General features: G+C 37.8%; 1 protein-coding gene across 2 annotated transcripts; it reads right to left on the bottom strand.

Moving 5' to 3' along the window:
* Positions 1-12,128: 12,128 nt before the first annotated feature.
* On the bottom strand, positions 12,129-46,653 carry CUL4B (cullin 4B). 2 transcript variants are annotated; one of them, XM_006885068.1, is made up of 20 exons: positions 46,098-46,653; positions 43,989-44,104; positions 34,847-34,950; positions 34,180-34,249; positions 32,992-33,065; positions 31,437-31,599; positions 31,213-31,302; positions 30,833-30,915; positions 28,928-28,995; positions 27,837-27,955; positions 24,064-24,256; positions 22,290-22,394; positions 21,685-21,795; positions 21,254-21,339; positions 20,127-20,234; positions 19,059-19,172; positions 18,058-18,163; positions 16,845-17,017; positions 14,366-14,518; positions 12,129-12,224 (listed from the first exon to the last, which is right to left on the bottom strand). In XM_006885068.1, the coding sequence occupies exons 1-20, from the start codon at positions 46,651-46,653 to the stop codon at positions 12,129-12,131; spliced, it is 2,688 nt and encodes an 895-aa protein (XP_006885130.1). The 2 variants fall into 2 exon arrangements, with proteins under 2 accessions (XP_006885130.1, XP_006885131.1); XM_006885069.1 differs by lacking the exon at positions 46,098-46,653 and adding an exon at positions 45,789-45,810.
* Positions 46,654-65,804: the final 19,151 nt, after the last annotated feature.

The raw sequence follows: 65,804 nt of genomic DNA, 5'->3' as shown, positions 1-65,804 counted from the left end.
GTAGACGACTCATAGCGACCCTATGAATGAAAGACCTGAACACTTGTATAACTTTCATCGTTACTCCAAGTCCATAGGGTTTCCGGAGGCAAGCTGTTTCAGAAGTCTATAATAGATATAGATTTATATAATGTTGTTGATTGCCGTTAAGTCAATCACGACTCATAGCGACTCTATGAACAAAAGACCTGAAGTCTTTCTATAACTATCGTCGTTGCTCCAAGTTCATAGTTTCCACAGGCATGTGGTTTAGGAAAGGGATACCTGCCACTCCTGCTTCCAAACCTATCTTAAACTGGGAGCTCTGCCAAACACTGTCCACCGTGGGCAATCATTATGGTATTTGACACCCCAATGGCACAAGGCTCAGCATCACAGCAAACCCAGATTATCTCAGTACAGCAAATTGACAGAAGAATGATGTACAACTTAGAAAAATATTCTTCCAAATATAACAACACTAGGCCAGAGGGCCGCAGGCCCAAAGGTCCAACCTCCTTTTAAATCCAAGGGCCTCCATGAAGTAATTCATTCCATAATCATTCCGTGTGTGTGTGTGTGTAATAGATAAAGACTAGGGATGAGAGAAGAATTGATGCCTTTGTGCTGTGGTGCTGGAGAAGAGTATTGACTATACCATGGACTGCTAGAAGAACAAACAAGTTCATCCTAGAGGGAGTGAGACAAGACTGCTGAGACCAGGAGGCAAGGATTCTGAAGCTTCATCTGACATACTTTGGACATGTTGCAAGGCGGGACCAGTCCTTGGAGAGGGGCGTCATGTTTGAGAGGGTGAGAGACCCTCAATGAGATGGATTGATCTCGTGATATGGGTAATGGAGGTAGGTGTGTCAGAGACAGTAAGATTGACACAGGATAGAGCAGGGTTTAGGGCTGTTTTACATAGGGTAGCTATGAGTCACAGGCAACTCAATGGCACATAACAACATATGCGTGCGTGTGTGTGTGTGTGTGTGTGTAATAAAAATATATTTGACCCAAGAAATTAATTCAGCAAACTTGCAGGGCACAGATATCAGTGGTTTACAAAAGCAAGGAACAATCTGGAAAGGAAACTTGCCCTTTACAATAGCATAAAATAAAAAAAAATATTGAGGAACACATTTAATCAATAAAGTGTAAGACTGGCAAATTGATAATTGCAAAACTGCTGAAATAAATAACATAGAAACAAAAGCATTTGTGATTCATATGTAAGAAGACTTAATATTGTTGTCAACCTACAGATTCAGTGCAATCACTATGAAAACATCAATCTTTTTATAGGAAACATTAAAATTCACATGAATTTTAAAACCCAAAACCCACTGTCATTAGTCAAGTCGAACTTATAGCAGCCCTCCATCAGATGGTCAGGTTCTCAAAGCTGCAAATCTTTGTAAGAGACTGCCTGCCCATCTTTCTCCCAAAGAGTAGTTGGTGAATTTGATCCACTGACTTTTCAGTTAGCTGTCCTATACTTTATACATAATGCCATCAAGACCCCTGTAGTGTTTATTGCTCAAAATGGCTTTCCTAGCAATTGGCTTTGACTTGCACATGATAGGAAACCAAATAGAGGATGTGTAAATGACTTGTGATGGGATTGGTCAGTTTTACCACCCCACCATATTTAAAGAGGTTTAATAGCAAAGATGGGGGGCTCTGGTAGCCTAGTGAGTAAGTTGTGTTTCCAACTCAAAGACAGGCATTTCGAATCCATGACTTGCTGCTAGGGAAAAAGATGAACTATCTTCTCTCATGTGATTTATAGCCTCAGAAAACCCACTGGATGGTGAGCTAAGAATCAGTTTCAACTTGATGTCACATAACAGCAAAGGTGGAAATCTCACTACCAGCAAGGAAGCAGCAGCAGAGAATGTAGTGTGCACACTTTGGGGACAGAAATTCCTGCACTGGTAAGACTGGGACCTACACGAGAGCAGTAACCCCATTAGTGACAGACACCAACATGAGACAGAAATGACTTGGGACTGGGACTGCTGTCCTATGGTGCCAGAGTTAGAGGCCTTCATCCAAACTTGCTGCAGGACTGGCAGAGGATACCATAGTGTTGCCAACCCAAAGGCACACAGTTCAAATCTATCAGCTGCTCTGCAGGAAAAAGATGAGCAATTTCCTCCTGTGAGGTTTACTACCTCTCAAAACTTGCTGGGAGGTCAACTGTGAGTTGGTTCAGACTCAATGTTACACAACAAGGGAATTTTGTAATACTGACTATCCCACAAAGCTGAAGGCCAAAGCGCCTGCAAGCAAGCACATCTGAGTAGCTGTACTGATTGAGGAATTCAATCCTATTGCCAACCTGAATTGTAACCTTTTAACTTCTCTAATAAACCCATACCTGTAAATATGGTTCTGTGCGGTCTCTGTAGCTATGGCAGGCTTATGGATCCAGTAGTGGAGCAGTATGACTGGTTTGAGTTGGAAGTGTGCGAGTGTGGAGACCACGTCTGACCTTACGGGAAGTCTTGTGTTATGAATATTGCTATAATGGGGAGTGTTCCCCTTTGTACTGTTATAAGTCAGATGCAGCCATCCCCATCAGCACCCACTCTTTTTACAGTTCCTTGTGGAATTATATGGGACCCTGAATAACAAAACTGTTGTTGTGTGACATCAAGTTTCCAGGGACTCAGCAACAACAGCTCTGAAATGTGCCCTGTTTTGTCAGTCTTACTGACTCTGACACACCCTACCCCTATTACCCTAGTTATTTTCTCAATCCATCCCATCTGAGGTCTTCCCCTCCTGCACTGTCCCTTCACCCTTCTGAGCATGATGTCCTTCTTTAAGGATGGATCCCTCCTGGCCACGTGCTTTGAAAAAGAGTTAGAGGACTTACACTTGCTAGCTTAAAAACATTCTACGAAACATCTACAATAAGGATAATCATGTAGATCAATGGAATAGAATTGGGAGGCAAGAAATAAGTTCATACATCTATTGTTTTTTTACAAGGGTGTCAAGACCTTTCTCAACAGTGTTGAGACAAATGAAGTCACAGATAAAAGAATGACGAGTGACTCTTAACTTGAACCATATATAAAGACCTAAATATGAGATAAAATTTAGAATTAGGGATAAATATTCACAACTTTAGATTTGGCAATGGATTCTTAGATATGATACCAATAGCACAAGCAACTCAAGGGGGTAAAAATAGACTTCAAAATTGAAAACATTTGTGGAAAGGACATGTATCAGAATGAAAAGACAATGTATACATTGGGAGAAGGTATTTGAAAATTGCTTATCTGTCAAGGATAAAATATCCAGATTAATTCAGCAATCAAGGACTCAAAAGACAAGTCCCACTGGGAAAATCTGCTGTCACGGACCTCTCCCAATTACTTAGGAGCAATAATGTCATCTTAAAGACTAAGGTACACCTGATCAAAGCTATGGTTTCCACAATTACTTGCTATGCATCTGAAAGTTGGACAATGAGCAAGGATAGCTGAAGAATCAATGGCTTTGAGTTGGGGTGTTGGAGAAGAGAACCGAATATCACATGCACTGCCAAAAAACCCCAAACAGGTCAGTCTTGGAGATAGTGAAATGAGTGCTCCTTGGAACCAAGGATGGTGAAACTTTGTACATACTCTGGGGATGTTGTTGGGAAGGACCAGGCCATTATGTCTACATGCCTATAAGGACATTATGCTTGGAAAGGTGGAGGGTCTGCATAGGATAGGAAGACCTTCAACAAGATGGATTAACACAGTGACTGCAGTGCTCAAATGTGTTGGAGATGGTTAGGATGCACAGGATAGGGCAGGTTTCAGGTTTGCTGTTCACAAGGTTACTATGAGTCACAGTCGACATGATAGCACATAACAAAAACCCCACAGTTGTAAAATGTGCAAGGGATTTCAATACATACTTATCTAAAGATAGGCAAATGACCAAATAGTATGTGAAAAGATCCTGTCTTTAGTCTTTGAAGAAATTCCAATAAACCACTTCACAGATGGCTAGAATTAAACAATTTTTTTTAAAACTCTGAAAGTAATATGAATTGGTGAGATGTGGAGAAATTATCCTCCATGTGTGGAGAAATCATACATTGTCAATGGGAATGTGAAACGGTACAAGCACTGTGGAAAATAGTTTCTCAGAATCCCATAGCTTAAAAGTAGGATTTTTGTACTGCTGTAGAAGTTGAATTGACAAAGGAGTGAGATATACAGACACACACACCTCTCACACACACACAATTTTGCTTTGTAAATCTCACGTCACCGTAATGGTAATACACAGTAGCTGCTAAGGCTGCTTCTGTTAGGATCATGGTTTCACTGGACACTCCAGCTAACTGACCTACATGTTTTGTCCTTCCGTTCTATCCCCTAGTCTTCTGCCTGGTACCTGGATTTTAAAAGCTTTCAAGTGACCATCCAAGACAAGACACGCAACTGGACACCACTCACCCAGAATACATGAAGAAAAAGTCAGAGGAAGAGGAAATGGGATGTGTAGATAATTGCTTCTATAAACAACTGTCTCTTTTGCTGTATGAGACCAGAACTGGATGGTGCCTGCTTACTATTATTAATCTTTTAGTAAAGATTCCACAGAATCATCATCAAAAGGGGGAAATGCAGTGGAACTAAATTTTTTTCTTGTTGTGTACCATCGAGTTGGATTCAACTGGCCTTCCTTCTCCAGCAGAGAATCTGGTGGATTAGAATCTTGTGCCTTCAGGATTTCAGTGTAACTTCTTGCCACTAGGCCACCAGAGCTCCCTCGCAGTATAACTATTAATGTCTGCTTTGACTATTATGCTCTTTAAGATCAGTATGGAATCAAACTAACAACAGCAACTAGAAAGATTAGATAGAAACCTTAGAAGTAAATGAGTGAGTTAATGGATGAGAGACAACTCAGAAAAGGAAGGTAAGAATGATTGTACCTGGTGCTTTTTCAAAAAGTTAGAAAACCCATTTGACCCAGCAATTGCACTACTGGGAATATACCCTAAAGAAACCAGAACTGCCACCTAAATACACGCCCATGTTTACTGCTGTGTTGTTCACAATAGAAAAGAGATGGAAACAACCTAAGTGCCCATCAACAAATGAATGGATAGAGAAACTGTGGTATATTCACACAATGTACTACTACGCAGCACTGAAAAACAAGGAACTCTTGAAATATTATACAAAATGGGTGACCCCTGGAGGACATTATGCTGAGTGAATTATCTCAGTCACTAAAGGAAAAATACTGCATTATGCCACTGCTAACAGGGCTGACGTGGGGGTTGGGGGGGAAACTAAGAAAGGAGGGGATAACTAATGTACACTGCATTGAAACAGAGGAACAGAACTGCTTAAAAGGACTATATGATTAGGTATTATTTACATGACAACAGTCCAGAATAAGAGCTGCATAGTAAAGTGTACTGGTGGAAGGATTGTACACAAGGAAAGAACTGTTTTTCAAAGAGAAAAGTAAACTGAGGGGGAAGGGAGGAAAATGTGCAACAATGAATGAATGGAAATCCAAGCTCTCTATAAAATTTCATTAAAGTCTCAATTTTTTAAAAAATGGTTGTACTTGAAGAATGTAATCAATGCTAAATAATTTGTACATGTTGAAACTGTTGACAATGATAGTTTTGCTATGTATATGCTAAACAAAATATACAAATTATATTTATTTCTCATAAAGTTAAATATAGAATTACTATCCCACCAGAATTTAAAGACCATCTCAGAAACAGGTCTGAGGCCCTAAGCACTAATGAGCGAAGACCAGATGAGCTGTGAGAAGACATCAAGAGTATCATTCATTAGGGAGCTCTGGTGGCCTAGTGGCAAGAGGCTGTGCTGCAAACACGAAGGCACAGGATTCGAATCCACCAGATGCTTCACTGGAGAAGGAAGAGTGATCTCCTCCTGTGCCAGTCGGATCCAACTCAACAATACACATAACAAAGAAAACAAATTGAAAGAGTATCACTCATGAAGAATGCAAAAGAGTCATTACGAAGACAGAGAAAGACCAAGATGGGTGTCAGAAGAGACTCTGAATATTGCACTACAACACTGACAAACCAAAGAAAAGGGAATAAATAAAGACGTTAAGGAGCTGAACAGAAAATTTCAAAAGGCAGCACAGGAAGACATGGCAAAGTATTACAATGAAATGTTCAAGAAGCTGGAGTCTGAAGATCAAAAGGACCAACTTGCATGGCATTTTTAAGCTGAAGGAACTGAAGGACAAATTCAAGCCTTAAGTTTCAATACTTAAGGATGCTGGGGGCAGAATGTTGAATGACCCAGGAAGAAGACAGGAATACACTGAGTCACTATACCAAAAAGAACTGGCTGATACAGAATTTCATGCAACAATGTATGATCAAGAGCCAATACTGATTAAAGAGGACATTCAAACTGCTCTGAAAGAACTGTCAAAAAACAAAGCCCCAAGAATTGATGATATACCAATCAATGTATCAGCAAACAGATGCTGTCCTGAATGTGCTCACTAGGTTATGCCAAGAAATCTGAAGGACAACTACATGGCTGATTGGAAAATGTTATTTATTCTCATTCCAAAAAGGTGTGGAAATTATCAAACAATATCATTAGTATAGCACGCAAGATCCTGCTGAAGATTATCCAGAAATTACTGCAACAGTACATTGACAAAGAACTACCAGAAATACAAGCTGGGTTTAGAAGAGGCCATGGCACTAGAGCCATTATAGCTAATGTTTGATGGACCTTGGTCAAAAGCAGAGTACCAGAGAAGTATCTGTGCAAAGGCATTTGACTGTGGGGGATCACAAATTGTGGCTAACCTTAAGAAAAATGGGGATTCCTGACACTTAACTGTGCTCATGCAAAACTTAAACACGGACCAGGAAGCAGTAGTCACAACAGAGCAAGGCAACACTGCATGGTTCAGGATCAGGAAAGGTGTGTCAGGGATGCATTCTACCCCCATACTTTTTCAATCTATATGCAGGACTGATCATTTGGGAGGCTGGACTTTATGAGGAGGAATGTGGCATCATGACTGGATAATACTCATCAACAACCTGTGTTAGGCAGATGACACAACCTTGTTTGCTGAAACTTAAGAGGACTTGAGGCAAGAACTGTAGTCTTCAATATAAACAAAGAAAACAAAAGATTCTCAACACTGGGCTAATTGGCAGTTTCACAATAAACAGAGATTAAGATTGTTGATAACCTCAGCCTGCTTGGTTCTACGGTCAACAAACACTCTTGGCACCAGCAGTCAGGAAATCAAAAGAAATTGCATTGGAAGTCGGCTGTCAGAGACCTCTCCAGAGTACTAAAGACCAACAATATTAGTCTAGAGACCTGATCCAGGCCATGGTCTTTGCAATTACTTGCTATACTTCAGAGTACTGGACAACTGAGGATGACAGGAGGATCGATGCCTTTGAGCTGTGGTGCTGAAGAAGAGTGAACATACCATGGACTGCCAGGAGAGGGTGAAACCAGGCTAATCCCCGGAGGCAAGGATGTTGAGGCTCCATCTCACAAACTTTGGGCATGCGGCCAGGAGGGGTAAGTCCTAGAAAAGGGACATCATGCTTTGAAGGGTGGAGGGACAGCACAGAAGAGGAAGCCCCAGGATGAGATGGACTGACTCAGTGATTAGAGAAATGGGATTAGGTCTGTCGGAGACAAAGAGATTGGCTCAGGATATGGCAGGTTTCAGAGCTAATGTACACAGGGTTGCTGAGTGACAGGTGACTCAATGGCACATCACAACAACATTCTAACAAAACCTTGTACACAAATGTAGGACTACTGACAATAGTAAAAAAAGCATAAACAATGAAATGTCCATCAATGGATTAATGAAAACATGTAGTATAACATACAGAGATATTATCCAGTCATAAACAGGAACTGATATATGCCACAACATAAACCTCAAAAACATTATTTTAAGAAGCCAAACATAAAAGGCCAGAAAGTTGGGGTGGGAGGGGAGAAAAGTGCAACAATGAATGAATGGAATTCCAAAATCTCTGTAGATGTTCACTGAAATGAATAACAAAAAGTTTTATGGAATAAAGTATATAAATAATATAAAATAAAGGCCAGAAAGTATATGTAATCCCATTCATATGAAATATCCAAAACAGGTCTCAGACAGAAAGGAGATTGGTGGTTTCTAAGGAGAGGCAGCTGGTAGGGAAAAATCAACAGTGTCTGCTTAGTGTTTCCTTTTGGAATGATGAAATGTTCTGGAATGAAGGTTGTGGTGGTATTTCTACTAAATGTACTTAATACACTAAATTTCACTGAATTCAGTGTAAAACTACTTTTAAAGGGCAGTTATTGTGTACTGTTGAGTCCGAACCAACCCATAGCTGACCCTCTGGTGGGTTTTCAGAGACTGCCCATCCTTTTCCAACAGAGCAGCTCATGGATTCAAAACCACATGCCTTCAGGATTGTAGCACAGCTTCTTGCCACTAGGCCATCAATACTCCCATATTTTTTTTTCTTTGTATTTTGCCACAACTAAAACATCAAAGAGTTGTTTTAAAAATCATCTCATATGAATTACAGGGTTAAGTGAACAGGATCTGTTGCTTTTCTATCATGTGAAATGAATGTCACCCCGGCATGTTAGTAAGGACATTCAGTAAAGGAGGGGGGGGGGAAGACCCTTGGCAAGATGGACTGGCATATGGTTAAGATGGCACGGAATAGGACAGGGTTCAGATTCATCATCCATACGGTTACTTTGAGTTATGAGCGACTCAACGGCACTTAACAACATTAAAAAACCCACAAAAGGGGAATTTTTTTCTACTACACTAGACATAACTTCTAAGAATTATTATATATAAAAGTATATCATGTGCAAATGCTGCTAGTTTCAAAACTTGTTTTGGTTTTTTTTTTTTATTTAAAAAAAGCTCATACTGTTCTTACAGTGAGAAAATAACTGAATAAAGTATTAAAACTGACCCAGTGTTTCCAGGTGAAATTTGTTCACTATCCAAACAGAAAACAAAGCTTTGTGCAGAAAACAGGAAAAAAATCCGTTAATGAATCACTGGCAAGAACACTATTCTAAACTGTTAATTATGCAAATTCTTAAGTTCTTTTTTTTAATGAACAATTTCTTTTGGCATCTTTGTATAAATGAGAACAGAACATGTTTATAACACTCCTTTGAGTCACAGCATTAAAACTTGAATGGTCATTAAAACAAACTACAACCAGCCCATGTAAAGACTTATGGATACCAACAATAAAATGGTAAACAAACCTCTCCATTTTTCACAAAAAAGTCTAAATAGATTAACCTCATTTCCTAAATTGTACTAGCATATGAAAGGTAAAAATTTTAAGAGTATGACACCTACGCAACATGTTAAGACCATTCAACATACTGAGAAACTGGCTTTCAAAATATTCTGGTTTTCAAGGAGCATTTTACTGGAGGGATATTTGGCTGAGAAATTTAAATGTGTTAACAAAAATGATACATCAAATACCATTAAAAAGAATAATTTTTTAAATAATAAATTTCTAAAGACTGTTTAATCTTTTCCTATCCCTTCAACTTAAATCTAGTCATTTATATACTGACTTTATGAAGTTATCTGAGAATTTGAAAGTGTTTATAACTATTTCATTTGTTTTTAAAAATTGGCATTTAAGAATACTCACCTTGAATATTCCTGGAAATTTTACTTTTCCCCCATACCAATCTCACACTCTTACTCATCAAAAAATCAACACAAAAATGTTAAAGAGCAATTTAAAAATAACAGAGTTGGTAAATGTGAATTCATTAAAGGAAATCTTTAGAAAGGAAATCTTTTAAAGTCCTGTGGCTGCAGTATCTGGATTTTAAAGATCTTCTCCAGAAACTTTTTTTAAATAAAAGTTTTATTTGGAGAAAAATAGAACCACCACGTACACAGAGGAAAAAAGCACAAAAATTCAACTGATACAGAACTGAAAGTCACAATTGTCCAATATTGCTTGCAATTACTTCTCAATTTCCTAAAAGCTCCCGCAACTTGCTTTTTCAAAGGTCTTGCCAATTTTCAGCTGAAAGAGCATCAAGTTAGAGATGGGATCTGTTTTCAAGTTAATGAAGGTGACATTAAGGATCTCCTCCGAACTAATGAGTCTTGCATCAAAGTCTACACATTTCAAAGACTATCAGGGATGAGTCAGAACACTGATATGGATGGTCTGGTATGATAGAAGGGAAAACATAATACCTGCATTTCCTTGTCAGAACAATTCTGACAGGGAGAAGCAAAAAAAAAAAAAATATAGGCAATGGCTGTTCAAAAATAATTTTGAATACCACACATAGCTAAACAACAGTGTACAAGCATATGCAATTAGAAACAGGCAACATTTTAAAATAGTTGGCCACAGGAAGGCTTTGGGAATTCAAGAAAACAATCAATGGCAGACTGTCTCCTCTGCTGAAGGTGGTGGTGGTTGTGTGCTGACTGTTGTTGGAACTGACTTAGTAGACCCTGTAAATCCAAAGGGAGGAGACTGCCTATCCTTCTCCCATAGAGCAGATGGTGCATTTGAACTGTGTGTCTTTGGGTTTGGCAGCACAGTTTCTTACCCACTAGACTACCCAAGTTCCTAACTTTCCATTAGAAACCTAGGCATTTTACTTAATGGGCACAAATGGGTGAGAAAAGATACTGTTGAAAAAGTATTAAAATAGTTCTGATTAAAAACAAAAAACCATACCAAAGAAATGAACATTTTCTGCTTCTCTTTCAAAATAATTTCCTTTCAAAGCTTTAGGGAGGAAAAACCCAACCCCTTCCCACAAAAGCCAACTAACAATTAAAGAACACTGATGGTAGAGAGAAGGCATTTACACAAATTATCAGTGGGAAGAACAATACTTTTGCTATTCTTACATTATGAACAATCTTGGGAAATTCTGAAAAGTAGGCATCCAGTGGCTATGAGAACTCTAAACAATTTTGAATGAAAGATCAGTATGACATAGAAATTTAAATCCCCAACTAGAGTGTGTGTGGAGAAAATGAGGGAAGACATTCAAACTAGGGCTTATTTATTAAAAAAGAGAATTAGGATGCTTCCAAAAAAAACTTTGGTATTGAAATAGGAATGCTAAATCCTGTGGCCTATAGCAATGTATAGTTGGTCCAAGTTATGGCAAAACTGTCTAAACAACATTTAGAGTCTAAAGTAAGCTGAAAAGTAGTGGATAGATTTTTGTTCAGGTAACAGTTTACAAAACATGTTGATTTTGGTCTCTTTTGCAATTTTCATATTGTATTCATTTTTAACATGAAAGAGAGTTGGATTTTCTATGAATTTCTTCTAGTACAGTTGATCAGCAATCTTATAAGTCAGCTATTTTTATAAGTATCTGTTAATCAACACAGTAAACTCAGATCTAAGCCATACACATCCCATACTCATAAATGGAAAATATCAGGATGTGTATGTACAAGATGGTATGTAAGCAACTGTCCCTCTACTTGAAAACTTTTTTCCAAATAAGTTTTGGTGGTTTTTTTTAAAACATCCCTTTCAATGTAACAGAACATTCCCTAGTAAAATATCAATAGCTGTGACAACGTTTTTTTTCTTTTCAAGGGAGATCACAAAACAGGTGAACAACCAAGTCCAGGGTGGTTTTTCTATTTGATAAATACATCCAGAACTCTGTACAGTAAATAAAGTTTGCATGCAGTTTAAGTATCTTTAAATGACATTTTAAGCAAATAAATCTTTTGCTTCATAGTTAATGGTGTATAAGAATCCCCCCTCCCTTTTTTTAAGTCATAGGGACCTCTTCTTCAGTTCCAAAGAGGAATCATGAAGACCAAGTACTTTCTTAAGCAGTTTTTCTGCACATCATACTAAATAACATGCCAAGAGTTCAACAACATTCTTCTTAAAGGTAAGTATTACCCTTTAAATGGGCATGTTAACCACTGAAAAAGTCCACTCAACTATTTCCATTACACGGTTTCATTTGGTCATCGGTAGTATAAAAGAAGTCAAATAATAAAGGATCAACAGGTTAGTTTATGCACTGGCTACTGCATATGACACCAAATGCTCCAAGGCCAACATTTTACGCAATGTAGTTGTACTGATTTGGATTTTCTTTATCTCTTTCCATGTAGTCTCTGTCAATTAATGACTCTATTCTCTTCTTAAGATCAGCAGGCTATAAAAGAAAAGATGACAAACTTTTAGCACAAATCTCATAACTGATTTGCCAACATCTCATTTTAAAAAGGGGGAAAGTTTTAGTTCACTGAATATTTTACAGTTAACTTCAGTTTTCTTAATAAATAAGAAATCACTCTAGGTGTATGCATTAAATTACCTTAGCAGTTTCAAGAGAAAAATGCAATTAATCTATACCAAGTTGAGGAAGCCTTTTATACTATATACAAAACATTTATTCTGCTGTATAATCCTTATCATGTTGTTTTTGCATGTCATCGAGTCAAAACCGACCCACTAAAAAACACCAACCAACCAACCAAAAACCCGACCCACTGCTGACCCTCCAGCAGGTTTTCAGAGGCAATAACTTGCACAGGAGGGGACTGCCCATCCTTCTCCCGTTCAACAACTGGTGGATTTGAACCACGTCTTTGGGACTGCAGCACAGCTTCTTATCCCTAGTCCACCTGAATTCTCTATCCCCATCATGACACTATACTTTCTCTAATGCTATTCTATTTTAAAAGGATGACTTCTTAGCATCAGCTAATCTCTACAAAGTTCAATATAAAAGACTACCTTATAAATTCACAAGGGAAATGATAGTTGGGGAGCTCTGGTGGCTTGGTGGTAAGAAATGATGCTGCAATCCCAAAGGCAAATGGTTCAAATCCACCAACTACTCCACAGAAAAAGGATAAGCAATTTCCTCCCATGTGATATATCACTTCTGAAAATCCACTAGGGGGATCATCTATCAGTCAGCTCTGACTTGATGGAATGTGATAACAATCACCACTTTATAACTTCACAGGGAGAATATAATAGTAGTTGAGAGTATCTCAACTATGTTATTGTGTGCCTTCAACTACATCAATATTTTGACAAGATAGTTCGAGAAGAAAAGTAGATCTTTACTTTGGGCTAAAGTTAGTTCTCAAAGTTAGGTTGTAATATTTTGAGTGAAATAAGAAATGTTATGAGGAACCTACTATTTAAAATACTTTAACAATTGTTCTTAGTGCTGTTTTTTACTTGCAATACCTCATTTAAAGTTCATAGTTAAGTGAATATTATTATTTAACTTCATTTCACAAAAGATAAGGAAGTATATCAAGGTAAAGCAACTAACAAAGTTCAAAGCCAGTAAGAACCCAAAAGGTCTGGAGTCGGTCCATACTTTCTATCAAGAGTCTGTCATACTAAGGTTTGGGAATCTTCTAAATATTATAACACAGGCCAGTGTATCACATTAAGTATTTTTATTACTGGGAAGTACACTGAGACATGTCTACTAAAACCAATTTGTTACCAGAACAGTCACTAATCTTTTTTTCAAAAGGTATCATTTCTAATGGACACACACCCATTTTTAGAGGAACCCTGCTGAAAGAGTGGGTTAAGCTTCAGGCTGCAAAGTGAAAAGTTGGCAGTTCATATCCAGTAGCCATTTCACAGAAGAAAGATATTCCATTCTCTCCTACAGGTCATTAGGAGTCCGAATCAAGAAAACAAGCAGTTAAGTTTCGGATGGGTATTAGGGAGAGCGAGAGAGAGCGAGAGCATGTGTAGGGGAGGGGAGGGGAGGAGAGGAGAGGAGAGAGAGAAGCGGGGGAGAGCGAGAGAGAGAAGGGGGGAGAGAGACAGACACGGACACAGAGCACCAGACAAACAGGAGACTTAACTCAATCTAAAACAACCAACCTGTCAAATGCTAAGGTATTTTAAGGAGAAAAAAAATCGACAAGTCATAAAAATACACAGTAGTCAACGATCCTCCCTAAGGGCAGGATGCCTATTGGAAGATACTGTCTACAATCTGTGGCTACATTTCTGAATAATAATTAAAAAAATTCACAGTGAATGAACTTGAAAAATTTCAAAACTCATTTTCGCATCTACTTTTAGGTATAATATGGTCTTTTATGAGTTGTTCTCCTGTTGTTATGGCCACCTGCAGATGCCAACAAAGTTGAAGTTGTTTTGTATATTTAAATTAGATGCATGAGTATAGAAAATGAAAACTTTTGTCTCTTCAAATGGTCTTTCTTGAGGCTTTATATATGTACTTTGTACATGAAAATCAAGTGTCCTTTATTCACCATAAGCTCAATATGCAAACAAAGTAGTACCGACCTTTACAGGAAATTTCAACTGGTTATACACTTCAGAAACAAGAAGATTGTGACTCAGTGTCTTTCTCATTTTCATAATTCGCACGATCGCCGCATCAATTTGATACTGTCTGTCCTGGAACACTCTTTCTGTAGTGCTTGCTTGCTCTTCAACCTACAAAAGAAGTTTAAAGCTAAGAATTGTTCCTGTAGTTTAAACTTGATTACTTATACAAATTGTGCATATTAAGGACTTATAAGTACTATTACTGCTTTACATATACAGATTTATAAAAATAAGACTTTATAACATACATGACAAAAGACCTTTTCTGGCTATTAGAATTCATCAGTGGCTCCATGGAAAAAAGATGAGCAGTCTCTTCCCATGTGATTTTACAGCCTCTAAAATCTCTCTGGAGGGTCAGCTACAAGTCTAAATGAGTTTGAGTTGATTTAGTTTTTAGTTTTTAGCATACTGATGAAGATGCTAGTGTTCGTTAGTAGAAAACACAACATTTGAACTGCTTTTCAAGAAATAAAAATAAGTGATAAAGAATAACTCAAAAGTGTACCATTAACTAGATGAGCTCATTAGTTACAATTTCCTGAAAGTTACTTTTTAGTTTGAAAATGATTTTGCATATATGAATTAGAAATGCTTATACCTGTCCAAGATAGCTATGAATCAAAGTTTATGAACCTTGATGTTAAAGTAAAAAAGTTAATCTTTATTAATTAAACATTTAGGCTTTTTGAGACCAGTTTCTCTGGCATAACAAAAATGTTATAAAAGAAGTACACAGCAATCTTTTAAGGTAGTATGACGCCTTTGATGTGTAAGTGAAATTTGTTTGAAGATACCAAAACTTTTTCTCAAGTAATGCATTAAACTTTGTTGGAAATGAAGCAATGTTTCCCAAAACACTACAATTATTGTTTTCTTTAATATAATCTATTACAAATTCAAATGGCAAAACCAAATATAGTATTAACCTTCACCACTAAGAAATGCTAACTAAATCATTCAGTTTTCATCAAGGAAGTTGGCAAAGATTTTTACAAAGCTTAAGACAAACTTTAGTACTGGCAACAGCAGGGTAAGGCAGGTATTCACATACTACTGGATGCACAGAACATGTTAACAGTGGTGGCAACATTATGCATCTTTTTTTATATATATTTTGAACTCCAAGTATTATTAGCACTGAAAGAAAGCAAAAGTTTAAATTGGACCAACCTTATATACTCACACAATGGAGTACTACACAAGAAAACAATAAAGAATTCTTAAAACCCTGCATAGCATGAATGAATACAGAGGCCATTATGCTGAGTGAAATAAGTCAGACACGAAAGGACAAATATTTAAAACTATTATTAAAAAGCTACAGAAAGGTTTATGCATAGATAGAATCCTCCTTGGATAGTCACCAGTGATGAGAAGTGAGGGAGACCGGAGTTAAAAAATAGTAAATAGATAACAGACACATATTAGCATGAGTGAAGGAAAAGGCAATATCCAATATGGGGGTGATTAGCATAAAATCACAAAAGACAGACATAGAGAGAAATATAAAGATTAACGAAAATCAGAATTACAGGAAGGAAGTGGGGGAAAGGGAAATTACATTGTGGGTATTTAAATTAACGGTACAGAACAAAATACATATAAATGGTAGAGTGAAAAACTAAATTGCTTTGTAACTTTCATTCAAATTACACTCTAAAAAAGAAAAAAAAATTGGATCAACCTTTCAGGAACACAGTATGACATTAAGTGTTAAGGTTCCCAAGTATTCACACCACTGATCCCAAAAATTTCCTCCCATGAATTTTTCACAAGAGAAGGATCAGAGAGATTAAGTAAGATCTAGGGATATAGTTTTATCTTGCAGTTTTGTTTACAATGCTAAAAAAGTAATACTTTAACTGCCCAACACTGACAGTGGTTGAAAAAATATAGCATAGACACACACACACACACACCCAAAGTCAAGGTCACCGCTGTGATAATTCAAGGCACTGATTCACAGCTGATTCTCCAGTGGGTTTTTAGAGGCTGTAAACTGCATGGGAGGAGAATGCCCATCATTCTCCCACAGAGTAGCTGATGGATTTGAACCACCTGCCTGCTTTTGGATTGGCAGCACAACTCTTAACTCACCAGGCCATCAAAGCTCCATATATATGTACAAATACATACATAAATAAATATTATGCAACCATTTATCATTTTTTTAAATACTTAATGGAGACTTTATAAGATTTAATGGTGAGTAGAAAAGGCAGGATATAAAACAGCTGATTAATTCAATCTAATAACTAATTTCCCAAAAAATGAGAAGATTAATTAAATAAGTCACATATACTGTAGTAATGGTCATACACACATACACACACACACACACACACACACACTCTCTCTCTCTCTCTCTCTCTCTCTCTCTCTGAACATATGATCCAGTGTTACTAGAATTCAGAGAAATGAAAGGAAATACCGTTTCTTTCATTTGGATTTGATTGATCTTTATCCTGAAAAGTTTGTGTTTGAAATCATCATTACAAATGAACTTGTCACCATCTTCGATATCTTTGCCCTTTGGATTTTTTGCCAGAACTCTCGCTTTGCCACAAGCCAGTGACTGCAGCGTTCTCCTTAACTCTCCATCCTCTGAAGAAGAAACAGCAGTTTAATGTTACTTACCATCTCACCAACATAAACAGCTATAGTTAATCCTGATTTAAATTCCATTCCTACCAATTAAAATTTCCTTTTCTTTCCCAACATTATCAATGACTTTATCTTTGCCCTATCCAATTGCTTTTTTCCTATTTGTCTTCTAGAAGATTCAATTATCATTTTTATATAGCTGGCTTTCAAATCTCCAGAAATGACATTTCAGTTATTTCCAATGCCATAGTTAAAGACCAATTCTATCTGGCTACTTTATTATCAACTCCAATATACCCACAATTGTATTTATCACCTTTCTCATAAAACAATTCTATTGTCATTAATTGTTAAGTTGCGATACTATCAACCTACTTTGAGTGAGAAACCCTGAAATATTCAACTCTTTCCTTTCCTTCACCCCTCCCCCACCTAATAGCTCCCTCCTTAAGAGATGGCTCTCCTCTATCATTAATGGTTTCACTTTAGTCTAAATCCTAACACCTTATGCCTGAATTACCCCAATAGTTTCTGGACTGGAACTTCTCTAACCTCTAAACTATCTTGCATATTGATTCCTGGCAAAGTGTGCAAAGAAATCACTTCTATTATGTCAACATTTAATATCCTAGATAGGTTTCACTGGCTAGATGTTCAAGGCTTTCTATAATCAGGTTTTATGCTACCGTCAAACTTTTCATGATGCCTTCCCACACTGCACATATGCCTACATCCATCTCTTTCTTCGACTCTCACTCCTTGCTACATATGCCTTCTTCCTAACCTTTCACGAAGTTTCCCCAATTATGCCAGCTTATACAGTGAGCTCTAACTTCATCAAATTCCTAACATTTCTAGTCAATACCCCAAACTGGCAGTTAACGGTCTTGAAATTATTTCAAATGTTATTTCCTCCTTTCTCATGGATCCATAAGCTCTCTAACAGTACTAAGGAAAGGGATTTTTTTTTAATACCTCCACCCCCACCCCCAGCAGTATACACTTAATGATGCTCGCTAACAGGCTGATTTAATACAAACCTATTCCGGTAGCTTGCTTGATCTCTTCTAAACTGAACTCCTCTCCCTCATTAAACATTAGCAGCACCAGTGTTTGAAAAAGAGAGACCTGGAGTTCCTTTTTACCCTGCAAGAGAAATAGCAGTATTTAGCCATCATCAGTAAAAAAGCAACATAAAAAAGAAATGATTAATCTCTTCTAGGAAAAGCATTTTTTCAATTAGTGGATTTGGAAACACCAATTAACATTATCCAGAAAAGCCACCTGAGGCGGTGATACATTCTGTTCAGGACAGAGTTTAAGTGTGATCCTACCTAAGCATTAGATGACCTTTTTACAGGTCTTTTTTTAATCCTTATAATTAAAGGAGAACAACAAAGTAATGAAAATTAATAATTCAGACTTAAGTGTCATTACAGATATTTATCACGAACAGCAAGAAATCACTATCTTCAACTTCTTTGATGAGGATTAGTCATGAAACACTGCAGGAGATCTCTGAAATTAGATATAGGCACAGCTTCCCTTATCTCCCACTCTATTCTCTCTCTCTCCAGAAACAAGAAAAGTTTCCTGCCAAAATGTGGCAGTTTGAATTCTGTGTCCACAGGTAGGAAAGAGGATTGTTATTTTTGGTTCTGTAGCAGGGTTAAATAAACTGTGGAGAAAACCACATGCTTAAAATATCCTTGAAAGACACAAGAAGCTGTGACAAGCTATCCAAGTATTGTGCAGATATTTAGGATGCATTTATAAAACACGAGTTTAAGCCTTAAAGCTTAAGAGGGGTTATTTCTATCAGAGATGAAAAAAAATTCACTGCCTTGAGTTGGAGCCCCTTCATAGCTGACCCTCCAGCAAGGTTCTGGAGGCTGTAAACAGGGAGATTCCCCAATTTTCTCCTGTGGAGCTGCTGGTAAACTTGAACCACTTACCTTTGAATAGGTAACACAACACCCTACAGACCTCACCAAAGCTCCCCATTTAAGATGAAAATAAAGGTCTTGAAACATCTACCTACCTCTTTAAATTCTGCTTTTAGCACACAGTGTCCAAGAGTGGACTGCCACTGAAGTTTCCGGCCACTGTGTTTGCCTAGGTAAAATGTCTTGAAAATCTCTTGAAGTTTTACCATCTTAAAAAAAGGAAATTAAGAGGCAGGCAACTGTGCAACAATGAATGAATACAGATATATTAAAAATAGTGAACTGGAGGAGGGGGAAAGGAGGGAGAGGTAAAATGTGCAACAATGAATGAGAGAAAATCTAACTTCTGTCAGTTTTCGTTGAAATCACAATTAAAATAAAAAAAAATATTTTAAAAAAAAGAAATTAAGTTGTATATAAACTCTGTATTCCAATGTGATTTTTGAAATTAATTCATGTCCATTAACTTCCAGCAAAATTTAAGACCATATTCTGTCTAGTCCATGCATCACTTCAATGTCATGATGTCCTGACCATCAAATATAACGGCATTTATCAGTTCTGAAGACTTTTTTATCTCCTTGCAACAGTTAATCATGTGCTTTTGAAATATTCACCTCCTGGTGGCTTTTGCATCTCTGTATTATGCTGGCTCCCCCGTATCTCATTACTGTCCTTTGTACTCCGTATTCTCTTTTGATTAGCTCATTTTCTAGCTGAGAGTCCATAATCATCCAGAGAAGACTTTAGTACTTATCTCTCTCGTCTTATTTTTCTAGGCTTCAGTTCTGAGTCACACTGAACTCGAGTCAGTCTAACGCTACCCTGAGTAATTTGTAAACCTCACCCCTGAAATGATTCATGGACAAGAATTTTTGAGAATCAGGGAAAATGAACCTGAATCAAGAAACTTGGTGTCATTAGCACTATGATCTAGACATAGAAACAGCAAATATAAGAGTAAAATATTAAAACCGTGAACATCTAATATTGGGGGTGTTTACTGACATATACTTTTAAAAGGTATCTACTATTTTTAAACAACAGGTAAAATAAAATGTCATTTACTTCCACCATTGCTAGTGTCATATGCATCTACTGGCTTTGTGTAACAGTAAAATGCAGTCATATATATAACTCAAGTTCTAACCAGTAAGTCTTACCTCTGGTGGCAAATGGACTTCCATAGGCACATATGTTGGCCAATAACCCATTGTCAGGATATTCACAGTTAACTCAATATTTCCAGGTACATTCTGATTCTGCATATACTATAAGAAAACCAACACACATACTGAAATTAAAAAGTACAAGCTGTTTATGTGGTAACAAGATGGATAATAGAAGTTCCCCATTATAAAAATCACATGCAAGTACTGACTAGCCTTAAACCAAAAGGTTAACCATTAAGAAGACTATACATGAAGCCTATATTAAATGCACTAGGTGTTATCCACTGAAATAATTTTTTTACATTCAGCTGGGCTATTACAGGATCTGTTCTCCAGTATTTTTCCCATACCACCTATAGTCCCCACCATTGGAGACCCTTATGTGGCTTGGAACACCTTGTAGCAACCCCCATTCCTCACCCCACCAGCCAGCCCAAGTCTCCGGTTTTTCACTTGTTCCACTGCCTGTTTGCAGGGGATAACCTGAAGTGGGGAAAGAAGAAGAGGGGGAAAGGGCAAAGCAAATAAATCCTATTCTGTAGCTACTGTAGAACCCGTGTATGATCCTACTAACGCTGACCTCGCTTTTCTATCTTCCAGTCTCATTTATCACCTCAGTAAAAGTCACTAGAACATCAATAGAAAAAAAAATCTAATTTGCTCCTACTATAACCTGTTATTAAATATTTTAAAACCACTTTCTACCTTCATTTTCAAAGCTGTGGGCTTAACTTTTCATTCTCAATGTCCCCAAAAGGCCTTATACACTTAACCATGTCTATTCCCTCCTCACTGCCACCTTTGAACATACCAATTTCCAAAAGTGATCAGTTATTTTGGAAAGCTGTTCCCACTACCTAGCTATAGCTTTACTAGTACTGACTTTAGTTCAATATATTTGGGTTTTCTTTTTAATGTTCTTTTTGGTGTTCATTAAGAATTATCCTGGAGTCAAATATACTTACATTTTCTTCTACCGTGAATATCATCTAAATTGCTATGAAGTATTTACAGCCAATACATGTTTCTATTTATCCTCTTCAGTACAAACCGCAGCAGGACATTAACTATCTATTTTTAAGGTCAAAGAATTAAGTAAGAGTTTAACTCACTTTTACCTGTTTGAACTGAATCATGATGTCTTTAGAAAGCTCCATGTCTTTAAACATTCCTTCAAGTTTGCTGGTGAAAGCAGCTCCACATTCTAGTAAAGATATTTTATACATTAATCATATTTTAGGTTGGTAATAGAAAAAGATTTGAAACATCAAAAGTTAAGCTTATGTACAACCTATGATCTGTAACTATCCATAAGATTAAAAATAAGTCTTCACCCCCATGTGGATGCCCCATTAATTCAGAATCAAATCAGAAACCTCATAAGCTTAAACACACAACAGTTCTAGATATGGACAATAAATCAGAAACCTCATGAGTTTGTTTTTATTACAGGATGACTGACAAAAGAGGCAATCAGTTCACAGATAAACTAAGATAACACTTTCCCTAAAAAGTCTAAGAAAAGTAATAGAAAGAATGGGTAACATACCATGTTTAAGTTTGGACAGCATCGATTTTTCAGCATCTACAGATGCACTTTTTCCAACTAGCAGGCGTTTGGCTAAATCTTTCTTATAAAAGGCTTCAAACACATCCTTGCCTATATTAAAAAAACCACAATTCTCAAAATATTCTATGAAAAAGTTCTGACAAAATCGCTCTAAAATGCTTAATAAACCATGCCATTATTTCATGTTATTCTATTTACACAGTTGATCCAAGTTTGCTAAATGCAAGAAACACTGGAATTGAATTTGTAGACCAGACACCATGTTCTTCACTATAACGAATTAAGCCTTCATTAGCTTTTCTTTTGAAAAGCGTTAATTCACTGGTAGCTTTAGTGTCAATACCCTAGAGATTAAATCAAGTAGCAAAAATCAAGCCTCTTTATAGGAGAAAAGTCAAAGCACAAGGCAATTAAGAAACAATTCTCTCAATTATCCCCAATGACTTAAATACAGGGAATAAAATATAATTTTAAGTCTCTAACCCCCCAAACAGTTATTACTCCCTTCAGATTGAACATATATGCTGCTTTCTTTGTTGAGTGCTTTCTTTTAAAAGAAATAGATTTAAACAGTTGACACTTACCATAGATAAATCTAAATATAATCATAATTTTATCCAACATTTTTTCAAGTTCTTCATCTGTAGCTTCTTTGTTGCCTGCACGAAGCTTTGAATCTACATACTTAGCTAAAATGGAAGGGGAAGAAGGGGGTGGAAATGTGTTGTTTAATAAGTACAGGTATCCATGACACATATCCAAACAAGAGCATAATATATTCAGTTTTTCAATGCCTAAGAGATAGTTCTTTTTATTTTTAAGTTTCAGATTCAGAGATCAAGTAGTTTATTCAATGTCATAGAACTAATAAATGTCAGAGCCTGGATAAGAAACCAAGTCTTCTGACTGTAGATCTAATATACTTTGCACTAGTTACTGATGCACCCTATAGTTGAGTATGAACATCCTCAGGGAGTGGGAAAGGGGATACAGGATCTGTGAAGTATACAGAAGCAATGGAAAACATGAAAGAGATATCTTCCTGCCATGTCCATTTTATACTGAAGTTAAGAAACTTTAAACATTACTTTTCCATAAAAATAACCCAAATACGTTAGTGCAAGAGGCAAAAATTAAAGAATTTTAAGGAGCTTTGGTTGCCTAGTGTCAAGAAGTTGTGCTGCAATCCCAAAGGCACACAGTTTGAATCCACCAGATGCTCCCTGGAGAAGGAGGGGCAATCTCCTCCTGCGCCAGTCGAATGTGATTCGACAGTACACAACAACAACAACAACAATTCAAAAGAATTTTAAGGTTCAATACAAGACTTCAAAGAAATTCCACCTTTGTGGGAGAGGACCCCAGACCTTCTTAGCATACCTCCTTCGACATTACGGGATCCCTGGAAGGAATATCTGAGCTTTGCAATAGTGTACCACCCACATCCTTATACTGAATAAGTGCTTTAGATTTCTTTTTTCCTGGACTTTTCTCTTCCTAATTAACAAGTGTAATTTCTTGCTGTCCATTCTTATAGCCCTAAGTACTTACTTCTAAAAACAACACCTTGTCTCCCCTCTAAAATGTTATAGGCTTAGAAAACAATCTTGTACTATCTTATAAAAAACCCCAAACAACAAAACAAACGTGTTTCCCAGGTAGGCTTTGAGACGTTCTTTAATTTAATGGTCTTAAAAAACCTCCAGAGTTTTAGAAACATTTTTCAGACTACACATTATCAAGTCTAATGGCCTCAGTTGTAGAGAGTTGAGCTGCTCACCCAAAGGCTACATCTCTCTGGTCATTATGAAATCCACCAGTGATTCCACTAGAGAAGATGGGCAACCTCTTCCCATATGATTTACAGACTTGGAAACCCAGGAGAGGGTCAGCTATAAGTTGGTTTTGAGTCGGTGGCATAAATGACTTAGTAAGATATTATCAGCTAAGTAATAATCCTAAATAAATGAGGCATTGTTGTTATGTACCTTCAAGTCAGAAATTACTCAGAGCTGACCCTACAGTGGGTTTTCAGAGGCAGTAAATTACACGGGAGGAGAATGCCTATCCTTTCCCCGCAACAAAGCTGGTGGCACTTGTATGCTACAATCTTGTCAAAATTTCACATTAACTGAGATTAAGGGAGCAACACAAAAACATTCAAAGGGAGCTCTGGTGGCCTAGTGGCAAGAAGCTGCACTACAATCCCAGAGGCGCACGGTTTGAATGCACCAGATGCTCTGCTGGAGAAGGAGGGACAATCTCCTCCTGTGCCAGTCAGATCTGATTTGATGGTACACACATACAAAATTTTTTAAAAAGAAAAACATTCAAGAGATTAAACATTGACTAGAATACCTATAAGTTCAGCAGGTTTGTTTGGTCTTTTGTTAATGAATGTTTCAAATGCTTCTTTCATGGCATTGATAAATTTTTCATTCTTCAGAAAGCAGATATCAATTATATGATCAACTTTATCTTTAAAATCCAGCAATTCTTGAACCATGGTTTTATCTTTTTCAGGATTGATTACAATCGTGCTGCCAAATGCCTGAAAAACATAAGTTAAACAATCACTTCATACTGAACTTACCGACCATGAGGACCATTCCAAATTTTTATTTTTGAAGTTGGTACATAAACTTAAGGATCTTAAAAATAAGGAATAACCACTGGGTACACAGTAACAATGCAGAATTATAATTTTTTTCTTTTTTTTGTGGTCATACAGCACACACATAGACTAAAAAAGCACACTAACCAAACACCAACCTGCAAATTTCATCGACACTGATTAGACTCAAGTTATACAATCATTCTAACCCTCCTTTTCTGAACTGGCATCTCTCAATAACATAAGTTTATTGCCTTCTAAGTTTCCTATCTAATCCTTTAAATGGCTGTTTTCAATTTGTCTTTGACAGAACACAGTGCTCAAAGGGACACTCTTTTCTAATGCAATTAGACTAATGTTTGGTTAAGGAAACTACAGGGGATTTTTTGGTTTAAAGATTATCTCAAGATAATTTCAGGAGTTCATCTACTATCAAAGGTTCAAAAAGTCTTGAGTGAATGAGACTTTTGAATTTTATTCTTAATTTTCACCCTCTGATCAAGACTCTTCCACAGTATTTTTGATCAAAATGTTTAGTACATCACGCCCTTATTCAGAGGCTCTGCATCCAAGAATTCAATCAATTGCAGATAAAAAATATTCAAGGGATGGGAAGACTCTGAAAAAAGCTATTAAGTAGTCAAAGTGAGCCCTTCAAGACTAAGTGAGTGCATAAAGTGTTATTTACACAGCATTTACATTGCATAAAGCATGACAGACTATCTGAGGAGGTTATCTGAAAATACCAAGGCATTCTATTTAAGGGATGTGGTGCATCATGGATTCTGGTACTGGGTGAAGGTATGGAAATAATCTCCCTCCGATACCAAGGAATGACTGCAATGGTAGTCAGTTACTACCAATTTTGTTTGGTTCTCCTATCCCTGACTCTCCTTCCTCTGTTGCTGAAGGTGAATCAGAACCAATTATAACTGGATGGCTGCTTGCAAGCTTTTAAGATCTCAGGCACTACATAATGGACTGAGAGACAGAACAGAAATACCAGCAAATAAGAAGTAAAACAGAAACACAATGAACTAAGAAGCAGAACAGGCTAAAACCATGCCATTAAATCTCTAAACCAAGTAACCTAGAGCTACACATTTTCTTGGCTTAGTTATGACCAACTCAGTAAAAAAATAGAATGGAACTGAATTTGTGAAATATATGCAAACCAGGATAATAACCAGTACAGGAAAACATACAGGTTGACCTATTGATAGAAGTGTAATCTCTTACAAGACAAAAGCACAGGTAATCAAATCTCTTGACTGACCAAGTTGAAAATACTTGTGCCTGGCACAAATAGGGTAGTCTGTCATGCAGATTTCAATGTGTATTGCTCTCCAAAGGTGAGGGCAATAATCTAAACCGCTGCATCAAGTTACTGCCCCTCTCAAGTCTCCTACTCCAGGACTGTGCCTTTTAATTTTTCTTGCTCCAACTTTCATGCCACTGAATCCGAATCTTAAAAATGTCTGTTCTGATACACAGATGAATGGACTCGTAGAAATTAATACATCAGATCGTTAACTGGTATCTAACAAGGAAACAAAATCTACCAGAAAACCTATCAAAAATGACATCTCTTCAACAAATAGTGCTGGCAAAACTGAACCTAAGGAAAGCTGAAGCAGGATCTACATTTCACACCATACACAAAAATCAACTCAAGGTGGATCAGAGACCTGGAAGTAAAGCCCAAAACCATAAAGATCATTAAGAGACAAAATGGGACCATATTCAGAAGCTCTAACCTCTGGTATAAATAGGCTGTCAATACTGCCAGATATACACAGGCAGGAGAGAATAATATCAATTAATGAGACCTTCTAAAGATTAAGTCCCTGTGTGCATCAAAAACTTTTCCCAAAAGGGTAAAAAGAAAACCTACTGATGTGAAAATATATTTGACAATGCCATCTCAAACAATGGTCTCATAACAAAAGTTGAGAGAACACAACAGGGCATCCACAAGAAAAAGACTGATAACCCAATCACAAATAGGGCAGAAGACATGGAAAGAATTTTAACAGAAGAAGATATTCAGGTGGCCAACAGACATATGAAGAAACGTTCAAAATCACTGGCAATCAGAGATGCAAACTAAAATCATAATGAGATACCATCTCACCCCAGTCACAACGGCAAAGTTTAACAGGACAGCAAGTGAACTCTAATACACTGTTGGTGGAATTGTCAAATGATACCACTCTGGAAGGCAGTTCAGCATTTCCTCAAAAAGCTGAACAACAACAACAACAACAAAGTTGAACAAAGAAATCCCATATAACTCAGCTATTCCACTACTAGGATAATACTCCACAGAAAATAGAACTGACAAAAATGGAGATGTGTACACCGATGTTCACAGCAGCATTATTCACAAGAGCAAGAAAATGCAAACAGCCAAAATGTTCATCAACAAACGAATGGACTGAGAAATTGTGGTACAATCACATGATGAAATACAGTGTGGCACTCAGAAGCAATGATTTCGAAAAATACTATAGAACGTGGGAAAATTTGGAGAGCATGATGTTGAGTGAACGAACTCAATCTCATAAGGACTCATAAATACTATTTAAGACCTTTATTGTAAATGTAGAAGGATAACTAGTAAAATACGTCCAAAAGTTCAAAGGAAGGGGAAGGGGGAGGGGTCCTGAGGGTGGGGTGAGGGGTGAGTGAAATCACAAGATCACAGAGTCTGTTGCGGAGAGAGAGGGGTGAAAGAATAAGAAAAGATCCAGTGAGGAACTAAAAAGACAGGGTAATGATTGGCATAGTTCGATAGTGATTCATTTCATAAAACACAATGTATAGGAATGATCATAGAAAACACAATGTGAAGGGAAGAATGTGTACAAAAAATGGGAACATTTTAAAATGAAGAAAAAAATGGTTGTTCTAATTTTACTTGGCATGACTAAATTGATTTGAATTCCTGAAGGAACCAAATCCCAAATTCCATGAGTATTAGGGTAATATATAATTAATCTGAGGAGCTGCTCTTTACACACACACACACACACACACACACACACACACACACACACTCACTCTCTCTCTCGGTTGTTTTATATGCGTCCATGTATATACATATATATTTACACATCAATAATTTGACCTTTACATGTATACAACTTATTGACATCAATTATACTAATCAGCTGTGCAACCCTGACACTAATTCAATGGCAATGTGACATTAGTATAAGATATAATAGAGAAAATAAAAGTTTGAGGTGCCCCACAATTCCTCTTTTTCCATATGCACTGCTTTAAATGCTAAGAGTTAAAAATGTCAGACACCAAGAAGGCAACTCTTTTATTGCTCATTTGCCACACAGCTATCATTCCTAGGTTGTTGGTTCTCAAATCCTATTACTTTTAAAAAAATTAGGTCAAACAATAAAAAATTCTTAATGATATGCAAGAATTGTTAAGTTCAGATACTATGAAAGATTCCATGAAAGGAAGAAAAAATATCCACTGGTAAATTGTGAATAAATACCTTGATATATTCAATCCACTGCTGCAAAAGTACCTGAACTCCACCTCTAACTCTACTGAAGAGCTGATACAGGAGAGATAAATCTTGAATTCGGTTTTCATCAAGAAGGTTATTCAAACCTGAATTTTGAAACATTTGCCATTAAAAATAGTAAATAAAAAGGTTAGATTATTTTAATAAACTTTAAGTTATATCATTATGGCAGTATCGGTCTGAACTATGACCACTCTATATGTGAATAATAATTTAGACCTTTGCTTTAAAATAAGCACAAATAATCAATCACTTTTATGTGTAAAAATGAAATATAGTTAATTTAGTCACTAGAAAAAAAGTAACAGGTGACTATGGATTGGTTTATACCACTTAGCATGATAGACCAGATGTTCTCCATTTATAAAAACTGGCTTACATGCAACAGTGGGGGAAAAAATAAAATAAAACATTTTTGGTGTTAAAAACTATCTTACATAAACATCTATCATCTGCAATATATGTAAATCATATATACAGTAGTAGTATTACATCTGATATTAGTATATAAAACTGTATTTCAGAATATTGGGTATGGTCTGTTTTATTTCAAGTCATACATAAACAGATTAAGTTAAAATGAAGTTCTAACAAATTTGATGTTCAGAATAATAATCTCAATCTCATTGAAGCTCATTCAAACACCCATTTCACACAAAAGATTAAGTGTCAAGGTCAAACTTAATGTATATTCTAAAAACCACCTGGGATTAGTAAATGCTTAGTTCTACATGCCACAAATATAAACACTAGTGGAAAAAAGAAATGCCTTTCCTTACTGTGTAGTCCTAAAAATACTGACTTGAGAATTCACAATCTCATTTTTATTTATTATTATTTTACAGGTACTGGTGGTAGATCTATCTCACTTTAATTTCTGTATCTTTCAGTTAAAGAAATAGGCACCTGTATGAAAGTTTACTGTGATGAAAAGGGAGAAAGAGTGTAAGTCATCCTCAAAAATGCAGTTAAATGTTATAACTTTTAAAAAGGTAATCTTTTAACAAAGTTCCTACTGATACCATTTTTTAAACAGTCTTTTACAAATTGTCAATTACCTTTCTGAAGAATTGCTGTTAAGTGTTCACCTAGAAGTTGTTTCTCTACTGTTGCAATTAATGACTTCCTATATGGAAAATAAAAAAGAATTACTGACATATGACACATTCCTACAAAATCAAAGACTTCCCTAAAAAGAGATAAACAGTTCGTTTTACATTCCTTTCAATATTCCTATTCTATGTAAAAATGAGGAGCTCTGTTGGTCTAGGAGCTAAGCTGCCAACCCAAAGGCACATTTCAAATCCACCAGCTGCCCTGTGGAAGAAAGATGGGAAATCTCCTCCTGTGTAATTTTGCTACCTCTGAAAACCTGCTGGAGGACCAGCTATGAGTCAGCTCCGACTCAACAGCACATAACAACATGTACAAATGTACTGATTTCTATGTTTTTAAAAAACCCTCAAACTCATTGCCATTGAGTCAGAACTGACTCATAGCTGACCCCCCAGTGAGTTTCCAGAGGCTGTAAAATGCATGGGAGAAAACTGTGCATCTATCTTCTGCAGAGAAGCTGGTGAACTGGAATGGCCAGGTGCCATTTTGGCATCAATAGTACAACAGCCTATGTACTAGGGAAACTGTGTTCCCTACTTTATGCTTAGAAGGAAAGAAAACATTAAATATCTCATAATTTTGCTTACATCATGAAATAAATAATTCTGTGACCTTCCTGTAATTGGCTTCTACTTCCATTGGTCATATTTAGGAAAGTACAGAAACAGGGTATATTCTATGAACAGTAACTGAACTTTAGCTGGTTTTAAGCTCTAAAAGATTACCAAATCAAAACTCTCTGCCCTAAGTCAATTCCAACTAGAAGATTCAAACTGGCTACGTCTCAACACGTTACAAACCATACCACCAAGGCACCAATTTCAAAGATCACATCAGCTTCTATCCAATTTTTAGTTATAGCCCCCTCCCCACACACTCTTACTCTCTCTCAAATATCTGATTAAATCTAATGAAGTAATAATGACAATAGCAACTTAAAAACTGATTACAAATACAACTGTAAAGCTCACAGACTTGCAAATAGTAATTAACAGGTTTTGGGATTCCTCAGATGGAGTTCTGGTAGGAGTGGTAAGGAGTTCCACTGTCAACTCAACAACATGCAGTTCAAATCCACCAGGTGGCTCCACCAGAGAAAGATGAGCCATTTCCTCCCCTGAGATTTACTGCCTCTGAAAACCTACTAGAGGGTCAGCTATGACTCGGTTTCTACTTAACAGGACATAATAGCAACAAAGTGTTTTAAGGAGACCTGGTGTTACCAGATGGACTGCAGTTTGAGAATACTAGCTGATATGGGAAAAGATAGGGAGTTTCCTCCTGTAAAGATGTACAGTCCAAGGGGAGCTCTGGTGGCCTAGTGGCAAGGAGCTACAACTACAATCCCAGAGGCGCACGCTTCGAATCCACCAGATGCTCTGCCGGGGAAGGAGGGACAATCTCCTCCTGTACCAGTCAGATCTGATTTGACGGTACACGCACACAAAAATTAAAAAAAAAAAATAAATAAAAATAAAAGATGTACAATCCAATGGAGGGGTCAGAATCAACTTGATGGCAGTGAGTTTGGTTTGGTTTTGGTAAAATGCCTGAAGGATCCATAGTGGGACAGTGTTTACGCACTAAACTTTTTTTTTTTTTTACGCACTAAACTTTTTTTTTTTTTTACGCACTAAACTTCTAACCAAAATGGGGGTGGTTTGAACCTAACAATTATTCAGCGAGATAAAGACACAATATTTGGCTTATGTAAAAATGTATAGCCATGGAAAGCCTACGGAACAGTCCTACTCTGTGCTCTGGGGTCCCTCAAAGTCTGAATATGACTCAATGGCAATGGTCAATTAAAGAGGTTAAGACTATTAGGCTAAGCTTGTAATACTTACTGAGTGGTCTGATCTAAGTAAGTAATAAGTCTGTCAGCCTCTTCTTCTAGACGCTTGTTAACATGGTGAAGATACTCCGGAACCTACAAAGACAGTTTTGTTAGTTTTTTTAATATTACAGCTTTCTTTGCTATAAATAAATCAGAAAATTTCAAATCCAAAAGCTCATGGGAGCAGCCCTGCCAAATGTGACAGGATTGAGTAATTTGTAAAATTATAGGTACAGTTTATGGTCTAGAATGCTAGCCTTTAAGAAGAGAGGAAAAGAGACACCTGAGTGAAAGAAAAGCAATACAATGTTGGGAAGAGGGCTGCTTATATTCTATAACATAAAGATGACTGAGAGAGACAGTGCATTATTAATCATTATTGTGAAATACCTCTCTCTCTTGCATTAATTTTTGGCCTTCAGCTGCATAAAGTCGGTTAGTTTCCTCCAGAAAACGTTGTTCAAAAGAATCTTGATAAATCTGGAAGGTGAGAAGAGAAAGAAAACAATTGATTTAAGAAATAATTATTAAATGTCTGCTATGTGAAGAGTATGATAAATTTGATTTTTCTACATCAAACTAGCGAAGGTAAATTACTAGTGAAGTAAACGTACTTGCAAATCAGAGAGCATGCTTAAAAGACTTCGGAGTAAACTTCTATCAATTGCTTCACCATTCCGTTCTCTCTCAATCAAGAGAAGAATGCCATCAATTGTCTTATTCTGGACTTTCTGATCACTTATAATGTGAGCTCTAAATAACTCCAGTCCCATGTCCCTAAAATAAAGAAAAACATATATATATAAAAATCTAAATTAATTGACAATATCACTTCTAAGATATGAATTACGACCTATTAATGTGAGCTCTAGGCTTTGAAGTAGCAATATTAGGATGAGTCACATATATGTTTTTCAGTTGTGGTGAAAATAATACACATTGAATTATTCTTTAATACAGTATAACTACCACATTTTACACAGTTAATTCTAACTAGTATTAGATTAGGGAACTCTGGTGGCCTAGTGGCCAGAAGCTGCGCTGTAACCCCTAGAGCATGCTGTTCGAGGGCACCAGCTGCTCTACAGGAGAAGGATGGGCAACCTCTTCCTGAGCAATTAACTGTCTCTAAAAACACATCAGAGGGTCAGCTATTTTAGATTAAAGCACATATGAAATTCATGTCTTTAATGGGAACTCGGGCCAAATTCCTGCTTTCCTCTAAGACCAAATTTTTTTGGAGTATTCTCTTTGATTAATTTGTTCCTTGCTCAAATCAAAAGACAAAATTAGTCTAAAGTCTAAACCTCAGCAGTTAAGGCATAAAATGTTTTTGCCCTCATACTAGTGATGAAGGGAGCTCTGGTAGCTTAGTGGTTATATTGCTAATCCAAAGGAACTCAGTTCAAGTCCACCAGATGCTCCATGGGAGAATAATAGGTCATCTCCTCCCCTGCAATATACTGTTTCAGAGACCTGCTGGAGGGTCAGCTTTGAGACAGTTCTGACTCCATGGTACAAGACAACGACAGTAATGACATGACTACATAGTGACTTTAACAATGGGCTTGAGCATATAAGAGATCATGAGGATGGCACAGGATAGGGCAGGGTTCAGATCTGTTGTTCATAAGGTCACTATGAGTTGCAGTCAACAGGATGGCCCTCAACAATAGCAACAGTGATGAAGACTTAAGTGGTCAGTAGCGTATGGCAGAAGATAGAATTCAACGTATTATTTCTATTTTCACCTATATGTGAACATTTCCATAATCTTATTAAGAAAAAGCAAGTAGAATCTGGATAATCAGTAGCAAAATGAGTCACATGCATAGATATGCTACAAAACACTTTTTAATACCTTCTTTAAAACTTTTTTTCTCAAATAAATGTTCAGGAAATGTTAGTCATTTTCAAAATTAGGATAAACAAAGTCAAAGAAAGTAAAATAGTTTATGAAACAAAATGTGTACAATTTATTGAACAGAAAGCTCATTTGTTCTATAATCTTTCACAATAAAAATTAGAACAGAAGGTTTTTATTAATAAATAATATCTAGAAGCTGAATGTGCAATTTTAGGGAAATACTTCTCTTCCAATGGAATGATGCGGATTAGACTATAACCTGTAACAAATCTTTGCATAATTTTTTCTTCTGACATCCTTACCAAATGGAAGGTAGCATGGAATTCTGAAGAACGTAAGTTCTATCCAGGAACAAAAAAATGCTCCTAATCATGATCTGTCAGTGGGGAAAAAGAGAAGACATCATCAAACAATGTTTATATTCTGTAAAGGCTCAAATATATGCTCTTGATAACATAGGAATTAAATGGAAGTGTTCATTTGTATATATGCTAGATGACAGTTAAAAGTCCAGAATAAAGGGGGAAATCAACAAGATGGACTGACACAGTGATTGTACACTAGCATATTTGTGAGGATGGCGAAGGATAGGCCAAGGTTCACAGGGTGTTTATGAACTGGTGTTGACTCAATGGTACATCCAACAACAATGAAAGTGTTCAGTTGCAAGCAAGGATGAGCTTCTGTAAAGATCTATAGGCCTATTAGAAGTCCTATGGGGCAATTTTGCTCTGCCTACACTGTCCTACCTATAAGGCTGCTAATGAGTCGGAATTGACTCAACAGCATTAGTACTGATCAAACGTGCACATAAACATACCTGAGAATACATTCATGTCATTTTTTTCTATTAAACTATTCTACTGTCTTAATACTGTAGTTTCTAGAAAATACGAAGTTAAAATGGTCCTATGACTTTTTTGCTGCTTAAAAGTAAGTGAAATAAAAACAGGGAATGAAAGGAACACTCATGTAATTCTCTGGCAACAGTACTAGGGATGGAAGCTGTCTTAAATGGTACATGTGGGGGTTTTGGACGAGTGACTAAGATTTTATTTTGCAGAATACAAAGGATAAACTAACATCAGACTAAGGAATACAGAAATGGCCGTGATCTGAATAAGCTAAAATATAACACCCTGAGATGACTTCACACGTAATCAAATAGTTAACAATCTTATAAATAGAATATCCATCAAGACTGAAACAAAATATAAAATTTTTAGACAAGATTGGCTTTTTTATTAGATATGCATGACAAAATAAAACTCATCCTAAGGTACAAGTCATTCTGAAATGATGGCTTACCTACAACTTGGCATTTTAAAAGATCAAGCTCAACCCAAATTGATTTCTAACTCAGAACAAGAACAAACATGAAGGCAGTCCTCACTTGAAAAAACTTTTAAAACTAGCCATCCTGAATTTGAAGAAATTTTATTTTTTAAATTGAGTATTTAGTTGAACTGTTAATGCTTTTTCAAACTTACCATTTGTCTGCAATGATTTTGCCAGCATTTATCGATCTTCTTTAGAAAAAGAACACTATCCAATGAATCCCTAAGATATGTTAAGGATATTTATATGTATTGAATACAAAATAAAATATCCAATGCAAAAGCAAATTTATCTCTTAAATGTAAAATGTGTTACGGACTGCCATCCAGTCAGCCCCTGCCTCAGGGTGACTCCAGGCACAGTGGAATGAAACCCTCAGGTCCTGTGCCAGGACACCCTCAGGATTAGTCATGGATCAAACTTCAAGTACCGACACAGGATTTTCACTGTGGCTACTAAAATTAAACAGTACTTACTTAAAGAACAAAATACTCGGGTTTTTGTGGGTGGTCCCCCCTCCCCAAACTGTAAAATAGACTATGATTCCACTTTTAAAACAACTCTAAAAAGACCATGATGTTCTCAGTTTATGATCTCACTTAGAATATTTCCATTTGAAGAAAAATAGAAGGCTATCTTACTTACAATAAAATCACATGCGGATTTAGACCCTAATTAAAACCAATAAGTAAAAACTGCTGCTTCTCTCTCTTAGGATAACAAGAACAATAGGCATGTCACTTCAAGCTGGGTTTAGTGATGAGGCAGGAAGACAGAGGAGAATAATACAAGAATTTTTTATTTGTTTTCAAAGGATATTCTCTGAACTGATGAATCTGTGACTTGATGTGCTCTTCACAAATCTGTCTCAGCTGCTTGTACAAATTTGCAGAAATCTTGTAAGAACAAAGATTTTCTACAGCCTGCAAGAATAAACACGTATCATAAGAGAAAATGAGAATAAAAGATTTCTCAATTATTTATATCAAGTTCATATTGTCTTGGTATTTCTACCATATCCGCTTACTAAAAAAAAAATTTCAACATACCAGGTCAAGTAACAAAAGACATTGGTGTGGAGGGTGAACTTTCTCATAATCAATGTACTATGTTAAAAAGGAACAAATAATTTATTCATTGTGATTGTGTAGGATAAGAATGAAGGGTCATGCCGAGTTTTCTCTCTGCAAAGAAATCAAATTTACAGCAACAGCTATACAGAAAAGATTTTGTTCTTTAAATTGTTAACCATTTTCATGAGTAGAACTCCATTCTGAGTTTAAAAATTAATTATACCAATTGTTTATGAGACGGGTCAAGTGGCTATATTTTTACTTTCTTTGGTTTTCCTAACAGAACAAAACATAAAAATTGCTAACAGTATCATGATGAGTATGGTGGTCTAGTGGGTAAAGAGCTGCACTGTCAACCTAAAGGCGCAAAGTTCTAATCCATCTGTGAGATTAGCAATGAGTTGACTCTGGGCTGATGCCAATGAGAGAGAGATGATATAATTAAATGCTATGGAATGTTCTGTAGTATTTCACTGTAAGAATAGTCAAACAGAGGTTTTATAATTTTATACAATTCAATAAACATTAATTTTAAATGAAATTAATGTAGTTTTACTTCATTCTGATAGTTGGTCTTGTTCAGACTCAGATCCCAAAGGGCAAAGCTTCAGATTTCAGTTAATTTCTTGCTATACGTACTTTCAAAACTTTAAATTTAAAACAACAGGCATGGTAAAATCCTTGGATACATTCTGATTGATATAATCGAAAATTGCAGTAAATGATGACTTAAGTACAACACTAGAGCATTCTAATGGAGTAGTCCATTAACAAGCTGCACTGCTAACCCAAAGGTTAGTCTCCTCCTATATGTAGTACAGCCTCAGAAACGAAATGGAGGGTCAGCTATGAGTTGATTCTGATTCCTCTTTTTACCATCACAGAAGAAAACAGTAATTCCATTCACAAACTCTAGGTTCTGTTGGAGTGGGATTTTAGAAATATGAAGTGGCCTCAGTAAGAGCTTGTGGACTGTATGCCCTATCACTCTGTCAGAGGAAATGACACCAAAATGACCACAGAGTGGCCTCTCTAGGGTTGGTGTCACTTGTCACCAAGTGGAGTAAGTTATCACCACACATACACCCTTATCCATCAGTCAGGATGAAAGTAAGTATACTGTGGACCTCACAGCTGATGGAAAGGACGGTCTCCAACTTGGCCAATGGAAGAGAGGTGCTGTGGGGGCAAGGTTACATGGAGGGAGCAGGTCTATGTGCAAAGGCAGTACAAGCCGCTCAGCCCAGTAGGCAGGTTTTGTTGAGACCATGAATTACCACAATAGGTGACACCAACCCTGGTGATGGTTTGGAAGTCACATCCCCAAAAGCAGGTCCAGTAAATAAATGAGCAAATGAAAAAAACACAAGCTTATATAGAAGGCTTATGTTATCAGAAGGAAGTCACTATGCCTCACCAGAAAACAGCAGGCCAAAAAGACTCAACAGCTGTTCCCAAGTCTCTTCTGGACATGTTTCATGGGGGTCTTTGGGCATTACCACAAATACCTGAAGATATACTTAAGCTCACTTCATACGTCTCTCTAGTTAAGATGGTCCAACATAGATTGTCCCTCTTCCTTGTGGGTGCTCTGCTTTCATAGACTATTAAAAGGAACTCTCTGGAGTGTAAGCACCTTGAGGGCAAGGAATGTGTGACTTCTGCATCCTTAACATATCTGCCTCACTTTGCACTAAGTTAGGCACTCATGACTCAACAAGGACTGACTGCTTACCTCTACATCCTGTAAGTGGTAAAGTGGTGTTGTTGTTGTTATGTGCTGTCGAGTCCTTTACGACTCATAGCGACCCTATGTAAAACAGTCCTAAACCCTTCTCTATCCTGTGCCAATCCAATCACATGCCTCTGACACACCCATCCCAATTACCCCAGTCGCTGAATCAATCCACCTCATAGAGGGTCTACCCCTCCTGCGCTGTCTCTCCACCTTACCAAGCATGATGTCCCTCTCCAAGGACCTGTCTCCACAATATGTCCAAACATATTACAACATGTCCAAAGTATGTCAGAGGAAGCCCCAGAATCCTTGAGTCCAAGGAGTAGCCTGGTATATAACCCTCTCCAGGATGAGTCTGTTTGTTTTCTTGGCAGTCCATGGTACATTCAATACTCTTCTCCAGCACCACAGCTCAAAGGCATCAATTCTCCTTCTATCTTCCCTAGTCACTGTCCAACTCTCTGATGCATAACAAGTGATTGCAAAGACCATGGCCTGTATCAGGCGCCTTAGTCTCCAGAGAGACACCGTTGCTCTTGAGTACTTTAGAGAGGTCCCTAACAGCAGACTTTCCCATCGCAATACATTTTTTTTATTTCCTGGCTGCTGGTGCCAAGAGTGTTGACCGTGGAGCCAAACAAACTGAAGCTGTGAACAATCTCAATCTCTTCACCATCCATCCTGATGCTACCAATTGGTCCAGTGGTGAGATCTTTGTCTTCTTGACATTGAGCCTTAGTCCATACTGAAGGCTGCAGTCCTTGACCCTTCGCAGCAAGTGCATGAGGTCCTCCTCAGTTTCAGCAAGCAGGGTTGTGTCATCTGCATAACACAGATTGTTAATAGATCTTCCACCAATCCTGATGCCACACTTCTCTTCATAGAGCCCGGCGTCTCGAATAATCTGCTCTGCATACAGGTTGAAAAGGTATGGAGATAGGACACTCCCTTGGAGTACACCCTTCCCAATTTTGAACCATGGAGTGTTACCTTGCTGTGTTCTAACAACTGCCTCTTGGTCCAAGTATAGGTTTCGCATTAGCACAATTAAATGTTCTGGGATTCCCATTCTTCTCAGAGTCAGCCACAGTTTGTTATGTTCCACACAATCAAATGCCTTTGCATAATCAATGAAACACAGATAGACATTCTTCTGGTATTCCCTGCTTTCAGCTAAGATCCATCTAACATCAGCTACAATATCCCTAGTGCTAGCATAGAAATATATGAAAGTGTCAAATCACTACTTAGAAGTTTGAGGTCAGCTCTATTTTTAGATCTTCTATCTCAGAAATGGACTTTTAGAAATGTATTAATTACTATATATCTGACTAGCACACTTTGAAAAGTCCTAGAAGTTAAATCTATAATAATTATTACTAAAATAATCTCTAGCCTCACAAGTTAACTATGTCTACTTAGCAGCTAAACAGTTGTACAGACCTTTAAATAATAAACTTAAGGTCTTAAGAATTATTGGTATACTGGCTATGGTAAACGGTACTATGTTTTCTTACTTATAATGTGTCCATGTAAAAAAGGTGCAAGAGGGTTGCAGTTTGCAAAACAGTTTAACATGCATGTTGTCTGCATAAAAATACAGTCATGAGGTGGAAAATAAAACACCCTAGCAACTTTTCAGCCTTTATCCTCTAAATCCTAGTCCTTCCTATCCACAATCCATATATGATGTTATACCAAAAGCATAATCTAGGAGAGGGAATCAAATAAAACATTGAAGTCTAACAAATGAAACACAAAACTGTAATGAATTACATTTGATTCCTCAGAGAACGTAGGAGTCAAGAAATAGCAAAAGGAACAAAACACGTATTTGGAGCAAAGGACAGAGTGGAAATGGGGATGAGAACTAAGACTAGGAATATAGAAATTTTTCTTCTTTAGCAACAAGAGATAGTAAGAAAAATAATTCTTTACTATCACTAGTGGTGGTTCTGGTCCAACGCCAAATGGATTAGGTTGTTTTTCAAATTTTAAGATGTGTGAAGGAAAGCACACAAGACTTTTTAATAAATGATATTGCAATAAAATGTAAATTACCATTTTACAGTAGTAAAAATATCTAAAATATATTTTAAAACCTAAGAATTTACAGAAGAAAGGAAATCAATGAAATAAAAATGACTTTTGGGCCTCAATTCTCAGTAGTCTAGCAGTTATATAATGATGTAATAACCTCCCATAATATAATGAAAGAGGATTAGGGTGGGATGTAACACACTCAGATCAGAGTCCTGACCCTAAAGGGAGTTTTTTTTCTTATCAAGGATAAAAAGGAAAGGCACGGGGCAGGGGCAGTAGTGAGCCTTGTACAACCAAGAAAGACGAAAAAAGAGGGAAGAGCACCCTTTGGATCTGGGGTTCCAGGACTGAGAACCTCCTAAACCCACAGAAGACTAACGCCAAAAAACATGGAGATTTCCAAGGGACACGTCACAGTCCAGAGACACATCGAAATGAGAAAGGGACCTTCCTCTAAAGGCAACAGAGAGAAAATCCTCCCCCTAGGGGTGAAATCCTGAAGTCAACCTTCTAGCTTCCTAAACCGTAAGAGAATAAATTTGCCAAAGCCACCCCCTTAGACAATTTCTGTTACAGCAGCACTAAGAACTAACACAAGAGCCAAGGATATAACATGTGACATACTAAGCTAAAAAAAAAAATCAATAAAGCAACCTCAGATAAGCAAAATTTATACAATCAAAGAGTCAGTACTCAACACTAAGAATTAAATGGCTAGCCCTTAAGAGCTGATTACTTAAACAATCAGATGTTAGGACTGATTATAACCAGGTGGATGAACTGTTCCAGCCATGTGGTTATCTACTCCACAAATAAATCACTAATCGAAGCTCATTACTTAAAATTTCCTTCTTAATTTGTTATTTAAGAGCTAACTGAACACCAGTTTCTGTCATGAGTGAAAGTAAATTATTTTCATCAGAATTGATCGACTAGGTTCGCCTTCGAAGAGAATTCTTAAGACATTTACATGCTCATATATAGTTTACTAAACAGCTTCAAAGAAAGTGGCTGATTTTTAAACAAGCTTAAAAGCTTTAAAAAGCTTAGAAATAAGGAAAATAATTGTCATTTTAAATATAATTTACAAAAAACCTTCTCACATCAAAATAAAAATTTCACATGTGTTAAGATAACACATACAAAATCAGGGTAGACATATTCTTGATGTTGTTCTAGAGAGAGTCCTCTTTTATTCTGGAGAGTTCCTCTCTTTTTCTATTATTATTTTCAATTTGGCTAACGTCTACTGAAGCATATCTGGAATGTAATCTGTTTATTAGCCAGCTGTTCTGGCCTAGTCTGGATTTAGAATTTAAAAGCGTATGTGGCTCTAGAACTGTATATTAAAATGTAATTGCAAAATGAAGATACTTTAAAAGATTTTTTTAAAAAATGAAGATTTTTAAAAAAAAATACAAATATTTATTATCATCCATGTCACCAATAAACAGCAAGCACTCCACTAAGTACTTTAAAAAAAAAAAACAAAAAAAAAACCCCCACGGTATCTTATCTACAATTCAACACTCTTGCACCAGAAGTGTGGTAGCCTCAGCAATTAACAAATGAAAATACTGAAGACTCAGAACAATTCCTGATCCAAAGTTAGCTAAATGACTGAAACTACGGCTGAGACTCTCTGCTAAGAAGCTATTCACATTTCCACCCCAAACATAATGAACCAAAATCTACATTTCAACAAGAGTCCCAGGTCATTCTTATATATACCCACAAGAACCACTCCAAAGCCTTAGATCTAAGGCAGGCTGATAAAAGTCCAAAGTCATAAGCAAACAAAACCCAAAACATTAACCACTGTCTTACAATGTAAAATAATTTTTAAAACTCTTGTAGAATTTTAATATAAAAGTATTCGAAAAAGATAATTTTAAAAATCCAAAATATCTGTTATTGCAAATGTACTCAGAACAGCATGTTCTTTCCTAGAAATTAAAAACTTAGTAGGCAGCACACCCAACCCACACTAGGGACTTCCACGCTTAATCTTTAATGGAAAATGGTCTAGACAGACATATGACAAATAAGTATTTACTGCAGGATGGGGGAGTGAGAAGTTGGGAGTAGGGGTGTATTTTGTCTTTTATTTGTGTACTTTGTTTTCAACTTTGAGACTACTTTTAAAATACATTTCAATGAGTAAAAAAAAATCAAACACACCTGTCCTTTTTATCCACTTTTAAAAAACTTGAACATCTCAAAATAATCTGAGAACAGTTCAAGAGAACATTTGTAAAATTATGGTGAAACACTATAAAAAAGCTAGAAATAAATGGATTAAAATTTATTACACCAGGTAGTTACAATAAGGTACTATGAAAATGCAAACACTGGAGAAAACAGAACACTCATGGTTTGAGGCTCGACAAAGGCAACTAACAGTAGGTAATACTTCTGAAGCACAAGAAAACAAGGATACAAAAAAATGCAAACTATGAGCTCTTCAAACTTTAAAGATATGTAAATAATGCATACTGTCTTGGAACAGATGAAGAATTGTCTACAGGGGAAGAACTGTCTGAAAGGAATACAGGGATTAGGTATTACATATATGACAATAATCTGGAACAAGAGGTGCATTGCAAAGCCGACTGGTGGAAAAGGAAAGGGGAGAAAGGAAAATGTGCAACAATGAATGAATGACTTAATTAAAAAAGATTTCAGGGAACCAATGTATCAGAGAAAATATTTTCAAATCAAAATCCCTGGGAAAAAGTGAAGACAAAAAGGGCTCATTACAAGTGTAATCAACATGTTATAAACACAAAATATTTAAAGTAACACACTGAATTAAATTATACTGTAGAAAAGCATATCCAAATAGCCACTATATAAACACATGAATGAAAACAATTACTTGCTTTGAGGGAAGTTTTTATTTATACGCTTTAAGTGATTTCTATTCTTCAAACACTGAATTATCCTGACAGTAAAATTACTGTAGCATATTAGTGAGCCTCCATGACAGGAAAGTATACTGGACTAGGAATTTGAACATCAGTTTGAGTCCTTCTGCTCTGACACTATCATGACCTACGTAGGCTATTTACCTTCTCTGAGACTCTACTTTATAAATTCCTTGTAAAGATAACATCTGCCCTATCTACTTCACAAGGAGCTCAGATGGCACTATGTGTTAAGTGCTATGCTGCTAACCAAAATCCAAAGTGGTTTCTGAAATACTTAAATACGATATTCTAAGTTTAAACCTGATTTGAATGTTGTCACAGTCTATACAAAGTGGTAAGAAGCCGTGCTACCAATTCAAAGGTATATGGTTCAAATCCAAAGAAGAAAGATAGGCAATCTTTTCCTGCGCGATGTACTGTGTCTGAAAACCCAGTCGGGTTAGCTATGAGTGCACTTATGCAGCATTATTATATTAATCCATCAGCTGTTCTGTAGGAGAAGGACACCCACTGGAGGGTCAACTATGTGTTTGTTTGGACTCAATGGTGCACCACAACAACACTTTGAATTAACATACTATATTAATATTATTATCCTTACTACTATTAAACTCTGGTGGTCTAGTGGCAAGAAGCTATGCTGCAATCATGACGGCCACCACCCACTCTGGGGGAGAGGGATGGGCAATCTCCTCCTGTGAGATTAACTGCCTCTGACAACCCACCTTTCTGGTACTCAACAACAATAATACTGTTACTAAGTGATAGGTATTCTTAATGTTCTGTATGCATGAAGTCATTTAATTCTCACAGCAAAAAAACCTGCTGATCTCACTTGTGGCTTGTAGAAAAGTTTAACAAGTAATAATTATCTTATACTCTTTTTAACAGTAGTCCCCAAACATCTTTCTTTGATTCTCTTAAGTAATCAAGTGTTTTTACCCTATCTTACAGAAGCAAAAACTAAAGATAAGCAAGGTTTCAACATTGTGTGCAGGTACACAAGTATAACAAAAGAACCGTAACTAGATTCCAAAACTAACAGGATCTTTATGCTTTACCTTAATTCTTCAGCAACTAAAATGAACAGATAAAAAAACTGGTGGGGGTGGGGGCTGCTGTGGAATCAATTAGATTCACAGTGACTCCATCTATGCAGCCTAGAAGTGCTCCAATTAGTTTTCAAGGTGGGACCCTGCCTATTGAGGGGCTTCTGGGAGGGGGGGCCACCAACCACCAAACTTTCAAGTAATAGGGGATTTAGTTATCTGTGCCACCCAGAAACTCCTACAGGAAAACTACAAATACTGATAAAATTAAAATTCTATTTTTTTTAAAAAAAGATGTATGTTGCTTTAGTATTTTTTAAATAAAATTTTAATTTTATACTTGTTTATTTACAAAGTTTGTATACATTGTTTTTCACATTGGATCCTTTCCACCAACATATTTTCTAAGCACCCAATAGAGGAAGTCAGGATATTTTGCACCTTCAAAAGGATTTTTTTTGGTATGTTTTTTTAAAAACGAAATTGCTGACACAAACTAACTTTCCAGCATAACTTTTTACATTGGTTGTGCCATAATCACAGTAGGCACAGGGGATCTTGGTAGTAAGAAATCTAATCAATAATTGCTTTTGATATTATATTCAAGCGAAAATACAAATCAGTCTCAGACCAACGTGCTAGCACACTCATTTCTGGGCTGAGGTGTATATAGAAGCCCAGAAGATAAGGCAAATATAAAGAACAAGAACTGTCAAAAGGCTACTAGTAGGACAGAAGCGAATTAAAGACATGTAGAATACCTGCCTTTCCTGAGGCCTTTCCTATATTTATGTGTCACCATTAGGCAAGAACTATCACAATACAATGACGTGTCACCCGAAATCATCTATGGGAACCATGCTGTGGATTCTGAGTACAAAATTATATGATATTATATCAAATTGATCCTAAGCATAAATTCTAATTGGAATGGTCCAAGAAAACCCTATATTATAGCACTATAACGGCCTTCATATTTTATGTAACAATTCAGAGTACAGAAATTAAATAAAATTGTAGATTGGAAGGGAACCAAGTCTATTTACAGGCCTGTTTCACAAAATAAAATCAATCTACATTCCCCTTGAAGACACAACAATTAAATCTGGTTATCACATTAATACATACCTGGTAGAGTTCTTCTAAATTATACTTAATTGAAGTACTATTCTGGATAGCTTCCACTGCTTCCTTTAACTTCTGCCATGTTTCATCGGTATAGTTTTCTGGTAATTTAGGTTTATCTAGTTAAAATATTAAAGGTTGGTATCAAAATAATACATAGGATATAGTAATTGAAAGACCCAACAAACACAATGGCATTGTTTTAATTTTCCAGAGAAAACTGTTAACTTTTTAATTTTGTTACACCTAAATATTAAACTAACCACTGAATTTTAGCATAAAAATAAAATTTGATGTCATAAGAAATCTAAAATAATAACTGCTTTTGCTACTATTTAAGTAAAAAATTCTAGAAAAGTGATTCATTTTGACTATTAAAACTGAAGGTAAGCTTTTTACCCTTTCATCTCAACTGTACTGCTTCAAAACATGAAAATTCAATGACACATAAAAACACCCAAAATCCTGATCTTATTCCACATGTATAAAACCCAACTCAATATGAATTTAACACTTGAGATACCAATGGTCTGAAAAGTATTTTATAAACATCTCAATCTTCCAATAACATCCTGAGGAATATATTACTGTTTTACAAATAAAGAAACTGAGGCTCAAAGATCAATTTATTAAGACTTGTCCAAGGTCATCATAGGTAATTACTGGCAAAATTGGGATTCTAATCCAAGTCTGATGACCCCTAAATTTATGCAGGACCTACAGAAATAGAATTCTTTATTTGGGTTTTAATTTATACTACATTTACAAGCAGAGTGTGAAATGTTTTTAAAAGATATAAAACATCCAAATTCCTTGAAAAAAATTTTTTCACTTTAGTAAGGGGGCAAAAGGGTGGGAAACAACAAGAGCTCTGAAACCAGTCTGCAAATACAATTAGGATCATATCATACATAGCTTATTTCTTAAAAAAAAAATCAAAATACTTGGCTATTAAATTGTTATCTTTTTAAGTGAACTAATGATCACATTAGCCAACTACAATCCATATTCACTCCAGAAAGCTCCAGCAAATCAGAAAGAAAACTCTTCTGAGAGCCTGGAATGGGAGGGAAGTGATATAAAAAAAGAAAAGATGAAAAGCAAAACAATATAACCCCTTGATTAAGATAAAATATAGTCCCAATTTCTATACTAATATTGAAAACACAAACAAGGAAACCTAATTTTCTCAGCACTAGCATTTATCTAGCGGCACTTGCAAACATTACTTAAGTTCATTCATTTACTTCTCCATTCAATAGACATTTAGTATGTCTTACAAGTATTAAGAGTGTTGAAAAAGTAGTCAGAAAAACGGAAACACATATAAATTAAACCAATCCAGTAACTTTATAAATTGCTGGTTTTATATTAGTGTCAGTGCATTCATTAGATTCTCAATCATATATATCAATCACAGTATTTGTGAATTTTCCTAAAAGCTGTAGGTAAGTACTTTATAACTTATCTTAGTGATGTAAAATGTAGTAACTGTTCCTCTTTAGACTGATGTTACACTGAATTACAATTTCTGTGTACACAAAGCATCTTGTATTTCCAAATATTATTTTAGAAAGAAATGCAGAGATCACACTTTTTCTCCAAATACTGTTTCCAAAATGAGTTGCAAAACATTGTATTCAACATTAAAAAACTAACTATAAATCTTATTTGGGTATCAAAGGCTTACCATTTCTACCTGCATTTCTAGGAATTGGAGAATGTGGCCTACTGAGGCATTAAAAAGAGCCAAAGCTCACAAAACTCTTGACATAAATAATCTTTAGATTACAAGTTTCTCACCTGTAAAATCTGGATCAATCATACCTACGATTGATGGTGGAAGAAACAGCAAATGAAATACAATGGCTTAAGATCTCAAGATGCTGTACAGAAACACTCAGTGTACAAGTATACTTCTGTACAAGTATACTAAGCACCATTGGAAAAAATGAACACTCTACAAAAAAAAAGGACCTCCCTCCCACCTCATTGATTATGCAGAAAGCATTAGACCACCTCTATACTGCTTAATATATTAACATAAACAGAGCACGTGACCACTCAAGTGTCAAATCCTTACTAAGTGATTATGATTTTGGCCTCGGTTACCTTTAAAGTTCTTGATCACTAACTTCTTAGCAGAGCCAGGTTTGCTGTTAGCAAAGCTAGAGACGGTGGTAGAAGATTTGGCCAGGCCGTTTGCATGGTGCACCGAAGCCACAGAAGAGATTAATATACTCTTATGTTTAAGTTGTTGCTGCTGAGATGGTGCAGCAGTTGGTGAAGATGAGGAGGAGGAGGAGGAGGATTCCTCAGCCATCTTCGCATCAAACCCTACAAACTCCAGGTTGTCTTCAAAACGCAGCTTCTTCTGTATTGGGTGGCTCGAAGTAGCCCCTGAACCCCCTAGGCAGAAGGCCGAGGTTGAAGGGGATGCTGAATCCCTTGGTTGTAAAGGAGGAGTGGAAGAGGAGGAAGAGGTGGAATCAAAGTCTTCTCTCTCGTTACTACTGTTACTGCTGCTGCTGCTGCTACTGCTGTTTAACTTTCTCTTCTTGGCAGAGGTGGGCGGAGTGGTGCTGGTATTACCATCAGTAGCAGATCTGACCTCCTGAGCAGCAGCAGCAGCTGAGGGATTGGGGGAAGAAAAACCTGTTGGAAACATGAAAATAGCGGGGTCAACAGGCAGAGGAGCATCAAAAACCTACGTTTATATGCCTGTGTGCGTGTAGGGGAGAAGGTGGTAAAGCTAGAGGGGGAAGGGAAGAAAGAGGAGAAACACAGAGGACGAGAAGGAAAGTGAGGGGGGAGCTACACCGGGGAAATGGGAGGGTTTGGGAAGGAGGATAGGCTGACACCAAGAGTGAGCAGAACGAGGGGGGACAGCGAATGAGGAGGGAGACAGGTAAATGGCCCTGCCGTCCCCCTCCCCTGATTTTCAATCTTCCCCCCCCCTTTCTGCAGGAGCGACTCAGAGAATCTCTGAGGCTGCAGCTCCTCCTCCTTTTCTCCCTCTCTCTGGGAGGGGACTTGCTGTAGCTTGGGAGGGGGAGGGGGAAGAAACCCGGGGCTTGTTATTGTCAATAGCACAAGAGGCTAAAGATGGCGACACTTCCGGTCACGCGGCATCGAGGGAGGGGCAGCGTCTTGCTCTGGGAGATTGGGGGTGGGGGGGTGGAGAAATGCACTGCAGCTACTTGGGGGGCGGGGGGGGGAAGCAAAGGAGCTAACAAACACTGAGGTGGTGGGAAAGGGGCGGCTGAAGCGCCCCGGCCAGTCCCTACTCTTTCGCTCGTTCTTCCTCTCCCCTGCATCACTCTCCTCCCCCAGCTCACCGGGAACTCCCACCCCCCCCCCCTTAAGGGTCCCGTGGGAAGCCGCGCGCTGCAGCGCCCTTACCGGAAGTGACTGGGCAGACACTTTTCATAGCGCCCAGCTCCCGAAGCCCCCAGGTCTGCAGACTTAAGTTGGGGGGGGGCCAGTGGGGGGGAGAGAGCAGGGGAAAGGGAGGAGGGGGCGGGCCTGCAAGACACCTTCGGATCTTCTGATTGGAGCTTTCTGAATACGGGGCGGGAGGGAGCTGGTGGGTGGCGGGAGAAGGAGCGGGAAGAAGCCTGCAGGGGAGGGAAGGTGGTGATGGCTGGGGCGGGGTGAGCTAGCTGGGAAAAAAAGAGGAGGAAAAGGGATGGAGTAAAAACTAAGTGAACAGAAAAACTTCCAAAGACAAAAAGGACTAAGAAGTTGCAAGGTGAAGGGAGGAACCCTGAATGGAGTTAAACATAATAAGTAATTATGCGTGTTGCTAAAGAGGAATGTCTGTTAAAATAGGAACAGAATGAAAAGCTTTGATAGAAAAAAAGGAGTTTGGATTTGGTGAAACAAAAAAATTGGGTTGTTTTTTTTTTTATCTCAAGGACGTAAGGAACCAACCACCGATTAGGCCCTGGGTTTTGATACTTTTATCAGTAAGATAACTGCAAATTCTTTTATGAGAAAAGGAGCATTTTTCTCAGAGGGCTGACCGGTTAAACCAAGCCCCAGGAAGATAACAAACCCCTTTCAGTACAATTCCCAGGCCTACCTCCTACCCAATTCCCATCCTATCTGTCCTTAATTCAGTGATTCATAGGGCTGAGGGGGCCACTTCCTTCTTTCACTAAATTTTCCCTGTACATTCTGTCTCAAAAAAAAGGAAGATAACTGGCTAAAGTCAATGATTTCTACCAACATGTTCAATGGGCCCAGGTTTTAAATGAAATTTTAAGAGGGAAAATTTTAAATTTGGTTAAATAAGCCATAATATGCTATGCGTCAGAAAGCTGGACAATGACTAGGGATGATAGAGAATTGATGCCTTTGAGCTATGGTGCTAGAGAAGAACAAACAAGTTCATCCTAGAGAGGGCGAAACCAGGTTGCTACTTGGAGGCAAGGATTCTGAAGGATCTGAGATACTTCGGGCATGGATGTCCTTCTCCATGGAGGAGGACATCATGCTTGGGAGGGTGGAGGGACAGACAAGAGAAGAAGCCCCTCAATGAGATGGGAGTGATTCAGTGACTGGGATAATGAGGGCAGTAGGTATGTCAGAGAGAGACTGGCACAGGATAGAGGAAGTTTCAGGGCTGTTGTACACAGGGTTGCTATGTGTCACAAGTGACTTGAGGGCACATAACAACAACAAGCCACAATAATAAATTCACTGTTGGTAGTTTTAACTTAACCTGAGGTCATTATGAGAGAAGATGACAAACACAATGTCAAAACTATATTTGCCAACCTGTTGATCATCTTAACTGAAGAAACATTCAGTGAGTATGTGCTAAAAGACCCACATGCCAGACACTATGCCAGGTCCCTGCCCTTGAGAAGCCAATGGGAGAAGAGAATTTCCAAACCAATTACTCAAACAGTACTGTGACATATAAACAAAATAATAGGGGAACATAAGGACTGGAACAAGAAATTTGGAGTAGCCAGTAACTGTTTCAAAAGAAGAGAGGACTTTATGCTGGATCTCTAAGTGGGAATTGCCAAAAAAAGACAAAAGGTGGGCTTTCAAGGCAATGGAAACTTCTTGAGCTAAACAGGGAATTGTGAAAGGACCAGGCCAGTTTATAGAGATGGAATGTGCAGAAAAGGAGGGTATCTCTGTGACTGAAAGTAAGAAAGAGGAGGCTCAAGAGTGCCTAGTATAGCGATCATGAGTGTCAGAATCTATCCTGAAGGTGATACTGCTGTATTCTTTCTGGGGGCATTGTGCTGCTTCCAAAAAGTCACTTTTTCAAGTCTACCAGCTACCCCCTAAGAGAAATATGAGCAGCATCCTCTCAAGATTTATAGCCTTGGAAAAACAAGGGAAGGTAACTACAAGTCAGCTGTGGGGTTCGTCTTTATAAGGGTGGGTTAACTAACAAATTTTCAGGATTTCATTAAGAAGATTGTTTTAATTTGTAATAGTCATATTCCTTAGAATGGAGTATGCATGTTGAAAAAAAATACTTACGTTAGTGCAACTGAAAGATAATTAACATAAAAAATTGTTTTTGCTAAAGATAAACGTATATTAATCTAATAGCTGAGTCCTATGTTCTAATAATAACTTCCAAATTGGCAAGGCCTGTAAACTCTAAAAGTATAGATCCTTAGTTCTTAAACACAAGCTCACTTTTAATGATCCAATAATCGAACCTATTGTTTAAGAGTTGTTAGTTTTTTGGTTTGTTTTTTTATTAATGATCGTTAATCTTCCTTTCACAACCTCATTTCACTTTGTGCCAGGTCAACCCTTATATACTTGTTGTGTAGCATAGAGTCAGAACCTACCCATGAGGGACCCTCCAGTAGGTTTTCAGAGGTGGTTAATTGCACAGGAGAAGATTGCTCATCCTTCTCCACCAGAGTTTCCTCTTATATACTTAGCATATCCTTATATGGACATGCTATTTGACTTAGTGGTAAGGAATTGTGCTGCCAATATAGAGGTACATGATTCAAATCCACCAGCTTCTCCATAAGATGGGAAATTTTCTCCCATGAGATTTACTGCCTCTGAAAACCGGGGTCAGCTTCCAACTCGACACAAAACAACAGCAACATTTTAATAATGCTTTTTATTCAACATTTACATTTTGTGGCACAGAACAACTTGCAAATTACTATATGACATGAGAGGATCAGAACTGTGTTTCTTGTTTCTTCTTGGATGCTTAAATCCATTTGAAAAGAAATTACAAGGCTGCTGAACAGCCGATGCAATGCAGGGATATAGATCTTTAGGAAGACCCAGATTGCTGAGACCTTCATCACGTTTGAGGTCGTCAAGCCCAGTGAGTGATGTCATTGAGAATGTCAAAGCCAAAATCCAAGACCAGCAGTGGCAGGTATTTGCAGGCAAACAGCTAGAGGACTGGCTGCACACTCTCGGATTACAGCATCCTCAGGCTACATCTTCCAAAAGGAGTCTACCTTGCATCTGGTGCTGCATCTGTGTGGCGGCATTACTGAGCTTCCTTGTGTCAGCTTGCCAGAAGTACAGCTGCAACAAGATGATCTGCCACAAGTGTTACGCTTGCCTGCACCCCTGTGCTGTCAATTGCAGCAGGAAGTGTGGGCACACCAATAACCTGAACCCTAAGAAGGTCAAATAAGAGCCTTCACTAGCTCCCTTGCCTCCTATAGATGGCCTCCTTCCAAGCCCCATGGCCCTCGGCCCTCAATAAAGTCTCCATTTCATTGAAAATAAAGAAAAAATAAAATACTTTGCAAAACATTTGTTAAATCAAGAATCAATCCAGTGGGGCTAGCTAAAACATGTAAACATATCTTATCCTATACATTGGTACCACGCACCACAAAGTTAGTAACGCATGTTAAACATATTCTCAGAACTAAAATACGTTTTTCAAGATTGAACTCTGCAGCCACAAAAATCAAGCTGTGTAATATAGGGCACCATACAATTATAGCCATCATCAGACTAAACTAGATTGGGCACTTAACACATATTCCATATATAGAATCTTTCATCTTGTGAGTTCAACTCATACCTTAGAAACATTAATTAAACTTTACAGTGATGCCCTATGAGGTATTGTTATTATGGGCTTTATTTTAACTAAGTAAATAAATAAATCTAGCTAGCTATGAGGTAAATCTATAAAGGAAGAAATAGAAACAAAGTCAGAGGACTCATTTTCCAATGTTCATTCGTAGGAATCTCTGTAAAAAGGGAGCCCAACCTGTTTCTTTATTTATCACAGAAAATTCCTCCCCCTCCCCCAGGGGCTTGGCCTTAGGTTTTCTCCAGATATAGCAGGAACTTGTTAGTAAAGAAACATTCTTATTATCCAAAGGGCAGGATTTTCCTTAAAAAGAAGCAGCTGCTTGCTCAGGAGAATACTGGACATGTTGTAAGGAGGAACCGGTCCTTGGAAAGGAACATCATGCTTGGGAGGGTGGAGGGACAGCGCAGGAGGGGAAGGCCCTCTATGAAGTGGATTGATTCAGTGACTGGGGTAATCAGGATGGGTGTACAGAAGACAGTACGATTGGCACAGGACAAAGCAGAGTTTAGGGCTGTTGTACACAGGGTTGCTATGAGTTGCAAGCGACTCAACGTCACATGGCACATAACAACAACATATAGGGTGTGGAAAATATAGAACAATATCATTGATTTCACATGCAAGCAAGATTCTACTGAAGATTATCCAAAAATGAAGTCCAGAAGTCCAGGCTGGGTTTAGAAGGGGTCGTGGTACTAGGAATATTGCAGCTAATGTTAGATGGATCTTAGCTGAAAGCAGGGAATACCAGGGAATGTGTATCTGTGTTTCATTAACTATGCAAAGGTGTTTGTGTGGATCATGACAAACTGTGGCTGACTCTGAGAAGAATGGGAATCCCAGAACACTTGATTGTGCTAATGAGAAACCTATACTTGGACCAAGAGTCAGTCGTCAAAACAGAGCAAGGAAATAATGCATAGTTCAAAACTGGGAAGGGCATATGCCAGGGATGTGTCCTGTCTCCATATCTTTTCAACCTGTATGCAGAACAGATTATCTGGGAGGCTGGTCTCTAGGGGGAAAATGTGGGGTCAAGATTGGTGGAAGATCTATCAACAATCTGCGATATGCAGATGACACAACCCTGCTGGCTGAAACTGAAGAGGACATGAAGCACTTGCTGCAGAGGGTCGCTATGGACTGCAGCCTCCAATATGGATTGAGGCTCAATGTCAAGAGGACAAAGATTCTCACCACTGGACCAAGTGGCAGCATCAGGATGGATGGTGAAGAGATTGAGAGTGTTCACAGCTTTAGTTTGCTTGGCTCCACAGTCAACACTCTTGCCACCAGTAGCCAGGAAACTAAAAGATGGATTGCCATGGGAAAGTCTGCTGTTATGGACCTCTCTGGAGACTAAGGTGCATCTGAGACAGGCCATGGTCTTTGCTATCACTTGTTATGCATCAGAGAGTTGGACAGTGACTAAGGAGAATAGAAGGAGAGTTGATGCCTTTGAGCTGTGGTGCTGGAGAATTGAGAATACCATGGAGTGCTAGGAAAACAAACAGATTCATCCTGGAAAGGGTTAAACCTGGCTGCTCCTTGGAGGCAAGGATTCTGAGGCTCCATCTAACGTACTTCGGACATGTTGAAAGGAGAGACCGGTCCTTGGAGAAGGACGTCATGCTTGGTAGGGTGGAAGGACAGCGCAGGAGGGGAAGGCCCTCTATGAGGTGGATTGATTTAGTGACTGTGGTAATCAGGATGGGAGTGTCAGAGACAGTGCGAATGGCATAGGACAGAGCAGGGTTTAGGGCTGTTGAGTCACAAGCGACTGGATGGCACATAACAACAAACAACAACATATCCATTTATATATGAATGACTGTATGCAAACCAATACTTTTTTAAAATAAAAAAACAATGTATGAAGGAAGACAACCACTGTGCAAAAGATGGTTGATTTTTTTTTGCTACCCACTTTTCTGAAGTAAACAGAAAGACAAGCCTTTGGGTAAGGAGATAGAAAAAGAAAATATTTTAGCATAATAAAGGCTTTGTTCTACTATAACAGCAAAAGGATGCTATTTGATGACACCAAAGGCAAAAGCTCAAGCATAGATGATCCAACCTACATGATGTAAATTTATCATTTTTCCATGCTGGAGGTAATTTATATAAAAAAGAAGTTAATAAATACTGAGTATAAGGTATTCAGGGCAATGTAAACAAAATCATTTTTCTCTTATGGAAAATTCTCTCCAATGGAACTTACTGACTTAGTTACATCACCAATTTTGAGCACTTTGTCATTTAGCTCAGAAATTTTGTCTAGTGGCGTAACTGTGAACCTTCTGGAAGACACATTTATGGATCACAAGTTAAAGCAAGTTGTTTTCCCTAGGGGTTGGGGAGTGGGGAATGGGACTAGTCATAGATTACTTCTCCACAAACCTATGGCCCTCAAATCAATTTAGACTCAACACTGAGTCCAATCTGACTCAAGCGGAATGAGTTTTGCCCAGGTCCTGCTGGGTTTGGTTTTGGGTTGCCTAGGTATGTGCCACTGAGTAAGAAATGACACATAACTACCTCCTGAAGACTTTTCAGAGGCTATAAATCACACTGGAAGAGACTGCGCATCTTTTCCCCCCATAGTTGGTGGATTCAAACCAGGTGCTTTTGAGTTGGCAGCACAACTCCTTAAGAGCCACCAGAACTCAAACCTAACCCAAGTACATCAGAATACATGAGAATAGGGCCTCAACTGTCATTATTTTAAAGTTCTTCAGGTTCTATATACATCCAAAGTTGAGTGACCTCAATTTTAACTGAATTAAGTACTCCTGTGTTATGATTTAAATTAGGTTAGTAGTTGTTCTTCCGGAGAAGGACAAGCATTCTCCTCCCAAGAGATTACCTGCCACTGAAAACCAGGATCCAACAAAAGTTCTTCACCCTTTAATGCCTTAGTGGCTTAATTGCTCTGCAAGCATCTCTTCCTGGAAAGATTTACAGCCTCAAAACCAAGGGAGGAACACTAAGGACTGGAACAGACTGGAAGGGAGAGGATGGGTTTCAGTAAGTATTGCCTTTTTTTTTTCCCCAATGTGAACTAAGCAGAGGGATTTCTGTTCCAAATCATTTAATGTGAATGTTTTTCAGGGGAGCTTAGAATAACAAAAGGCTTAAGTACCTGAGGATAAGCAATTAGAGGAAGGTACCACAGTGGTTATTGGGTGGGGGTGGGGATGGGGATGTGTCAAAAAATATCAGCTAGAGAAGATTTCTGAGCACCGCAATTTGCTGACCTCAGGGTATATTGCCTAGGGCCAATCCTGCTTTGGAAAGACTGCCTACTGAAGACCTAGTCAATTTTGTCACTTTCTCCTAGGTGCCAAAATCATGTTCAAATTTAAAATATGTTTCAAAGCAAACCAAAGAGCAGATATTGAGAACTACCGAGAAATGATCAACTTATGAATTATTGCTCACGTAAAGACTTTTTTAAAGTGTCCTTTCTTCCCATTAATAATTATTTCTCCTTTTTTTCCTCAACAAAAATATATTAAGCAACTACTTTGGGCAAAACATCATACTAGATAGATGTCTTAAGGAAAACCAGAACTAACACAGTTGATTTTAGGGTTTGTTTTTTTGGTTTTTTGTTTTGTTTTGTTTTGTTTTTAAATGTGCGTGCAAGCACTTCAGCCTTGAGCCTTGCAGGGTTTTTTTTTGTTGTTGTTGTTTTTAAATTTTATTATTTTTGTGTAAGTGTACCGTCAAATCAGATCTGACTGGTACAGGAGGAGATTGTCCCGCCTTCCGTGTGCCTCTGGGATTGTAGTTGCAGCTCCTTACCACTAGGCCACCAGAGCGCCCCTCGATTTTAGTTTTTTTAAATACTTTCACTTACAGTCTTATCCTCATAACCACATTGTGAGGTAGATCAGAAGCTATCCTCATCTTACATATAAGTTGTTGTCAGGTGTAGTCAAGTACACCTTGAGTACTTGTTAGGTGCCATCAAGTACAACTCATAGGGACCCTATAAACAAAAGATCTGAACCCTGTTCTTTTTTTTTATTAATAATTTTAGTGAACATTTACAGAGGATTTGGATTTCCATTCATTCATTGCTGTACTTCTCTACCCGCCCAGTCCTCTCCCCCCAGGCCCCTCCCCCCAGTTCGATCCTCTCTTTCAAAACTAAAAGAACGACTCCCTCCCTGGTACACAATCCCCCCACACTCCTCCCACGGCCCCAAGTACATTCCACTATGCAGCCTTAATTGTGGACTCTTGTGATAACCATAATACCCTATCATACATTGCTTTTAAATTATTCAGTCCCTCATCTGTTTCAATGCAGTATACACAATTCATCCAGTTTTTCTCAGTCTTACCCCCACCCTGATATCAGTCCCATTTTACAGCAGTGGCACCATGCAATATTTGTCCTTTTGCGACTGAGATATTTCACTCCTGCACCATCTTCATACTTCCTGATACACAAGAGCCCATATAAGAGTAAGTTAAAATTACATCCCAGAGTCAAGAGTACACTAAACTTAAACCTAGTTCTCCAGAAACAAATCCTATACTACAAATATTTTACTATTTAATAAGGAGACATGCTATGAAATAGTCTCAAGTAGCAGGAAAGGTAGGAAAAGACATTCAGAATTATACTCATCAGGAGAGAAAAGAATTTAAAACAACAGCAACCAAAAAACCCTCCTTTATCAAAAGCAGCTAAATCACAGTGCCCAAAAGGAAATCAAATGACATTCAGGCCTCGTCAAGCACGTAGGACAGAGTAGCAAACAATGCACATTCGAGACAGTGGTAAATTGGTTCAAGAAACTCTGTTCTCCTACCAGGCTGGGCATTCAGTCATTAGTTTATCTCCACAGGAAGTAAAACCAGTTCTTGTCCCTGCCAAATCCAGGGAAATATTAAACTTTGCCTGTGAGCCCTTCCTTTATGATCTAGTCAGTGAGCGCAAAGACAACTCTTACCCTCAAAAAGTTCTCCACTGGTCTAAGCAGTAAGTTGGGCAATTATAAGACGCAAAATAGTATCCAATGGGGACACAGAAGAAGGACACCTGGCTAAGTAGAAGACAGTGGGGTAGGGTAGAGAAATAGTGTGTGTGGGGGGGGGGAGGGTAAAACATTAAGAATAGCACTATTGGTGGGAGTGTAAAATGGTGCAGCAACAACTGAAGGCAGTATGGCGCTTTCTCAAAAAGCTGCAAATAGAAATACCATTTAACCCAGTAATTCCACTACTGGGAATACACCTCAAAGAAACCATAACTGCCACCCGAACAGATATATGCACACCCATGTTCACTGCGACTTTGTTCACAAGAGCAAAGAGCTGGAAACAACCCAAGTGCCCATCCACAAATGAATGGATAGAGAAGCTTTGATATACTCACACAATAGAATCCTATGTTGCATTGAAAAACAAGGAACCCATGAAATATTATTCAAAATGAATGACCCTGGAGGACATTATGCTGAGTGAAAGATCTCAGTCACAAAAGGACAAATACTGCATAGTACCACTGTTATAAAACGGGAGTGACATGGGGTTGGGGGAGGGGGAAGACTGAGAAAGATGGGATAAATTATGTATACTGCATTGAAACAGATGAGAGAGAGAACTGTTTAAAAGGTATATATGATTAGGCATTATTGTCATGACTTGAATCCAGAACGAAGGCTGCTGCATAGTGGAGCGGACTTGGGGGGGGGGATTGTATAACAATGAAAGAATTTTTCTTTTAATTTACAAAGAGAAGAATGAACTGGAGGGAGGGGTGGGCAGGGAGAAAAGTGCAACAATGAATAAATGGAAATCCAAAATCTCTGTAACTTTTCATTAAAATTAGTAATAGCTTAAAAAAAAAAAAGAACTTCCAGAGACAGTAAGTCGCCCTAAATCTGGAGGATAAGTGGGAAATCAGCCAAGGAAGGGGACTGGGGGCACAAAAAGGGAGTCATTTAAATCCTAAAAGTGACAGAGAAAAGGACATACTGAGGTTATTGTATACTAAATAAGGGAGATCAAGGCAGCATCAGAGGCTCAAATTTGGCCCAGAATCTTCTAGATCTTATTTCTATACCCTATGTGCAACTGGAGATGTGGCTACTCATAATACTTCTTGGACCAGACTGGTTCAGAAATTGAAACAACAGGTTGAGCTTATTCTTAAATTGAAGAGCTAAGAACAACAAAAGGGACAAGGGGAAAAGGAATGAAAACAAGACATAGGCTAAAAACATAATATTGATGCAACCACAATACTGGACCAAAAGAATGCAAAATACTAGAACGAATGATGTTGGTTATGAGTATTTAATATACCATGCTAAATGACTGCTGAAAGAGCTAAAATATTGTATATTGAATATGTTGTTGTTGTTGATGGCCTTTGAGTCGAGCATGACTCATACTGTGACCCTATGAACAAAAGGCCTGAAGCCCATCTACAATTATTGGTATTTATCAAAGTTCGTAGATTTAATATATCACACTAAAAGAGCAAGCACATCTGTCTTGGAACTGGCTGGTGCATAGAGAATACTCCTTGGAAGTAAGGATGGTGACACTTCTCGCATAATGTAGGCTTGTGTGATCAGAAGGGGCCAGTCCCTGGAGAATGACATCATACTTGGAAAAGTGGAAAGTCAACAAAAAAGAGGAAGACCCTTGATAGACTGTCACAGTAACTACAGCAATGGGCACAAAGAGACAGTGAGAATGGTATAGAATTGGACAGAATTTCATTCTGTTGTACACAGGATTTCTGCAAGTCAGCACCTAACAACAAAGGAACAAGGCTGGGCAAACTACTTAAGACCCAAGGACTAATGTCAGCCTGCTGACTCTTTTTGTAAATGAAGTATTATAACAATATGATTTTTATATTATATAATGATAATATTATATAATTATTCTATTCTATTCTAATAATTATATAATATTATGTATAATCTATAATCAATCTCTGTAGTTTTTTCCACAGTACTATTTTGGATACAGATTCTTTTTTCTTCTTGTTGTGTACCTTCGAGTCAGATCCAACTGGCACAGGAAGAGATTGCCCCTTCTCCTGTGAGCATCTGGTGGATTCAAACCAAAACCCTTCAGGATTGAAGTGCAGCTTCTTCCCACTATGCCACCAGAGCTCCCTTCCTTTACATATTTTTGATGATTAATTTTTTAATGTAAAACCAGCAGCATTTAATCACTGCAAACAAAGGCTATATGGCCCACAAGTCTAAAATGTTTCCTATTTGGTCCTTTACAGAAAGAAATTAAAAGACAAAACCAAACCAAAACTCACTGATCCTTGCACTATAAAGTGCTAAAAGTGAAGACATGGAACATGTCTAGTGGTGGCTCAAAGAAAGAAGTGATTTAAACCATGTCAAGACTTTTCTGTCCAAAAAAAAGCATTTTCTGTCCCTAGTGTACAGACAAGGGAGATCTGGTGGCACCAGGAGCTACTGGTGAATTTGAACCAGCAGAGAGGCACCACCTTTGGAAGAGCAGTGCTATTCTATGGATTACACCACCAGAGCTCCCCAGGAAGGACAATAGCAAAATTCAAAAACACTGGTATTGTCTTTGTTCTTAAACTGAATAGCTCATGTAAGATTTGTTAAAATTACTGCCAGCCATTGAGTAGATGCTGATGTAGAGTGTCCCTATAGGACTGCACTATGATCTAGAAATTATGTCACATATATTTTTTGTATGTATTAACTATTACATAATTAAATGTCTTGAAAATTTTAAAGCTGTCAAGAAGTAAGCTGGAAATCTCCAGAAGATGACAGTTTAAGGAAAAGAATAACCAGGAGAGAAGGCAAATAACAACTGGGACTGATTTGGGGAGCATCTTATAGATTCTCTGAACATGGAATAAATCGAGTTTGACTATGAGATAAGGTGACTTCCTGCTTCCAAACTAAGCCCATTCCCTAAAGAAAACTTCAGTTAAGAGTTTACTGATTAGTGCAACAATGAATGAATGGAAATCCAAGTTCTTCATAAACTTTCATTAAAATCTCAATTAAAAAAAATTTAAAACTCAGCAACACACAAAAAAAAGTTTACTGATTAAAGGTCTTTTCCTATTAAAGGCCCATACTGCATTATTTCATGAACTTCCTTTGTTATTTAAACATCTTTCCTGTACATAAATCTACTTCACTCTTTTTACAAAGGCAGCACAGCACACTTCAGTGAAGCCTGTGGGAGTCAGAACTCAATAGGGCTCCTTTGTTTTTCTGGGGTTTTCCTGTTTTCTACTGTTGACAGGCTGCAGGACTAACACCTTTTTATTGCTTATTTCAGTGGAAAATACTTAAATCTTCCTTCTCTTACACATTTCCACTTTACACGTATTCCAACTTGTACAGGTTTCACTGTATGTATGATGTGCTGTCACTTTTGAAACAATTCTAAAATAATTCTTTATTATTGTTTCTTTTCCCCTTTCCCGTGCTATTGCCAGAATTTCCTTCACTCTACACACCACGTCCATTTAAAGATTACCCTTTGGTTTTGTTTAACTGTACAAATGATACACAAATGCATTCTTCTTGTATACATACTAAACAGGAAAAAATACATAGAAGAAATAATCAGAGATCAAAAAAAATAACAGAGACCCTTCACGGTTTAGTTTGGTTCCTTTAACCCCACAGTGGTAGTGTACTCAGCTGCTAACAAGAGATCAGCAGTTCCAACTCACCAGCTGCTCTGCAGGAAAGACAAAGCACTGGATTTCCGTAAAGATTAACAGCCTTGGCAACCCTCTGGGCAGTTCTACTCTGTTCCACAGCATTGCTAAAAGGAGGGAGGTTTTTAATACACCTGCACATAGGAGCCTTTGGAATTTAAATATCGTTATTGTTGTGTTTCTTTGAGTGGGAACTGATGCACAGCTCACCCTCCAGCAGCTTTGCAGAAGCAACAAATCACACAGGAGGAGACTGTCCATCTTTCTCCTGTGGAGCAGCTGGTGGATTTGAACCACATGTGCAATGGCGGCACAATTCCTTAACACTAAGCAAATGGGTGGCCTGGTGGTAAGAAATCGCACTGATGCTCCATGAGAGGACAATATTTTGGGGTACAATTTACTGCCTCTGATAACTAATTATAGGGTCAGCTATGAGTTGGTTCTGACTCCACAACACAAAACAACAAGAAGCAAATGGTATTAAATTGTACACATGGTTTTATAATTTGCCTTTTCCACCTACTACATTGGAAAGATATCCATAGTAGTGCATAGGTGCTTTTTAAAAGCTGCATTCTATTTTACAGTAAAAATATACCACATCTTATAGCAAAGATGTCTGATTTTTAGATATGATTATTTTAAATATTTTCTTCTGTAACTATGGTGCAATAAAGGGCCTGTAACATACTGTGTCCACTCATCAAGTACTTATGAGGCTATACCTGAGGTAGAAGAGTAGGTCAAAGGAGTGGTATGCCTAACATTTTTTTTAATTACCCTATTATTCTTCAGAAATAGTATACTCATGCACCTGCACCTTCAGAATGTGAACTTATTTCCACCATGGTTTAAATTTTTAAAAAACAGCTTCATTTGTGTCCTTCTTAATGATCTCTCAATAATTTCCTCAAACTTTGTAGATACATTAGCAATTATTTAGACTCAACTCTTAAATTTGAATAATTTTGTTACTCACCATTGTCGTCTGAAATTGCCCCATCATCACTCCTATTCCCTGAGTCAGATGACTGTGACATCCTCTGTGTTTTGAGGCTGTATTAGAAAACAGAGAATTCACTTTTACAGCAGTCATCGCTCATAGATGCATAATTCTATGAGTTCATTAACTGGGGCGGGGGCGGGGGTGCATCACCCAATTTTATCCCATTTGTTTCACCTTTTTTAAAATTTTTATTTGCTCCCCCATGACTTCCCCCAATACTGTATATAGTTAGGGTTTTATTTTTCTTTTTTATTTCTTCTCCCTTATAAAGTTAATTTAGATGAAACGTTCTAATATCTCAAACTCCCTTACTCTCCTGTAAAACCAAACCTACTGCCAAGAAGGCATTCTGATTCAGCATGACCACTCTCTCTCAGGTTTCCAAAGCTATAAACAGTTGTCAGGAAGAGCCAGTCTAGCTCTGAAGTGCCCTAGGTGGATTGGAACTGCCGATCTTTCTGGTAACACGCTGACGTACTCTGCCACTGAGGTTCCATTGAAGCCCAATGCCATGGGTCTCAATGGATTAGGGGGCATCAGGCTGAGTTTGGTGGTTTTAAAATAGGGTCACTAAGAGTCAGAATTTACTCCAGAGCAAGGAATAAATACCTCAGGTTAGCAGGAACCAGCTCCTAATTGTCCTTTCTTCGGCCTCTTTATCAGTCTACAGTGGTTTTGTCTCGGTTGCCAAGGGCCCTCCTAAGAACCATCGCTTTGTTGTGTCAAGTTTGCCCCACACCCCTCAGTTTTCCCCTAAATTCCCAACACACATCCCAGATAACCAAAGGATACCGGGGCTAGAACTTTTAATATAACTCTATTAAATGTTTGGGAAACGTGGAGAAATAAAGAAACAACAACGGTAACTTGCCGTTAAATTCACCACGCGACTTCATTCGTTCCATAAAGGCCAAGACCAGGGCCGTCTATGAAAGGATCCTGAATAAAGCCCTCCACTTCCCGCCTCCCACAGCCTCAAATCCACCCCTTAGCTCACCTTCACAGGAGAACCAACTCGACCAACTGTAACTCTGGGTATTAGGGGGAATGAAAGCTGCGCCAGAGGCCCTTATTGCGCAATCTTCCAAGGGCTGCCCAACCACAAAGTCCTGTGTATTTAAAGGCTTCCACAATGATTGGCAGGTCATCTGACCAATCCCCTTAGGGGAAACACAATGCCCAACAAAGACCTGGGTGTGGTCAAAATTCTATATCTGATAAACATTTCCTCATATGCAGGTGGCTGTTGTTGAGTACCGTTGAGTCAGAGCTGACTCATAACCAACCGTCCAGCTAGTTTGTTGTTGGTTTTTTTGTTTGTTTTGGTTTTTTTTTTTTTTTTTTAAAAAAAAAAGGGCTGTAAAGGATATGGAAGGAGATTGCTCATCTTTCTCCCTCAGGGGTGGAGTAAACCTGCAGAGAAGTAGGCCACCATCTTGAAAAAGAGCATACTTAAAATCCATTTTGAATAAACAGTAGTACACAAGCAAACACACACTCAAGTTGACTATAACTCCTTGCAGTTCTGCACAAGTGTCTCCATACATAAGGGGCCGGGCATGCGGGGGGGGGGCGGGAAGGCGGGGGATTGTTGTTTTGTGCCATCGAGTCGCTTGCGACTCATAGCGACCCTATGTACAACAGCCCTTAAACCCTGCTCTATCCTCAATGTGCCGATCACATTGCCTCTGACACACCCATCCCGATTACCCCAGTCACTGAATCAATCCACCTCATAGAGGGTCTTCCCCTCCTGCGCTGTCCCTCGACTCTACCCAGCATGATGTCCCTCTCTAAAGACCTGTCTCTCCTTACAACATGTCCAAAGTATGTCAGACGAAGCCCCAGAATCCTTGCCTCCAAGGAGTAGCCTGGTTTAACAATCTCTAGGATGAATCTGTTTGTTTTCTTGGCAGTCCATGGTACATTCAATACTCCTCTCCAGCACCACAGGGGGATACTTTCTCTAAAATATTAAAATTGATAAGAGCATTAGCGATCACTCTACACATGTGTGCTTTCTCTTCTCATCTGACCAGTTCAGTTCTCAACCTGAAATATTTGCAATCAAGTGACTTCAGTGCATTCAATGGAGTTGATATCCTCTGTTGCATTTCCATTATGAAGTGGCTTCTCAGTTACTTGCTTTTCCAGACCAAAAGAACAGGATGGTTTGATCCGAAGTTAGATTGAATTCTCCCGTAGGAGGCAGGAGTATTTAAAAAAAAAAAAATTAAAATTGGGCCAGCATAGGAAGATAGCTTATAAATAAACATAATAAAGAACAATAACCCTTATCAAAATGAATAATAGTACTAGGTATCTTTATAAAAAATATTTCAGTAGATAAATGATAAAAACACCTTGCAATCAGCAAGATAATAGATGTCCCACATTCATATGTAAAGAGGCAAATTCAATTTTCATCGCAGTTTATGACCCAAGGTTAATGGAGTTTTATGAATGGAATTCACTTACAACTTTTTACTTTTATTTTTAAAATTTAATTAATTTTCTTGTTTGGAGAGAATTCACAGAGCATTGTAAAAGATAATACCGACTTCTTGTACCCTTCAACCAGTTTCTCACCATAAAAACACTTTGCAAAACTATAGAACAATATCAGAGCCAGGATGTTGACCTTAATACAGACAAAATAGAGAACGTTTCCATGACCACAAGGATTCCTCATATTGCTCTTTTAGAACCGTGCTCACCTCCTTTCCGACCCTGTCTTTAAACTTGAGCACCCACTAATGTGTTTTTCCTAACTATATTTTTTATTATTTCAATAGCATTACAGAAATGGAATCATGCTATGTGCAACCATCGGCAATTGACCTTCCCCCCCCCCCCACTCAATATCATTCTTTGTAGATTTCCATACAAGAGGTCTTTGTACCAATAGTTTGGGGGTTTTGTTGTTGTTGTTGTTGCTTATTTGTTTTTATTGCTAATTCATCTTCAACTAATTGTAGAAGGAGATCTAGGCTGATTCCACTTTTTCACTATTATGAATAACTCAGCTTTGACCATTCAAGTATAAATATAAATTTTGTGTAAACATAAGTTTTCATTTCTTTGGTCTATATACCCAGGACAGCAATGGTGCAGAAAGGTTAAGCACTTGGAAAGTTGGTGATTTGAACATATCCAGAGGAGATGCCTCAGAATACAGGCTGTCATAATAAGCACTGTACTGGAACAGATGGAGGAAAGGAATATATGATTAGGCATTATATGCATGACAATTAACAATCTGGAACAGGAAGTACATTACAAAGTTAATTGATTGGGGGAAGGAAGAAAATATGCATCAATGAATTAATGAAAAGCCAACCTTTCTGTAAACTTTCACTAAAGATCACCAAAAACCCCGCTTTTTTTAAACTTGAGTAATTTATTATTTTAATTGAAATTTTAATGAAAGTTTACAGAGACTTTGGATTTCAATTCATACATTGTTGCACATTTTCCTCCCTGTCCCCTCTCTGAGCAATTTATTTTAGAAAGGTCACAGCCTTCAAAATCCTATGGAATAGTTTTACTTTGGCATTCCCCGGGGTTACCATAGGTTGGAATCTCAACAACAGCAATGGCAGTTTGTTTAGTTCTTATTTTTTTCTTCTATCTTCTTTATTTATTATTATTAAACACAAGAGACTTTTAAAAGTGAGAGAGGAAGGAATGGAGAGGAAGGTTGATGGACAAATGAGGATGTAGACTGACACAGATGGTAAGAGGAAAGATATGCATCAAACAAGGAGAATAAACTCAAACTTACTGCTGTCAAGTTGGCACCAACCCATTTCTATGATTAGAACTACAAAGGAGGAGAATGCCCATCTTTCTCCTGTGGAGCCACTGGTGGGTTTGAACCAATAGAGATGCACTACCTTCAAGTTAGCAGAAAGGTACTGGAAAGAAGAAGAGCTGTTTAGTTTTTTAAAGAAACTCTTAGATTCTTCTCCAGAATAATATCATTTTGTATTCCCACCATCAGTGTATGAGTGATCCAGTTCCTGCACATTCTAGTCAACATTTGTAGTTGACACTTTTATTTTCTCTTCATTTGTGCTATTCTCATAGGCATGGAGGTCTGGTGGCCTGGTAGGTAAGGAGGTGGGCTGCCAACTGAAAGGCAAGTGCTTTGAATCAGGCAATTTCCTCCTCTGTGATTTACAGTCTCTGAAAACCTGCTGGAGGGTCAGGTAAGAGTCAGTTCTGCACAACAACGTGTAACGACCACCACCACCATATTGTGATAGGCATGTAGTAATAATTCCTGTGGTTTTATTTTGCATTTCCCCGAGGACTAATAATATTGGACTTACTTTCAGGGTTTGTTGTTTTTGTCCTCTTCAGTGAAATGGCTCTTCATGTTCTCTGCCCATGTTCTAAATAGGGTTGTTTGCTTGTTCTTTGTGAAATATGTGACTTGTAAATATTTTCACTCTTGGTACTAGCAGCCAGGAAATCAAAAGACAAACTGCATTGGGAAAGTCCCCTCTCAGGGACATCTCCAGAGTACTAAAGAGCAACGATGTCAGTCTGCAGACTAAGGTGCATCTCATCCAGGCCATGGTCTTCACAATTACTTGCTATGTGTCAGAAAGCTGGACAATGACTAAGGATGATAGAAAAAGAATTGATGCTTTGATGTGATGCTGGAGAATACTGAATATACCATGGACTTCTAGGAGAACAAATGGGTTCATCCTGGACAGAGTGAAACCAGGCTGCGCCTTTCGTTAGAGACAAGGATTCTGAATATCTGTCTGACATACTTTGGGCATGTTGCCAGCACTCCTTGGAGAAGGACATCATTCTTGGGAGTGTGGAGGGACAGCATGAGAGAGAAATACCCTTGATGGGATGGATTGACTCAGAGGGTAATGAGGGTATGTGTGTTAGAGATAATAAGGTTGGCACAGGATAGAGCAGGGTTCATTCAGAGCTACTGTACATAGGATTGCTATGAGTCACAAACAACTCGATGGCACCTAACAGCAACAAGAAGTATTTTCTACT

Source organism: Elephantulus edwardii, unplaced genomic scaffold (assembly GCF_000299155.1).
Source record: "Elephantulus edwardii isolate Elephantulus edwardi_28Jun2011 unplaced genomic scaffold, EleEdw1.0 scaffold00040, whole genome shotgun sequence".
NCBI classification, from domain to species: Eukaryota; Metazoa; Chordata; class Mammalia; order Macroscelidea; family Macroscelididae; genus Elephantulus; species Elephantulus edwardii.
This window is presented reverse-complemented; position numbering and strand designations above follow the sequence as displayed.

Bases quoted from the DNA above. Each gene is read 5' to 3' on its own strand.
- CUL4B (XM_006885068.1), bottom strand. From the start codon at position 46,653: ATGTTTCCAACAGGTTTTTCTTCCCCCAATCCCTCAGCTGCTGCTGCT. The intron at 21,796-22,289 runs GTAAGTGTCAAC...TTTTTAATATAG, and splicing joins TATATTTAGATTTATCTATG to GCAAGGATGTGTTTGAAGCC. The intron at 18,164-19,058 runs GTAGGTAGATGT...TTTCTCTTGCAG, and splicing joins TAAAAGCAGAATTTAAAGAG to GGTAAAAAGGAACTCCAGGT.